This window comes from Misgurnus anguillicaudatus, chromosome 22 (assembly GCF_027580225.2).
Source record: "Misgurnus anguillicaudatus chromosome 22, ASM2758022v2, whole genome shotgun sequence".
Lineage (NCBI taxonomy): Eukaryota > Metazoa > Chordata > Actinopteri > Cypriniformes > Cobitidae > Misgurnus > Misgurnus anguillicaudatus.
The window spans coordinates 38532860-38604948 of record NC_073358.2 but is presented as its reverse complement, the minus strand read 5'-3'; the positions used below and the strand labels follow the sequence as shown (position 1 = coordinate 38604948).

Here is a 72089-nt window from a genome sequence, read left to right as displayed (position 1 = left end):
CAGACCTTGACGCTTTGTATGGTGCTGCGCAGACCGTGCCCTTATGACGTCAGAGTACCGCGAGAGAAATGGTAAAGGAGGACCATTTTGTAACATTTCGACATACTCTCGCGGTACTCTGAAGAACAGTCTGCGCAGCCCCTTTGATTCTTTACGGTAAAATACAAGCAACATGAGAAGTGGTGAGGTGGTTCTTCTCAGTAGAAAGTAAAGGTACGCTTGAAACCCTTAAATATAACTGGTTTAGTTACTTACATCGTGTGTTGCACTTTCACCACCGCTAACAATCCGAAACATCGCGCAGACGTGTACTCGCTCTGTAGTTTGTAGCTCGCGCTCCGGCTACTGTAAACAACTCCACCTTCTTTGATTTGATTGGCTATCGCATCATTTAGATTTTGACAAGCACACTGACTGCTGATTGATGCAGACAGATAGAAATAGGCGTTGCACAGTATTTACAGTTATATATTAGGCAATTATTATTCCAATAGTGATTGCTATTACACACCAGGGGAATCTTAATGGTGGGCACGAGCCTGTGTGGAAAAAAATGGATTTGGTCGTAAGAGCGTGAGAATTGTGCTGCATCCGAAAACTCAAGGCAGTGACTCGTTGCCTCGCTGCCTCATGAGGAAATGACTTCGGAGGCATGAAGGTTGCTCAGAGAAAGACTTTCGGACACACTTCTAAGGCAGCGTGTTTGAAATTTAAACAGAGAGCGCCTTTGTGACAACTAATCACATATTTGAAAACTACAATACTAATTTCTCGCTAGAAATGCAATTAAAAGGTGTAAAAAGTGAAAATCTACCTTTATTTACACTAAATTGGTGGTCCAGTCGCGTCCTTGGCCGCCATTTTATTTTTTCGAACTCGACCGGACTCGACCAATCACATTCTTAATGTACGTCCACGCATAGATATCTCAGGAGACAGGAAGTAAACCAAACATTGAATTCGGACATGCCTTGATGCCTTGCTGCCTTGGAAAGCTGCCTCAGAAGGCAGCAATTTAGAGTTTTCGGACGCAGCCATGGGGTCAACTGCGTGTGCCCTGCCATGTAGGAGTATTTTCTCAAGGCCTGCGACTGAGGGTCATATTTCAATTCAAAGGTATGTAACTTACTCCGTTTTTTATTAACATGACTCTGACAAACATCAAAACACAGAGTTTGCGTTGGGCACCAACTCCCCGGGGGCCACCATCTTGTTTGCTCGGAAAATAAAAACGTTTCATTTTGTTTAAATACGAATCACAACAACATACATAGATACAAACAAAATGACCATACAGCATTTTGCGGTGAGTAAGCAGATGACGCGACATCCCCGCACCAAAATTGTTTGGATTTATACCGTCAGATTAGCTATCTCACATTAAATTAAACTACAGATGCAGAAATGCACTATATAATTACATATTTGTATAAATTTAGTTTTTTTGTTGTTGTCAAATACAATTATTAATGATAACAACAGCATTTATAATAAAGTTTTATTCTCACACGGTTTCGGGATAAAATTTTAGCTCGCATTGCATTCTGGGTAGTGGCCGCCATTTTAGGGGACGCGGTCGTAAGGATTCACAGCAATAGTACGGGGAATAAATGGATCGAACGATGATCAAGTGTAAATTACATATAAATACAAACTCAACAATGAAGCAAAGTTGCGGTAACGTTACTTAGAGAAAATCCGTACAATTAACAAACTCGAGCTGGCTCCTTATTCGCCTAACTATCCGCTCCACCTTAAAAAATATCAGAGCGCTTCAAGCGCTTCCCTTGCAATGTCATTGGCTGTTTATTTAAAGAAACAGTAACCACAACAATTTGAGACTGGCCCAAGCGTGCCGCACAAGCCCTGAAAAGTGAAGCCAAAACGTCTCGATCACCCCCCAGTGACCGGTCCCAGTATAGGTCATAAAGCCCGCCTCCCCATGTTATTCAATGGGACTTGAGACCAACTAAAAAAATTTATTACACTTCAATAATCTTTTTTCCGAAGCTGGTTTCTGTCATTAACTGTAGTTTTTATCATGCTGATGTAAATTCAAATGTTTGTTTTTAAAATAGGTTTGTGTATAGTTAGTTATTTAATGATATGAAAACGGTGGTGTCACGTCATGATTGACAGCTGTGATATCGTGTGATATGCGCATTCTACGAGAGCGAGGGCGGGGTTTTGACTTCGCGCCTTCCCTTCCTGCTCACTATTGCGCATGACTGGTCCCGAAATCGCTATTGCGCAGACTCAAGACCCAAGATGTCAGCGCCATATCGGCAAAGAGTATAGAAGCACAAGAGAGGAAACTCAATAGAACGTTACATTGCATCACCAGCGCCCAGCAGCAGCCCCACGAATCCGCCATGGAATGAAAGCGACTCGGGAGTCAACTAGTAATGGCAATATCAGCTACTTTGTACATTAAAAGATCAAATTCAAACTGAATGATGATAACACAGAATAACATACAATCAGACCAGTGATCATTAATCCCATTTAACAGCTTATTTTCAGATATTTAGACAAGTCTTCCACTTTTATATAGGCAAATTTTACATACATAGGCTACATAGCGACATAAACTAATCCACAAATAATATTTTGGCTCCATATACATACACATTCACACACATAGATCTGAATTGCTCGAAATGGATTAAGTAAAAAAAACACTGCCAACTGTCCATAAGTGGCAATTATAGGATAACAGACAGAACAAGCATTTTATAAGATTATAATGTTTGTATCGGGATCCAGGGGATTAATATGTACAAAATATTAGGGGTGTAACGATTAACCGTGCAAATGCGCGTTTTCTCAATGAATGAATTTGAATGAATTACGGTGGAATCCAGGCACATCCGAACGTCAGGGGGCGCTCCCGTGCAGAAACTCCCTTAGTGCCACAGAAGTAGAAGCATTACGAATGCTATTCCAGGAAATGTCTACAGGAATATTTATATCACTGTTCTTCAAATTGTTTCAGGTATTTTCATGATAATATTGAATATTTTAAATTATTTTGTTTAACGAGTGTTGCTTTATTAAATGCGCGTTATAAACGACTCCGACTCGTTATGATTTTAGATTGATAAGGACTTCCTACTGACCAAATGCCGTAGTACACGCAAAAGCTGTGCATTAAACAAAGAATCGCAGCCTTCCGATTCAGAATCGAACTCAGACAGGCATTTTAACGGGACACACGGTTGAATCGTTACACCCCTACAAAATATATTTCATACCTAGTGGAGTTGGTAACTAATAATAGTAGTAAATGTGTAAATAGAATTACATAATAAAGCAAGAAAAAAATGCCTCAAATGTTTATCTATTTAATGATTGGATTCCACAGCTGATAACAACAACAAATCAACACATACATACAAGACAAAACCGATAGGTGTAGCAAGTGAACAAAATTTTACTTTAAGAAACTTACTATTGCGCTTCTGATTTGGCTGTAAGATTCGCTGAGAATGAATTGAGAATGAATTGGCTGTGAGAATTTTCATTCCAAAATGTGCTTCTATACTCTTTGATATCGGGCAACTGGCGGCTTCACTTTTCACCAACGGAAGAGAGCGAACAGGCGTCGTCCATCTTTTTTACAGTCTATGGACTGGCCCTGTGTCTCAATTCGTTCCCTAGCTCCCGAGGTTGTGAATCAGTATATCGTGTACACAGGTTCGGGCACTGGTAAGTACCCTAGCTCACTTCACATTAGGTGTGTTCGACATCGGCTGCGACTAGATGTAACCGATTGGCGAGATTAGCCGTGTACAGGTGGGGAGGAGCTGAAAACGGAGACGTGAAGTCGGACGCGCTGTGCTTCTCGTAGTTTGCGGCATTTACGTCAAGCATGGCTGATCACGTGTCGTTTGCTTGCTAAATCGCATTAAACATGATTTGTAAGATGTAAACTACATAAGTTAATTATACTGTTTTGAATGTCCGTGTATGAGCATGAGTGGAACTGGAGAGGCTTACAGCATCTGTTTTTACAAGAATAAAGTTCAACATAAGCATATATTATTTAAATACCAATGTAGTGGGGGTCTACGTTTTTTATCCATTTTATTTTGATGAAGATGACACAATATAATATCGCGACTACATGAAAAGAGCTGTAACTGTTATAAAAATACAGATTTGTGATCATTTGTGGACCTAAGGGCGTGAAAATAAACACGAAATACACGTGATTGTTGTCATGTGGTGAATCCGACCAATCGTGAAACAGCTGTGTCATCATTACAGCCCGTGCAGCACCTCTCCGCGAACTACACTAGGGGTGCGTTCCACTCCAGTTTTAGACATACACTCGCGAACTTCCCTAAGCACTTCCCCTCGGGGGAATCCCTGTTGCCATTTTGAAGTGCGTTCCACTTCGTCAAGTGGACGAGGGAAGTTTGTATAGACAGACCCTCGCTCCCTCGATTTTGACCGAGGGAGCGAGTCTGCTTCATATGTACACTCCATGCAGCTTCATATCCCACAATGCAACACGATTGTGACGTCACTTCAGCAATTCGCGCTTTGCACATGGAGGGGGCGGTCTCCACTTTCCATGTGATCAAGGGCTTAGAGCGATCCATTTGAACCCACTTCAAGTGTTCTAGCAGTAGTGGGAACTTGTACAATGTAAGCAATGACGTACATCCGAGTGAACAAGACAGAGGGAAGTTAGCGAGGGAAGTTCATAAAAAAACGAACTGGAACGCAGGGCCGGTGTGTTCGACTTCATGCGGCGCTGCGCAGACCGATCGGCGGCTGACTTGAAGCCATGCATTCCGGTAAGTATTTTTGCCCGACTTAAGCTGGCGCTGCAGGCACGTGACTGTGTCATATGGTTTTTAAGTACCGCGAGAGCACAAATCTGTATTTTTATAACGGTTAAAGCTCTTTTCATGTAATCGCGATGTTATATTGTGTCATGTTCATCAAAATAAAATGGATAAAAAACGTAGACCCCACAACATTGGTATTTAAATAATATATACTTATGTTAAACTTTATTCCTGTAAAAACAGATGCTGTAAGCCTCTTCAGTTTCACTCATGCTCATACACGGACATTCAAAACAATATAATTCACTTTTTATGTAGTTTACATCTTACAAATCATGTTTATTGCGATAAAGCAAGCAAACGGCACGTGATCAGCCATGCCTGACGTAAATGCTGCAAACTACGGGAAGCACAGCGCGTCCGACTTCACGTCTCCGTTTTCAGCTCCTACCCGCCTGCACGCGGCTAATCTCGCCGATCGGTTACATCCAGCCACAGCCGATGTCGAACACACCTACTGGCTAACTCAGGCGGCTGATCTCAAACCGCTCTCGCGGTACTTAAAAACCATATGACACAGTCACGTGCCTGCAGCGCCAGCTTAAGTCGGACAAAGTTACGGTACTAACCGGAATGCACTGCTTCAAGTCAGCTGCCGATCGGTCTGCGCAGCGCCGCATGAAGTCGAACACACCTATTGGGACAATGTTCACTTATTTTTCTGTCACGTGGCTGCTTAAGCGCGTTGTGATCACTCAGCTGTTACTCATCAACAACCGGCAAAACCAACATATCTCTGACTAAATTTTAAACAGTACATTGTGAAAAATGCTATCATTATTCTCTTACGTATCCGTGCATAAAATTGGAGGAATATAATTACATTTTAAATGCAATATATATATTTACCATTTTAAATAAATATTACTATTTTAAATATTGAGTAGATTGTGGTTCCTTATTGTGTAGCGATGTGTGTTTATATTTAAAACTAAAACAAACGTTTGTCTTTATAAAAGTTCTGTAACATTTCATTAAGTTTATTGAGTTACAGGGATCTTGAGCGTAAGAACGGTTCTGTCTTTCATTTTTGGGTTAAATAATTGATCTACATTACACCTTGAATGAATTATTTGAATGTACAGAAAAACTGCAGAACATCAGGCGGGGAAGGAGCGATGCTCTTAAATGTAATCTAACACACACAGATTAAACCCATGTAATTTTTACTGCTAATGCAATGCTCTGTCCTGTCAATCGACCTACAAGAAAACAAAAGTCTTTATCCAAAATTTACTTCACAGATATATTTGAGTATTTGAAAAAGGCTTGGTGTATTAAGTTTCTCTTTGTTTAGACCACATGTACGTCACTTTGTGCTCTCACATCTGTCCAACATCCTATCACTAGGTAGTAATCTTGTTTATGTTTGTTGACCCTCCTATTCTATTCCATACAGGTTCAGGGCCAGCAGATGAATCAGGGGCTCAAAGAGAGAGCAGATGACCAAGATGACTGCATATCTGATGAAGACATGTGTGCATCTGCCAGTGAAACAGTGGTAAGAAAATATAAAGGCATTCTGTTTTTTCCCCATTTAATTATTAGTACAAAATGAACTTGTTTGCATGTACCTCAATAGTGATTAATATTTTTCTTTATTTCCTGACCTATTTGTTCACAGAAGAGGCCAAAGCTCTCTGCCCTCAAGGAGCTGTTTGCTGAAGAGGACATAGAAATAAAGTAAGAAAAGAGACCACCACCACTAATAAGGCACTACAGATTACTTCCATCTCCTCAGTCCTCAGCGAGTCCAGTAACCCTGGTGGTGTGACATGAAGGACACGGCCAATGCTTTTTTTGTTTTGGCTACAGGGTATCTCTGTGTGCAAGCATCATCCACACCCTCAGAGCGTGCATTTTCTACTGCATTGAAAATGTTTTAATGATACCTAGCCCTATATCAGTGTTTCTCAAACTTTTTCAGCCCAAGGACCACTTTATCTTCCGATTTTTTTCTGAGGACCAACTAACAGAATCCTACTCTAACACGCCTCCAAAAAAAACCAACAAAATAGGAAGGATAAGCTAAATTTAAGTGTAATATGCAACTGTTTCGAGTCAAAAACTAATTTTTTAAACACAAGTGCAATGATATGTTCAGAAATTATTATATCTTTTATTATTTTATTTCATTAGAAAAAGTAAATGTGAAATGAGTTGCAGATTAATATGAACAACAAACTGCACATGTGAAAAAAAACTGCAATTAAACATAACAGCCTAGGTCCCACTTAATGTCATTCCAAAGAGCCATTAGTTTAAAACTGAGGTGGTGGGTATATGAAGTCTATGGTTGTAACTATGGTAACAATAAAATGCTGGAAAAAAAATTCCAAAATCACTGAAATTACGGAATAATCTAAATGTTTTCAACTTCTCTTTTGTGTTCTTTTGCAGATGCTTTCATAAAACATCATAAGGTGGAAACTGTTGGACAGTTAGGACAGGCTATGAATTCTGAGATGGCAAAGAGAAAGGAGACATAAGCCTGCCCCCAATCCAAATTTATGCTTTGATTTTATATCTGAAGTCTAGTATTTGTTGCTGGCTGGATTCATGTTGTTAATGTGCAGTTAATGGATATACTATATATGTGCTTAACATATATTATATTATGTGCATAAATGTATACAGCATTGTTTGTAAAATCTGATTTCAGTGCCCACTGATTTTTTGGGGGAGTGTGATGAAAATTTCGGGTCAAAAAAAATTATTTACATAAGCTGTGTGTTGAGTGGGTTTTATTTGTGGGAAATTTGTTTACACTGTATGTGAAATATATACTAGATATATATATATACTAGCTTTTAACATACATTTTTAAATAGATTTACATATAACAACAAAATAATATGTTGACAAGTACTAGAAAGAAATATATATGGTAATATATTGCAATATAAAACCATATATTTACATAGAATGTTATCTATGTGTATTTTAATATAAAAGTAATGAATATATGTAAATATTTTAATTATAATACATAAGATATTTTAACGTAGTTGATTAAGATTGACACAAAGACGTCATAAATGTTCTGTGTCACAATAAATGATCTGTTGTCATAGAGACGATGTGTTCCAGTGTGCGTTCTATATTTAAATTATTTGTCTCTCATTGGCCAAGCGAATGGAATGTTTGACGTCACCGAACATATAAAAAGGCTTGCTCTGACGTGTTCCCTTCACACACTAGTGATTCTCTAAGCGAAAGCTATTGAAAACCACTACTTCTCTACTGACTTTACAGTCATCCATTTCAAAGACCAAACGATTATCACAAGTCTTTCAAACGACTAGTCAAGCAACAGCTGACAGTTATTTAATAGACTTTTCTACATTTAATAGATATTTTCAACATCATGTCTGAGTCGAAGGATATCGAGACCAGCAGGGGTGGTACTCTGCAGAATTCTGCCCCTTCAGGTTCTCCGGTAAACTTCGCCCCTCAGCCGGTTGTACCGGATGTGGAATTGAGCTATTCAGGTCAGTAAATATATATATATATATTTTTTTTTTTAGGTCAGTAAATATTATTTACGCCCTTTCTCCATCCGAAGGTTGCAGCTTACGAAGGTCGCATATGCAGGCTGCACATGTCTGGTTTATTTAAGTTAACTGAGCATTGCATTCGAAAGTCGTAAACATATTACAACAATTTACGATTAACTGAAAATAATAGCCAACCTTATAATTGTTAATATTCTGCAAAAAGACGGTTTAGATGATGTATGCAGCCAAATGCGACCTCCGAAGGATAACTACCTTGAACTCATTAACCTTCTGATCCGCACGGTCACATATTAGTCAAATTTTGGGTTTGTCAGCTTATTCGGTAGAGAAACCCCAAATGCAAAAATATACGAGTGGAAATTAAGTTGAGTAGCTTTACTTTGCGCTATACAGACGAACGTTGCTATTTGCCTGCATGGTGGAATTAAAGACTCGTATACGGGTGCATGAGGCGTTTTGTTGTAGTTGATTTAATATGAACTGTGTCTATTTCAAATACGGATTGATGCAAATGTCTGTTTCTTTACACGACCCTGCCGCCATCATATGGCAGAGGTGAGGTAATAACTTTTCCAAGTATAGAAACCGACATTACATACAGCATTACTGAATGCGAATTAATTATTCGACGCATTACTTAAGTTATTAATTAAATATTGCTCTCTATGAAATCAGGGTCATAATAAGGTAAACTTTACATTTTTATAATGTTACGCGTTCGTTATTTTGTCAGATTTTTTTGTTATGAACAAAGCAGTGTGTGATTTATCTTTGGACTCGTCGCGCGCGTGCTTTTGTCTGGTTCGGTTTCTGTCAAACGCAATAACTGACGATATTGCCAAACATATTTATTTGTCAAAGTGCTTCCATGATGTTCTCGTCAATGTATTATTTTTTCAAGCGTGTTATGCGCTTTGTTGTGATATTTGAGCATGAACTAATGAAAATATATATGGGATCGGTCGGTGGTAAGACTAAATGACGTCACCGGAGTTTTGGTTTAGGTGAATGGCTATTTTGAAAGGAGGTGGGCACGGGGCAAAAAAAAAGCCCCGAAATGCGCGACCTGTTTTTTTTTTTACTGCTAATTTGCACGACGCCTCATTTTGTGTCACCATACATTCAGTTCATTCTTTAATGGGTCTACGTAGCCCAAACACACTTTAATAAATCTCACTCATAACCTCGAAAAGAGGACTGACTTTCCTCTTTTATCACACTACACGTTCATCTAACACGCCATCTAGTGGTGCATTAATGTAAGGACATTACAGCGTGTAAATCAATCCTAACTATAGTTAGCTGCTGCTGACCTAAGATCAGCATAGGAAATGTATATGGCTAATTTCAAGGACATCTATATTTTGCTCATATTCTGTACCTTTTGTTGTAAATAGAGTCTTTTAAACGATCTTATGCCTAGAATTAGTGAAGGAGGTTTGCATGATTCTTTGGTTCATAACTATTGTGAAAGTTTGCATAATGACATTCAATAAATGCATACACAGTTACAAGACCATCACTACTTCCAGTTCATGGTGACTTTCAAGGGCACTACATTGTGTTTATCCGGGCCTGCTAATAAGAACACAAAAATCATTCATAGTGATCAGGACACTGGGTTTAAAGTGACAGCACATTGTTTTAGGTCCGTTAAATGGAGGCTTGTAACTATTAGCAGATAAACGCTATGCTAACTTGTTTTTAACGTGTTCTGATGTTATAAACACTCATTTGTCAGCTTCCTGCAGCCTCGCGCCCTTTCCAAAATTCTTCAACTATTTATCCACAATGTGAAAATGCCATGTTAACTGTTAATGTGTTTTTTATGTCTGATCTGTCCAGATATTAGACAGAAAATGCTAACATTATCTGAGATGCTCGATGTCACCATAAGTAAAGCCAGACAACTGGCCACTGTATACTCGGGTGATGAGGCACTTTTGGCCATTCCACAGAGGATGAGAGATATGGAGTGGGGCCCTGAAGGTCAGTCAGCACATCATTATTATGAAATCTCAAATGTAATGAAAAAAATTGACACATTAACTTATATAGATAGAAAAACATATATGAAGTTACAGTGTACTTGTCTTGGGTCTAGCATAGAATCAGGGCTGTGTTTAGTATTTTTGGTGTTTAAATTTGTATGTATTATGTAATTATGTTTTTCATGTGAAGTTTTTAAATTAAATTAAATATGGTTCACATAGTTTATTAAATTAATAACAGTGATGTATAAAAAACATTGTTTGTGTGTATGCATCAGTAGCGGGCGGTGACTTCTCTTCCGAGGGGCACAAATTCGAAATATGTGTTTGGAGTGTTGTGTGTTGCTCGTCATGTCAAAATGTGTGTTTGTTGCGTCATGTAAACCTATGTGCATCATGCGTCATTTCAAAATACGTGCCTGCTGCACATGCGTCAAAAGGGTTTATGACAAAGAGACGCTTACGTTCACAAAGTACTCACAAGACACCAACTTAAAACTAAACTCTGATTACAAATGAGATTAATCGAGTATCTGGCAAACGCCTTTGAAGCGTCTGCAGCAGACAAGTATTTTGACATGACGCGTGATGCACATAGGTTCACATGACGTGCCGAACACATGACGGACTAAATACATGTTCGCATTGTTCGCCCTTGAAAAAGAAGTCACTGGCCACCACTGGTACACATACATGTCTTATGTGATAAATTTTTGTTACTACTATTATTACAATGTTCTCTGCACCCGCAGTTTGCCAAACAAGGTTTGTCCTTCCCGGGGCAATTGATGATGAAGAGTGGGTCCCTGCAGGTCAGTTTGTTACACCAGTGGTTCTCAAGGTTATGCCTGGAGGCCCACTGCTCTGCATATTTTGTTTGTCTCCCTTATTTAACACACATGATTCAAATCATCGGCTCATTAGTAGAGATCTCAATGAACTGAACTGATTGTGTCAGATGATAGAGACATACAAAATGTGCTGAGCAGTGGGCCTTGAGGAACGGACTTGAGAGCCACTGTGTTACACTATTATAATGTCACATTAAATATATATATATATATATATATATATATATATATATATATATATATATATATATATATATATATATATATATATATATATATATGTATATAAATGTCATATATGTATATAAATGTCATATATGTATATAAATGTCATATATGTATATAAATGTCATATATGTTAATGTTACAAGTGTGTTATTCCACAGTTTATTCTTATTGTAAAATGTGGAAAAATTAGTGTTGTAAAATTATATATATACCCACACAGCAAAAGGACTCCGTGTCGGCGTCCACTTGCGCGCAGTTACGGATCCGCAATGAAGGCGGATCGCGGACCCGCCGTTGCCTCGCGCTGCATCCGCTCCGCATACGTGGCGCAAATTGATTCATATATCCACCGCGGAACCGCAACTGACTCATTAAAAGTCTGACTCGAGCTCCGGGACGGATATGCAACGGATGCAGACCGGAGCTACTGACTTCGGAGGGGTTCCGTTACGGATCCGCCCCGGAGCTTATTGCTATCAGGACCGGGTCCATTTTAGACCCGTTTATCTCACTTTCAAATTCAAAATCCCTTCTGTTCTTACTGTAGGATAAAATAGGATCAACTAAACTAAAGGATAAAACCAAAACTATCACTGGGCCTGGCTACTGCAGCAATATAGAACCTTAAATCTGCATTGCCTTGTATTTTTAACCTAACAATATTGTAAAAAGGCCTAACAGAAGATATCAATTTAATGTACAAAAGTAATTACTACTCAATGAAAATAAAAAATTGCCATTTACATTTATGGACAGTTATAGGTTATAGCGTATTCTGTTTTTGTTAAAAATATTCTTTTTGTGGTCAAAACCTAATTTAGTGCTTTATAGGCCCAGGTCAATGCAAACATAAAATACTTGATCTATTAGGCTACAACTTCAATGAAATGCTGCACTATGCACAGCTGAAACATCTGACAATGAATAACTGCAGAAAGACAAGTTGTTCAACAAAAATGTTTTTATTATTTAATCATTTCTCCCATTACACGTCTCCTCGTTGCCAGATCTGTTGCCAGGTTGAACACAGCACCTGTAATCAAACAGACAGATGTTCATGGTATGTAGCATCCAAAGTCAAGTATGCTTATCAAAGTAACACCCCCGAATGAAGTAAAAGTACAGTTTTTTCACTAGAAATGTACTTGAGTAAATGTATCCTTAAAAATCACTTTAAAAGTACTAGTTACCCAAAACTGTAAATGGAATTCGTTACACACCTCTGGTTAAATAACCCTGTTAACAGGCGCTCAAAATAACAGACGAGAAGATTATCTTTACCAACCACACAGTCGCTCTGACTGACACCTGCATTCATTTAGTCACTGATTAGGTCACATCAGCGTGACCGTGAGTCTGAACCGAGTCAAAGAATGAGTAAATTGCCAAAGATTAATTTTCTTTATAAAGAAGATGGGAGATACGTACACTTCACCAAAATTGCCAACATGTAAACTTAATAATGCACAGCTAGGGCTAAACCATTATCCACAAGTGAACATGCTAAAGTTTTCCTAATATCAACGCATTCCAATCATTAGTATACAGGATGATTAAAAAACAATGTTTACTGCCACAATTATATCAATAAATCAATACTTACTCAAAAGAGGGTTCAGCTCAACCGTGTCCCAGCAAGAAAATCTCGATTGACAGGTGTGCATCGTTTAACCGTTCAGTAAAGGCGCGTCCGAGGATCCGACATGGGTCCGTTCAGGATCCGCTGTTTGACAGTAGAATTTACGGTGCTGCCGGAGGCAGAGCTGATCCTCTGTGCGGCTCCAAAACGAATGTGACAGTCACGCGGGTTTGGCGACTTGAACGCGGATCCGCATAGGAGTCTCCTGCTGTATGGGTATATCCGTTTTGGAGCCGCACAAAGGATCAGCTCATATATATATATATATGAAAAGAATAAACTGTGGAATAACACACATGTAACATTAACATATATGACATTTTTATGTAATAGGTTTTATAATGTTTTTCACAATACCATAATAACTATACAGTAACAATGTGTTAGATTTGAGAAGTTTATAATGTCTTCTTTGTGTCCGATCTTTCCAGTTGTGTCTACACCTGCAGCGGCTTTAGATGAGGAGGAGAGAAGCTTAACAGGTCAGTGTATTACACCATTATAATGACACACCAAATATGATGTTAATGGAACTTTTAATATATATATATATATATATATATAATAGGTTTTATAATGTTTTTCACATAATGTTTTATAATGTTTTTCACAATACCATAATAACTATACAGTAACAATGTGTTAGATTTGAGAGAAGTTTATAATTTCTTCTTTGTGTCCGATCTTTCCACCTGCAGCGGCTTTAGATGAGGAGGAGAGAAGCATACCAGGTCAGTGTATTGCACCATTATAATGACACCCCAAATATGATGTTAATGGAACTTTTAATTAAACAAACAAACGTAAAATGAGAACGAAAGAAAACAACTCAAAGGCAAAAATCTTACACCGGTTTCACATTATTTCTTAACTGTTTTCCAAGCAAGGTTTTCATTTAAGGTTTACAAATTTACATTCGCCATTCTGGCACAAATCTCTTGTGTGGGCAGGACTTAACCATACTTTAATCCCATTGGCTAGTGAGATTTGAATTTACAGATCTCTGATCAGGAATAAGGGTGGGACAATAAATCGATATGCGGATTTATAATTGTCTGTCTTCGTGTGTACAAGAATTCATATGGTGGCATCAAATATCGATATAATAAATTAAAAAACACTTAAAAAAAAGACTGTACATATATTTCCCAGTGTTATTACTTTATGGGTTTCCAAAAAACCCATATCCATCAGGCTCTAATCTGGTGGTAACATCTGTTGTTCATCTTTTCTATTTTGTCTTTCAGAACCAAAACCAAAAAGCCGGAATAAAATCCGTGCTTTCATGCGCAGAGCATTGCGGGCTATCCAAAAAGCCTGCTGTTGCTGCATAATTGAGGATAACGTGGAGCCATTTTGATCCTCAGATGCCCGTATAGATGAAGCTGATGTGTATAAAGGTTCTGGTATAAAGCAAACGGGTTTTTAAGAACCACCCTATTGCCGGTAAGGTTCGTCATTCCTTGGATGTATCAGCTTTCCAAGAAGCAGCTGATCATATGGTCCATTCGACCATCGCCCATGTGCTCCGGCAGATCAGCTGATTTTAAGTCGGGTTTTTCTTACCTGCACCCAGCTCGTGATAAAACACTGGCAGTATAGTCCCTTCGGACTCGAGCCGGCGAGCTTGTTTTCCTTGGAAACATGCCCGTTCCAAGAAGAGGATGATCATAAATGTGGTCTATCGACCACGGGCGTCATGCTCAACCGGATCATGCTGATTAGTCAGTCAGGTTTGTGTAACCTGCACCCATCTCGTGAGAAACACAGGCAGTATAGTCCCTTCGGACTCGAGCCGGCGAGATTGTTTTCCTTGGAGAAATGCCTTTCCAAGAAGAGGATGATCTTAAATGTGGTCCTTTCGACCACGGGCGTCATGCTCAACCGGATCATGCTGATTAGTCAGTCAGGTTTGTGTAACCTGCACCCAGCTCGTGATAAAACACTGGCAGTATAGTCCCTTCGGACTCGAGCCGGCGAGCTTGTTTTCCTTGGAGAAATGCCTTTCCAAGAAGAGGATGATCTTAAATGTGGTCCTTTCGACCACGGGCGTCATGCTCAACCGGATCATGCTGATTAGTCAGTCAGGTTTGTGTAACCTGCACCCAGCTCGTGAGAAACACAGGCAGTATAGTCCCTTCGGACTCGAGCCGGCGAGATTGTTTTCCTTGGAGAAATGCCTTTCCAAGAAGAGGATGATCGTAAATGTGGTCCTTTCGACCACGGGCGTCATGCTCAAACGGATCATGCTGATTAGTCAGTCAGGTTTGTGTAACCTGCACCCATCTCGTGAGAAACACAGGCAGTATAGTCCCTTCGGACTCGAGCCGGCGAGCTTGTGGAACCAGACAATTGCCAGTCTGGTTCATCATCTTTGGACATAACAGCTTTCCAAGAAGCAGCTGAATGGTCAGGTTCATCTAGCCTGCGGTCAAGCGATAGTGATCGTGAGTATCGGCTTTATTTTTTCCCTTGTCAACAGTTTCTCTCCTTTTTTTTCAAATCTCTGTCCAGTTTTTGTAAAACATGCATTTTAGGGGTGTCACGATTCGTTTCTCGATTTTTACTTCTTTTTTAAAGACAAAAAATGCTGTGCCTATTATTATTATTATTATTATTATTATTATTATTATTATTATAGTTTCACATTAACATGCGCATTGTGTGCTTTTCCTCGCATGGTTTGTGGGCTTCACTACGTGAGAGAGCTTGTAGAGAGAAGATTCCTTCTTGCACACACATGCACTTAATGCACGCGTCCTGGACTCCTAGCATCTGAAATAACCCAGCGCTTCTCTCTGTCTCACGTGCACGCAATCTCGCATCTGTCTGAAGTCTAAACATAAACAAAAGTAGTAATCCTTAAAGGAATAGTCTACTCATTTTCAATATTAAAATATGTTATTACCTTAACTAAGAATTGTTGATACATCCCTCTATCATCTGTGTGCGTGCACGTAAGCACTGGAGCGCGCTGCTACGCTACGATAGCATTTAGCTTAGCCCCATTCATTCAATGGTATCAAACAGAGATAAAGTTAGAAGTGACCAAACACATCAACGTTTTTCCTATTTAATACGAGTAGTTATACGAGCAAGTTTGGTGGTACAAAATAATAAGTAGCGCTTTTCTAAGCGGATTTAAAAGAGGAACTATTTTGTATGGCGTAATAGCACTTTTGGGAGTAATTCTTGTGTTTATTTTGTACTGATTGTTTTTCAGGAAAAATGTCATTGCTTTATGAAGTGGGAAGACAGATTGGAAGAGGTGCCTTTAGTAAAGTGGATGAGGGGACTTGCAAATCTGATGGCATGAAGGTAGAACCGCTCTTTATCAAATTGTTTTGCCCAACCCTACATTATATATGACTTACATATGATTATTTCTCTCTTGTACGTCACCATCAAATATATTAAGAAGTCTGGCAAGGAAATCTTCACCAAAATATCCTCGAACCCGAGGACATTGAGACAAACAGACCCAGTTCCGGCCGCCGTGGAGGTCAACACACCACTGATCTACTGGGCGTCCTTTAACGTGATGCCCAGCCGATGCCTGACCAACGACCACCGGCGGAACCTGCTTAATCTCCTCATCCGTTTACATATATCTCCCAAGGGTTTTTTCCCTCCTAGGACTTTTTTCCCTCCTTGCAAAAAAATTCGGGAGGTTTTTCTCCTAGGGGGTTTTTTCAACCCGGGGAGACATTGGCTTAACATAGCAATCTGATCTTCTGTCAGTGCAGCATATTGTTTAATATAATAATGTAAATTGTAAATACTACACCAAAAAAGTATTTTTATAAACTTTTTTATTAGTTCTTGTTAGTTTTAAAAGCATTACAATAAATGTGATGCCTTTTATTTTCAATATAATGCATATTTTTATTAAATATAATAAACACACAAAAATATGAAAAGCAGTTGTTTTGTTCTTTTTATTATCAACTTAATCCAATAAAAAATAAACATTTGTGACAAACGGTAAGAAAGTAAACTTTACCGTTTCACAGTACAATCCATAAAGCCACAAAGGTTTAGAGTTAATAACGAATAGTATTTATGTCACTGTTCAAAATTGCACACTTATTTTGGTTTTCTTTATAGGGAACAGTGAACGGTTTCAGACACAGTCATTGATTTCATTGTAGGCTGGAAGATGCATTTGTCTTTCTGTTGACTCGATATATCTTAAGCTTCTGTAGGCGCTGAAGCACGTTGGTACAAACACTTAACACGTGTGTGCCATTTAAAGGATTTGTCCACTTTCTTAAAAAAAATCAAGATAATACTCACCCCATGTCGAGCTGGCGCGTTACACGGCTGGTGCAAGAGGAGAAGTTGTGCTTTAAAAGTACATATTTTTTCATTTTTCTTGCCAAAAATGACAATGGTTTTGCTACATAAGACCCTTATGCCTCGTTTGGGATCTTTTAGAGCCCTTTGAATCTGTGTTGAAACTGAAATTTTAAACTGAATTTAAACTGTTGGGGTCCAATAAAGTCCATTAAATTGAGAAAAAATAAAAAAAAGTAATTTCTTCTCGACTGAACAAAGAAAACCCATTAACATTTTGGATGACATGGGGTGAGTAAATGATCGTTGTTGTTTTTTTATTGAGTAATCCTTTTTCAGCACTGCTGAGTACCACCTTGGTCCTAGAGAATGTTTTTCTTTATTTTAACCATGTATAAGCTATACAGTAAAAATCAATCAATCAATATACAGTATATAAGATATTTTATAAATCACACACTGTAAATATGATAAAGATGCAGAAACAGATAGTTGCAAAATAAGATATTTTAATAAGGCGAAGAAACAATTTAAAATGTTTAAATTTGCTACCCTCTCTCTCACACACACACACACACACACACACACACACACACACACACACACACACACACACACAGCTTCTTTCCCGTGCTCCCTTTCTGTAGTTCCAGAGAGGTGAGTTTGGCTACATGGTGGAGCCTTATCTTTAAAAACACAGACACAACCAATGACAACAAGTCAGACTTATGGTTGTCGATTCCAAACTGGGTCTCCTCATTGTGCTCTCTACGAAGGAAAACATTGTTCCATATCCTCCCGCACAACGTGCATGACTGTTGACAGCTTAGCTTGTTAAAGCACGGCGGATCACGCAGCTCACAGCACCTTATAATAATAATAATAATAATACACATTTATTCAGCGCCTTACACAATACTCACAACAGAGAAACTCTTGTAATTATTACTTTACTTTACCCCACCTCTCCCTGCACGGTGAACACCGGCTGGCGAACGTTAGCTGGCTACGATTTCAGTACAGTAATATCAATAATCCTGGCTCTTTCTCAATTGTCTGGTAATATTCTATTCACAAAATACAACCGCTAATGTTAAAACTTACTTGTGAAAAGTAATCCCCCGGGGTCTATTTGCGATGGTCCGCCGATTAGGACAGGAAAATCCTCAACAGTACTCTGGCATCTTATCTGCTGCCACGCAACGAAACTAGGAGTACGACCGGTTTAAGATGGCGGCCGTATTTCTCAGTCCCCAGTGGCCAATAGGGCGTCTAGTTTCTATATATCTATGGCCTAGACATCTGGACTATTTGTACAGCTACGTCTTTTAAACCCAAAATTGCTTGCTGGGTATTTAGTATATGCAGTTGAAGCTCCAAACCGAGCCTTTTTTCTGGAAGCTGCCAACTTAACAGCATTGGTTAAATCATGACATGAGGGTTTATTTTTGTCTACTAATATTAATGAACATAGAATGAAACAATGGACATCTTGTAAATAGAATAAAAACATCTTAGATTTATGTACAGCCTGATACATTAAAATACATACACTCAGATGCTTTCTGAAATAAGAAGACATTGTAGAAGTGTGGCAAACTATCAAATATGTGTGAAAAACATATAAAGACATGTTCCATTCCAACCCTAAACAAAAGCTCCCTGAAGAAATGCATTTAAACAGGCATATAATCATCATGGTAACATTTATCAAGATTTTTTTAACCATTATTACAGTCACTTCGAATAAGCTGTTCATGATTTCAACTACACAAACCCTCTAAACAACCCACAACCTGAATCCAAACTTCAATGAACTACACAAAGGGTAAAGATCAAAGAATCGTTCACAGTGGAGCTTTTCCAAATTGTATTAAGTTAATAAATCAGTGATTCTCTCAGGACAGATGTAGCTTAAATGAAACAGTAGGTTGGATACCAAACGTAAAGACTTTAAGTTAAATATAAAATCAGTAACGATTCACATTACATTACACATGTTGTGTAAAACAAATTAATATATATTTATATATAATTATATATTTTTTTTAATGAGATATAACAATATATTATAATAGCTAACTCTAATCTTAAAAAATAAGTAGAGATATTCTGCCGAAAATAAGATGCCCTCCTTCAGAAAAAAATCTGAAATCTGAAATTAAAAGACAAGCTTATACCATCATTAATTAAACTGATTTATCTAAGGGGCAGGTTTTGAAGTTTGAACCAATCAGCAAAAAGGCTTTGAGCACTGAGGACCACTAGAAACAAACAAATAAAAAATTAAACACACAAAATCAGTCATCACACAAAATAGGAGTGAGGAATATTATCACAATATAAGGTTTAACCTACATCAGTGAAGCAAAAAAGATAGATTTAAAAAAAGGAGAGAGAAATACTGAACAGCCAAAGACACTGCAAGTCTAAACCTTTTAAGGAAAGTTATAAATTTAGATTTAAATCACCCATTATAAAGTCAATTTACAACTGATTGTCTTTACAAAATTGCCTAAAAATCAAAACTCCTCTAGGAGTTACAAAAAACAGCTATTTTAAACGTCCATTAAAAAAAGAGCATGAATACATAAGTCTGATCTCGTGCTCTAAATCTTTGTCTCTTTTATGTACAGATGGAAATCAATGGTGTGTTTTCAGAAGCGTAAGATACACAGCATCGTCATGTGCACTCTGAGTCCATGGAGTGAAATCAGAAGAGGAGAAAAACGCCTTTTTAATGTCAATGCGGTTCTGATCCTCCCAGTTCAAAACATGGAGACATTAAGAACCTGTTAAACAAGAAAAAAATATGTCAGAAAAAATTAAGAGGATGTTGAAAATCTTAATGAAGAAGTTTAATGTGGTAGCATTGACAAGCACATGTAGTACTTAAAGTAATTGAACCTTAAACAAAGTCAGTCTTAACACCTTATACGGTTTTAAAGGTCACATTCTTTCATATCCCATTTTTTAAAGCTCCCGTTCTGTCTGTGATTTTGAAGCTTTGATTGTGTTTATAGTGGGAAATATAACATGTGTTCATGTTTCACGTGTAAAAAAAACACGGTATTTTCACACAATTTACTTATCTGTATAGCGCTGTTTGGTGACTGACGTATTCATGTGGGCGGAGTTTAGTCAACAAACTGTTTTACTGACGTCATTAAAGCAGGAAATAGAGGGCTGTAGTCCAAACCGACCGTTCGTTGTAGGCTTTTAAAGAGGAATTCTATTGAAGAAAATATATCACCTGGCAGTGAACTTTGAGCTTTATCATTTTACAGGTATTATTTATGCTATTATAGCAACATTACACACTAACTAGGGTTTAAAAAATGGTATCAGGAAGAACGTGACCTTTAAACCCTAGTTAGTGTGTAATGTTGCTATAACAACATAAATAATACCTGTTAAATTATAAAGCTTAAAGTTCACTGCCAGGCAATATATTTTCTTTAACAGAATTTGTCTTTCAAAGCCTACAGCGAATGGCCGGTTTGAACTACAGCCCTCTACTTCCTGCTTTAATGATGTCAGTAGAACAGTTTTTTGACTAAACTCCGCCCACATGAATATATCAGTCACCAGCTAAGCTAACGGCAAGCTAAGCTGCTATCGAATCACAACAAACTAAACAAACTACACAGAATTCGATACATATTTCGAAGGAGGGACTTCATAGAACAAGGAAGACATCAGCCCGTTTTGAGGAAATCAGCGGTATTAATTGTGTGAAAAATACCGCATTTTTACACGTAAAACATGAACACATGTTATATTGCGCACTGTAAACACAATCAAAGCTTCAAAAACACAGGAAGAATGGGACCTTTAAAGCCGTTTTTCCCACCCCTAATGCTAATGCGGTACCCTATTAAAAATGTAAACCAAAAATAACAATGGAAGTGACCACTCTTCGTTACTATGCCCTAACAGTCACCAAAGGTGTGCTTAACACAGCGTTTCTCAAAATGTGATGGGGAAATTGGGGCGTGACAAACAGAAAATTTTGTCATTTTTGTGCCCATCTCTATTAATTCCTTTATTTATTGACCATACACTCAATACGACACATTTAAATATAAGCCTAACTTAAAATAACATCAGACTGTGAAGAAAATGTCACATGGAACCAAAGTCTACAACACTCTTAACCCAGATATTGTCTTTACCTAAAGGGACACTTCACCAATTTGCATTAAGCTTTATATAGTTAGAACCCCAGTCATGTTTTTGAATGGTCGTGCATCATTTCCTCAGTTGCCGGTGAGACAGGAGAAATACAGATTTCAGTGTTGCACTTCCTTCTTTCAATGATGTAAAAATCATCATTTTGCATCATTGAAAGCAGGAAGTCCAATATCTTTGTTGAGGGGGTGAGACTACAAACACCCCTTTTCTCTGTCAAATAGGCACCAAATTCGAAATATACGTTACATTTAAACGACAAATATGACGAACTTTCAATAAAGATAAATGTTTGTACGGGTGAAATGCTCCTCTAAACAATGAAGTAAACATCACTTAATATTTTGAGTTTTGGACCCAATATTAAAAAGTTTAGACGGTTTCATTGGAAGCACGTGATACACGTCTGGATCCGAACCTTACTTCCGGTTTCGTTTTTTAATGGTCTGACTAGTTGCTAAACTGATCTCTTGAACAAATGCCTCGTCGAAAATAGCAAATGTTTTGGTTTCCTAGGTAATCTATGAGTTGTTTTTTTGCTTGTTATATAAAAAACTACGTTTAAAGATCTTTGTTGTTATTTATTCTTAGCGGAGTTTACCGGAAGCTACGTGCAGCCGCTTGTTTATGTCGTTACTGCTGAAGCGGTCTATAGTTCTTTTAACTTTTAAGCGTACAAAATCCATTAAACTAAAACATTCAAGTAAACTGAACTTGAAAGTTCATGTTTTGAGGAATACCCATAATCCTTTGCACCTGAATATTTTGATTATTTTTGGCTTTTTCACAGAATAAACACGGATAAAACTTTCGCTACCTAAATATTTGTTAATAAAATGACATATAGGTTTAAGCTTTTATATTATTGATGTTGTTTTGTTGTAAATAATCATTTTGTGAAGTCACCGTTCAGGTGATTGGTGTTTCTGTACATGAACCCTGTTCAGAATATTTTATTGTATTTCTCTCCACAGTGCTGACAATGCATGCCAAAAACGCAGTTTTGTGTGTGTCTCTGTGGAAAATAATTTAAAGTCAGTCATGAATTTTATGTTATAAGTTTATGTTTGTGCACAATTCAGAATTGGCCTCCATTCAATTCATGAATTGGAATTTGAATTGAACTGAGTCCGCCCTAAAGGAAGTTGAATTTGAATTGGAATGACAGGAAGTGGAATTAAATTCATGGCAATTCAAAGAATTCCACAGTCACATAACAGAAATAATCTCACATACATTCAGTGTTAGAGTCATGTGACTAGAGTTTTTAACATTAATTGCTGGGGGAAAACATTTCCTGTTAATTTGATTTGTACAAGTAGTTCAAACTTATTTAATTTATAGAATATGTAATGCAATCATATCTGACATATACTGAAAGCTTCATTTTTAACACTTCACTTACTGTATAATGTGTGTATGAATTTCTTTGAATTTCTATTGAATTGCAATTCTGCTTCCTTTAATTCAAATTCGAATTGTAATTCTAAATCCTGTTTTTGACATCAATTCAAATTCAAGAACTGAATTGAAATTAAGGAGTCATTCTCAACTCAATTCTGAATTGTGCACAAGCCTGGTTATAATACCATTTATAATTCCAAGAGTAATGGCAACTTGATTTGTCTGCTACATCAACTAAATGTTCTATGTTAATACAACTTAACCTGTTTAGTTTTACCCTGTGTAAAACCATTATTTAGTGCAAAGGGTTTCATCGCAAATTTCTAGTAATGTCAACTAATCCTGGTTAAGAGTTTTAAGTCTATTCAACTTAAAATTGTTGTTAGAACAGCTTATATGTTTAAGTACAATTTACTCAAGTTGTTAAGTAATCATTACTTACATTTTTTAGGGCAACAAGTTTGCTTCATTTTTTTTTAGGTAAACTCAACTTATCCGGGCTTAATTGAAGCAGAACAAAAACTTTAATGTGGAGAGGCCGTATAAGCGGTAGCGGGTATAAAAGTTAACAATGGATAAGTTTGTCACACGGAATGAAAAGAAAACTGGAGATTCGGCACCAGAAGAATAAACGAAGACAGACAGTGGACCTAATCAATCAAAAAGCCAGCCAAAAAGAAAGTATGATGACTCTTGTCAGAGACAAAACAGTACAGTTGCGTAATTATTATTTATTTTTGAACAGTAGTCTTTTTTACATTTGCACATTTTTTTCTCTATTGAAAGTGTTTAATGCTGTTATGTTTTAAAATATTATGCAATTAAGTCAATTTCAACAGTTAAAACCTACTTGACTACCATTTTATTGGGGCGACTGGGGACAGGTGGGGCTCAGAACCCTTCCTTACCTCCAAAGTGAGGAATGGTAAAAAAGTTTGAGAAACACTGGCTTAAACAAATGATCAGAGCAAATGATGTTTAGGCAGATGTCTTTTAATATCACATTTCCCTCTGATCGATGTTGACTCCAGAAGTCTCTCTCTGCTTCCCAATAATAAGGAATGAAATAACACTTAGGTGTCATGCCCATATGACTGAGACCGAGGTAAAATTGTTTCTATATAATTAAGCCTTTTTTTGTGAAATAAGCTTTGTTCAATATCTCTGATGAAGTGAGTTGGCTTTGAGGCAGAATGCAATTTCTTCAAAATGAATAACTTTGTAACATGAGTACTGAATGTGGAAGGAGTTCGTTCTGTGTTCTTGATTTCTTACTCATACTCCTCTGTAGAACAAACAGTATGTGGGTATAATGAAATCCCTAAAGAATGAGCAATAGCAACATTGATGGCTACAAAAACAATGGATTAATAAATGGATAGATCAATGAATGCTTACCGAATCATCCATGATGGAGGAAGGGTCAAAGTAGTCCGGTTTTAGCTCTGATCTCTCCCTGCGATTTTTGGATGGAGGCTAAAGAAAAAAACGGGCAAAATTAACATATTATTCACGTAGGCTATGCTTTGCGGCATTCTGTTTGTTCTTACAAGATCGATGTCCATGGTGTCAAAGTCCATGCCCTCGTTAAGGTCATCCAGTCTGTCCTCTGATGACATCATCACATCCTCAACAATTGGTTCCTCGTCATCCTCCATCAACCCGCTGCCACGGCGACTGACCAACAAGTAAAAAACAAAAAGCATGAAATCGCACCTGCGAGTATGCCCACATCTGTGAATACATACAGCTTACAATGAGTATGAGGAGCTCAGATCCTAAACGCCTTCTTTGTGGAAAATGAGATAATGATATTAACAGAATGCTCTCTGCAAGTATTCTCATCAAATACTTTCACTTCAAAATCGAGTCTGATGATAAATGCTAATTTACAAAAAAAAATATGTGAGAGACACTCAGCGGGTTTTGCATCTGAGCTCTTCATTGATATTTATACAAGCTCTTACATGGTGTGCTGTATGTGCCCTCTCATCTTCCCATAATGCAGGTTTGCTCTGTCCTGCTGCTGTTTTTGGGCCATCATCCAAGCAACCTGCGAACTAACAACCCAACAGATTTTAAATCTCTTTACTATGTGTATGCATATGAGAGAGAGCGTGGCTATGCACGTGTTTGCGCTTACTTGTAGTCCATGTGTTGCTGCGGCTGCTGCTGCAGGGCCTGCTGCTGCTGCTGCAGAGCCTGCTGCTGCTGCTGCAAAGGGTGCTGCTGCGTTTCGTTGTTCATGCTGTAAACTCCCATGTACCCCTGCTCGGGGCGGGGCTTTTTAGGCTCCCGTAGGACAGTGGAGACGATGTGTGGCGATGACATCATCATAGGCGTGTGTGGGGCAACCTGCAAGCGACCTACCCATGCGCTCACATCACTACTGCTGCAGCTGCTTTCCTCTGAGACAAAAAGAGAGAGTAACAGAGTTAATACTCTAAAAAAAGAAAAATCTAAATTATAAAGAGTAAACACACACACACCTTCGGGCAGTTTCCTCTTGCTGGCAGTAGTTGATCTGCTCTTGCGACTGCGGGCGGAGCTTCTGCTCATGCCGCTGATTACAGAGAGCGTGTCGTCATCGGCACCCGTCTGCAGAGAGTTTCGGTATGAGATGAGAGGCAACCAGCAGTCGTCCCTCTGCAGGGCCATTTGAAATGTCATGAACCGCTCCAGATACAGGTGCCTGATGGGAGTCAGGAGAACAAACATACAAACGTTTTAAGGTGTACGGCAGGGTCAGAAATTAACAAGGACATTTATCATAACATTTGATACATTTCGTAATAGATCTTGGCCTGATCTTAAGGCACAATTTTAAGTTACTCTTGTATTTGATATTGTATGCAGAATGATTCAACTGAGAAAAAAAATAAATGGGCAACATACAATGTTTGATGGCTAGGAAAGAATTACCTCAAAAATGTTTGTAAAAAAAGAAAATAATTATAATGTACATCTATTCCAGGAAGCAAATTTGACATTTTAGTAAAATAAATTAATTTTTAAAACTGGTGGATGTACATGTTTTTAAAGGGACACTCCACGCTTCCAGCTCCCTTAGAGTTAAACATTTGATTTTTACAGTTTTGGAATCCATTAAGCTGATCACCGGGTCTGGCGGTACCATTTTTTGCATAGCTTAGCATAATCCATTGAATCTGATTAGACCATTAGCGTCGCGCTAAAAATAACCAAAGAGTTCCAATATTTTTCCTATTTAAAACTCGACTCTTCTGTAGTTACATTGTGTACTAAGGCTGACGGAAAATTAAAAGATTTTCTAGGCCGATATGGCTAGGACTATATTCTCATTCTGGCATAATAATCAAGGACTTTGGTGCCGTACCACAGCTGCAGCAGGCGCAATGATATATTACGCAGCTATTGAAAGTAACCAAGGGGACTATTTTCGGGAAGTGCGTAATATCACTACGCCTGCTGCAGCCATGTTACATCAGCAAAGTCACTGATTATTACACCAGAATGAAAGTATAGTCCTAGCCATATCTGCCTAGAAAATCGCAATTTTAAATTTTCTGTCAATTTTAGTACACGATGTAACTACATAAGAGTCAAGTTTTAAATAAGAAAAATATTGAAAGTCTGGTTATTTTTTAGCGCAATGCTAATGGTCTAATCAGATTCAATGGATTATGCTAAGCTATGCTAAAAGCGGTACCACCAGACCTGGAGATCAGCTAAATGGATTTCAAAACGGTAAAAATCAAATGTTTAACTCTAGGGCAGCTGGAAAATGAGCATATTTTCAAAAAAAGTGGAGAGTCCCTTTAAAAGACAATACACAGTTAATGGGTCTCATTCATGAAACACGAGCAGAACAAATTTTTGTGTAAATTGTTCGTAAAGATGTTCTGGTATACATTTTCGCATTTATATCTGCTTCCCACCTAATGTAAATGGTGCCTAAAACATGACCCACTCATGAGACATTTTGATGAACCATGTAGCATAATGACATGTCACGAGTTATCTTGTGCAGCTGTCTTTATCAATTTTTTTACTCTTTAACTTTGGGAAAAACACAGAGCTTGTCACTCACTGTCCTTTTTTTACACAGCCATCCAATCACAGTAGAGGAGGAATGGGACAAACACTACATTGACCAACCATTATGCTTGTACAACCCAACAATGGAGAAGTTAATATTACTTGGTAATGCATTTTTATATTCAGTAATATTGTTCAAAATAAGATCCTAGTAACATGTGGTGGATATTTCAAATCACAGCAACAAATGCATCTCCGGAATAACGCGCAGTGCATCCAAAGTGCCACCATGCTGGTCGTTTTCAGAAGAGCACCAGGTACTTCAGCTTCAGGGCTCCAGACTGCCACAAGAGAGTGTGCCACTGAATTTTACATCCAGTTGCACATGTGCGACCAGTAAATCTGACCTTTTTTTTTGTGAATTGACACTGAATTTGAAACGGCACATTGAATTTTTTGCATCTATCATCAAAGTATTTATTAGTAATAAAATGGAAATTTGTAGAAATGGGATTATTTGGTTGCACCTCAAGAATTTTCAGTTGGGGGGCCACTGTGCTCCTAGTGAAAGAAAGTTAGTCTGAAGCCCTGAGCTTGCTTAAAAGGCTTTGGTGGACACAGATTAAAAAATAAGTATTTGTGAATCTAGAGGAAAGTTTTCTGAAAGGTCTGTTTACGCGCAAATCACTCACATATTTACTCCTATATTTACGAATGTTTCGTGAAAAGACACAATGATCAGACACAGGAGGAGGGATTGTGTATCTTACACAGTCTTCTTGTCCTGCCGCAGTAGTTTGGACGAAAACTCACAAAGGATATCAAGGAACGCAAGGTTGAGAGGAGGGCCGCCCTCTCCCTGCGGACTCGGCTCTTTAAAGGCAAACTCTATTCCATCCCTGAAACAACAAACATGCACTTCAGAATCTAAACATGAAATGTCTCTAATAATGAAGCAAACATAAACCAAATTCCCAGATTTCCTAAAATTTCCAGATTTACCCTGTTTTTTTATGAGAACCCTGCTGAGCGCATGTGTGTTCTTACTTATGTAGCATGGCGATGGCCTCTCTGGTTTTCAGCTGATCAAGTCCAAATGTGAGAGAGAAGCGTCTGGCGAGTTCTTTAATCCCACAGAATGCAGATGCGGAGCGATCAAAGTTGCATCCTAGATCACTCAGCATCTCATTAAACAGCTGAAACAAACACAGCTCTATTATTTGGTGTTAATGATGGACTAAGTTTGTTTAAAGTGACAAGTGCCGTCTCACCTGCTGCAGGCTGAGGATCAGGGTCTTGGCACACTGAATCTTGTCTATCTGACGCGCTTTACTCATGGTCTCCTTAATGATGTCCCCATAATCGTTATAGTACTAACCGGAGAGAAAGAAAACGTCATGGAAAGCATCAAATGACAAATGCAACAGGCTGTTAGTGACGGAGTAAAGCTTACTCTCATATACTGCTTGAAGACATCAGCTCCTATCTTCATCTCCACCACACTGTAGATAATCAGTTTGCAAAAGGCGGCAAGTAAGTTCCTGCGTCTGTGGAGCGCTTCGATCTTACCGGCTTCATCATCTGCAACAAAAGATAAAATAAATATGTTAAAATGGGATTAAAAACGCATAGTTCTAGCTTTGAAATGTAATATTATGGATTAAAGGATGAGGTTGAGTTTACATTTGAAGAGCTCACATGCAAAAGCCACCTAACGCCACCTCCGTCAAAAATGAGAATGATATTGACGCTCTAGGCACGTATTATACATTTATCCAATACTTTCACTTCAAATCTGCTTAATCCCAGCCTTAGGTCATTAAGAAATAACGGTATGTGCACAGAAGAAGATTTGAAAGAATGATGGCACGCAAATGTCATTAAGTCAAGTCAGTGTTTCACCTAGGTTTACAGCTTGGGGGGGGGTTAAATTGTGATTTGTTATGTGGGGGCTCTGTGGGGAGCGGTACTTCGAGAGGTAACATGTTTAATACTGATGACAGCAAAGCCACTGGTCTGTTTCAATGACATTCTGGACTGTTGATAGGATTTGATAAGTTTCAGCTTTAAATCTGTGCCAGAGGTTGACCCAAAATATTTTAAAAAGACCGTCTGATGCAAATCTATAAGTTTGACACCCTATATCCATTTGTTATGCACAATTGATCCAACTCTGAAGGAAGTTAAAAGAATCAACCTCCTTGAATAATTCTAGGCATGAGATAGGCCAGTGGTTCCCAAACTTTTTCAGCGTGCGGCCCCCCTTGTGTACGGTGCATTCCTTCGTGGCCCCAAAAGAAAATTTGTTCTAAAACTCAACATTTTAATTAAAAAAAAAAATTAAATTATACAAAAAGTAGTTATTTTGGTTAGTAGCCTTATTTTTTTTTAGGTTTAATTACACAGAATTCATGATAAATTAATGTATCTCATAAAATGGCATAAAACTGGGGCCCCCCTGGCACCATCTCGCGGCCCCCAGTTTGAAAACCACTGAGATAGGCTACCCAAAAAGTCTCAACAAGAAAAGATACAACACACACTACTGTATGAGCAACATGTCTTATAAATTAGCCATAGAGATTCCCTTTGCTGGTCAGCAGCATTATAGGTTTGATTTGTGTAATCAAAATACATTATTTTATTAAACTATACAATGAGTTATATCTAGTGTTATCCAGTTAACATAATGTTATTAGATAAGTGACATACATACTTTAGTCTTCTAAGTTTTCTCGACATGGGCACCATTCTTACATCTCTCTACAATGTCAAATGATCCTGCGTGCGCGTTCTTGAAGCTGCTCTGAGTATTTTCAACTTGCACGAAGACGCGTTTAAAGGGAAAAGCGCGTGTTTTCACGTCAATTGCGCTGCCCAATTCGCGTAATTCGCATTGTCCCATACGATGACGCGTCTGGTTGCGTCTTTGCATTGACTTTGTATGTAATCTAAGGGTGTCACGATTTCGATTTTAAATCGAAATCGATCGAAATTAAGTCACAGCTTCGAACTTTGAATTAAAAAATGGGATCGTCGATGCTGCCACGCCCCCATTTCACGTCTGGTCGGCTTGCCAAGCGAGGAAAAAAAACTCTCAGAGATACCTTTAAAAACATCTGTCCAGCAGAAAGCGATCATATTTTAAACACGAGGGATGTATTGCTACAACTCCTTGAAATGCATATCATAAACAGGATTACCAGTGATCTGACTTTGGACAGAGCGCAGCTCTCTGCACGTGCGCGAGAGTGAGGGAGGCGCAAAGATGCAGCGGGTTATATTTTAAACAAAAGGATAGTTTGCCTCAGCTTGCATGAAACGCATAAAACTGAACAAATACATAAGGATTACTACTTTAGTTTATGTTCAGACTTCGGACAGATGCGAGAGCGTGTGCACGTGAGACAGAGAGAAGCGCAGCTGCTTATATGCTGGATTTATTATTACTATTACTAATGTAATCTACTCGCGCAAATCGTTGAACATGTGTTTGATGAGTATGCCCCATAATGAATGGAAACACATTATTCCCTTCGCGTCAGCGTACGCACCAGTGCAGCATGACAGAGTTACAAAAACACGTGCATATATAGCATGATAGAGAGGGAGAGAATACGTGCGTGTGTGTGAGAAAGTCATGATAAACTATATCAGCCGTCAGTAACATCCGTGACTGTTGATGTTTACGAAAAAAAAAAGTATACAGAGGAACGGACTTTGAAAACGCAGTCACCTTTTCAGTTATGTGAAAATAAACATAACAGCCCGATAAGAAAACATGTCAGACGCACTTACAGGGCATTTACAAAGCATTAAAACGTGGCTGAAAATGCCAAGCGGACGCCGATTGTATGCGCTTGCCAGCTTTTTTCCAGCTGAGTGCATTGGTTGCTATGATACTTCTGCTTTGTTTATCAGTCGATAAAGCGCCAGTTGTTGTTGCGATATTTGTCCCACCCCTTTTCATCCAAAGTTGAACATTTTTCAACTTTCTGCGCTCAGCGCGGACAAAAACCGCCAGCTGCTGGCATTTTTTAAATGTGCCAGGCTTCCATTGGAAACTTTGGTGTGCACGCTACCTTATGCTACGTACACACCAAACCCGGGGAATTGCATTACTCACTCTAGATTACTCGCAGGATTTAACTTCGTGTCATGCAAATTTTTCCCTCGAGTTGAATATAACTTGGGCAAAGACGCGTTTTAGGCGAATGGGGCATTTTTGCGCAAACGCGCCGCCTATTTCATGTCATTTGCATCGCCCCACACGAGGACGCGTCTGATCGCGTCTTTGCATTGACTTTGTATGTAATCTACTCGCGCAAATCGTTGAACTTGCGTTTTGTGTGTATTGCCCATTCGATGGTTTTGCATCTGAGCTCTTCATTTGAAGTCACTGTGACTACACTTTAATAAAATTAAATAATTAAATGATTTCATATAAGGGTTAATGATGTGACGTTAATTATTTTGTGTCGTATGGTTCAAGTAAATGTAAAAGGGTTTAAATTTTAAAATAAATGTGCAGATTATTTGCATGCATTCTCTTTTTCTGGTTTTATTTCATTTTCAAAGAATATTTGGGGGATAATTGCAAAAATGTCAATGTGGTGTAACCGGTCTGTGTCAATTGGTGTAACAGTATTTTTTTAAATTAACATATAAATATATTCATAAAAAATGTGGAATAAAATATAATCATCTAGTTTAATGTAATTCGATTTTTTTACATACATTTTTACATAATTTGTTAAAGATCATTTAGAAAACGGAGCTTGTTTCGAAATGTGTCAGGACAAATTTTACAAAAACGCATTAAAATTTACATTTAAAAATAACTAATGAATGTTTTTTTTTATGATGATTACCCCTATATGCATTCAAAGTGGATAAAATTATTTAATATTTCTCATTCTTTGGCGCAATTGGTGGTTACACCATTTGACATTTTCAAGTCCATGCAGTCTTAACTTTCATAAAAATGATGCAAATGTCATTTTTTATTGGATAAAATTAACATAAATAATAAATAAACCTGATGCATGCTTTTAAAACAAGGTTTTTTTTAAAGATTTGAGATTTTCTCATCTTGCCAAACCATTTTTGTCACTGACCCATAAATGCTCCAAGTTGCTATGATGTTTTTGGCAACTGTAAATGGCTGATTAGTAGAAGAACTGTTTACACTGAATATTATTGATTGTGTTTTTTTATTTGTATGGTAATCTGAACTTTAACTTTGCGTAGCAGGTTTGTTTGAGTGACCCAGCATTGTTCTGTTTAAATGTCTTTGTTGTTTACCTGCACTGCCGTCCTCATCCTGGTCAACAAACACATGATCAAGGATAAAGTTGAGAACCTCATTCTGTAAGGATGCATCTGGACTGTACACCAGCGGCTCTAAAGCGTCCCGTCCCGACGACACAATCTGATAACTGAAGATCAGGAGGGCATCACAGAGAATCGTGAAGGCCTGCAACACAGACACATAGTTAAGTTTAACAGAATGCATTGTTGTAGAGAACATGGGTTCATGGCCTATGTTCCTACCTGTTCTTTCACAGCAGTGCTAATGCTGTTTAGGTAACTCTGACAAATCAGACAGAATGCTCGGACCTGTCTCCGCAAGAGCAGCAGATCGTCCTAAAAAACAGAAGAGGGGTCAATGACTAAAAACTAAAACGATTAAAATTCACAAATGTCTAACACATGCTGGGTCTCTGTATGTGTTGTACCTTACTAGCATTGCCCTCCGAGACTTTCGCCAAGTGCCAGAGTATGACATAGTGAGTGCACTGGAGTGCGTGGACCACAATCTATAAATATCAAAACAAAACATCGTAATGTGTCTAACAGGACAACAAACAAAACCTTCAGTAAGGATAGATGTTAGCACCTGTTCAGGCATGTCCCCGTTTTGCAGACCAGAGTTCAAGAGTTTGTAGTTGCTGGTGAAAAGGTCCCATTTAGTGAGGTCATGGGCACTGCAGGAAGCACAAATTAAGTTATGAAGAAGGAACCATTTCTTGTCTAAGAGGGCAAAGCTCACAAAAACTTAAATTCTAGTACACAGACTACGTGGACATCACAAGTAACCTTAAAGGATTACTCCATTTTCTTAAAAAAAAATCCAGATAATTTCACCATGTCATGCAAAATGTTGATGTCTTTCTTTGTTCAGTCTAGAAGAAATTATGTTTTTTAAGGAAAACATTCCAGAATTGTTTCATTTTAATGGACTTTAATGGACCCCAACACCCAACATCTCCAATGCAGTTCAAAATTGCAGTTTCAAAGAACTCTAAACGATCTCAAACAAGGCGTAACGGTCCTATCCAGCGAAACGATTGTCATTTTTGGCAAGAAAAAAAAATGCACTTTTAAGCCACAACTTCACATCTTCCTCCGGTCCTGTGATGCGCCAGCACGACCTCACGTAATACGTCATCACGTTAAGAGATCACGGATGACGTATTGAAACTACGCCCCAGTGTTTACAAGTGTGGAAAAAGAGGACCATTCAGATGTTGTTGTATGTCGAATGATACTAATTAATGTCTTTGTGTCAGTTTATTGTTTAAAATGGTCCGCAAATGTGCGTTTCATATATGTAACACGTGACCTTTTGAAGTCATAATGCAATTTCGTGAAGTCGCGCTGGCTCGTCACATAGCCGGAGAAAGAAGAGAAGTTGTGGTTTAAAAGTGCATATTTTTTATTTTTCTTGACAGAAATGACAATCATTTGGCTAGATAAGACCCTTGTGCCTCATTTGTGATCATTAAAGGGGCCATTTCACAAGACTTTTTTAAGATGTTAAATAAATCTTTGGTGTCCCCAGAGCACATATCTGAAGTTTTAGCTCAAAATACCATATAAATAATTTATTATAGCATGTTAAAATTGCCACTTTGTAGGTGTGTGCAAAAATGTGCCGTTTTGGGTGTGTTCTTTAAAATGCAAATGAGTTTGTGAAATGCAAACGCTGATCACAATGATGGTGGTTTGTTGAAATTGAAACTTAATTGTGCTGTGAAGTATTTTTTCTGTCTCTCCCTCTCTGCACTAAATAGCAGTGCTGTGGTTGGATAGTGCAGATTAAGGGGCGGTATTATTATAATTAGAGCGCCTTATGACATCATAAGGAGAGACAAATTTCAACGACCTATTTTTTCACATGCTTGCACAGAATGGCTTACCAAAACGAAGTTACTAGGTTGATCTTTTTCACATCTAGGTTAATAGAAGCACTGGGGACCCAATTATAGTACTTAAACATGGAAAAAATCAGATTTTCATGCCATGGCCCCTTTAAGAGTCATTTGAAACTGCGTAGAAACTGAATTTTTAAACTGCATTAAAACTGTTAAGTGTTGGGGTCCATTAGGGTCCATTACAATGAGAAAAATCCTGGAATGTTTTCCTCAAAGAACATAATTTCTTCTCGGCTGAACAAAAAAGGACATTAACATTTTGGATGACATGGTGGTGAGTAAATTATCTGGATTTTTTTTTTTTAAGAAAATTGACTAATCCTTTAAAGTTAGATTTCACTTACTGATTTTACTTTTTAATATCAATCTTTGACATGACCGTACCCAATCAATATTAAAGATATAAAGATTCTATGTTCTTTACATTATGTAGGATGATAGATGAAGAAAACAATAAAAGACTTTAGCTGGGTTTTCACAGTCTGAGTTACATTTATGTTTTATCATAGCTACTGATATCAACAGGCATGTGTGAGGTCTATGTATTGGGGTAATGTTTCAATCCCTATTTCATAAAAACTATACTTTCTTATACAAAAAAATATGTGAAGAGTTTCGTTGCAAAACGAGATAACCACCGTTTTTTTAATTGTTCAGAAATCTCGTTTTTTGGTTGTGCATTCCAATTAATTTCAATGCAACTGCAGTTGGTTTGTTTTGATTTAAACCTTCATAACTTAAAAAATACAGCTAAGTAGCACCATAAAACAAAATAATAACATGATAACATAATAATAAACATGTTTTGACAAAAATAAGGTTTAAATCAAAACAAACCAACTGCAGTTGCATTGAAATTAATTGGAATGCACAACCAAAAAACGAGATTTCTGAACAATTAAAAAAACGGTGGTTATCTTGTTTTGCAACGAAACTCTTCATATATTCTATGAGAAATGCTATATGCTAAATTTTATTTGTTACTTCTATTTCTTACTTGTGGAAGGCTGTGATTCTCTTGAGTGTTGACAAAACTTGATAAGCATCATCTTCATCAGGCTCCTCTCCCTTATAGACATAGGTCGGTTTACTCATTATTACTGACAAACTTATACGTAATTCACACAAGCAAAAGAAAAGACCCCAAAACATCCCAAATGTACAGACCTCTTGCAGGAAATCCTCCAGCAGGCGGTTGAACTTGTCAATCTGTTCATCAAGCATCTGGCTGCGGACGATGTCTACGCGATTATAGATGGTAAATTCCTCGTTGCAAAGCGCGTGGAACGTCACAGAACAAGCTTCCAAAACATCCGTTTCTGTGTGCTTCTCCACCACGTCTCGGATCTGACGCAGCAAAGCATCCAGATGCTGCAGGACATCATCATGGTTATTAACAACAACATAAAGAATTTACTTTAGTTAAAAAGTTAACATAAAAGCCAACATTATTACCTTCTCTAGCCGGCCAGTCGTATAGATCTCTAAATCAAAATACTGAGGGAACTGCAACAGATTTGTGACCTTCTCTGGGTCCACCGAATACTGACAGAGAGAAAAGTCCATTCAGAAATTAGACGTACATCGGAACCACGTGACCAAACAGGTAAAGTATTATTATGTGCTTCGGGAAAATTCATATGCAGTATCCAACTCTGGATATGCCTTAGAGATAAAGTGATAAAAAATATAAACATTTATCTTGATAACCAAGTTATTCCTAAAAAACATTGTGGATAAATTTTACATTCAACCAGAACAATTTCCTTGAATCTACTGATGGATTACAGAGTCTTGCAGTCTAAGAATGACTTACTTTAGCCAGTAATAGAGGCAGAGCCACAGCAAATGTTTCTGTGATCTTTGTTCGATCATCCAGCTGGGTTTTTTTCTCTTTAGCTGTCAGAACCTGCAACCGGAAAAACGCACACTGAAAACACACTACCACACAAAGCATGCACACTATACAAGACTCACAGTAGATAAACACTGTTAACACACTGGTACACCTACTATTACACCCAAAACACACCCACTTCATACACGCCACAATAGGTGTAAACAAAAGAAATGTGGTTGTTTATGTATAAGTCTGTTGTCTGGGGATAAACAGCTGATTCTGTGTATCCCGTAAGTATACAACAATGGCAGTATGCCAACAACTGAACACAGTACACAGACCAGGCTCCCATGTCTTTCAAGACATTATTTCATGCATTTATTTTTTTACACCTGCACTACCATCTTAATGAAATCAGTCCCTCCAGAAAAACGCAATAATCAGCCAAAGTCCGCATATTTATGTGGCGACCGCATTTTAAATACTCCGCACATTCACCGCATAAATCGCAGACTTCCGAGCGCAAAATATGCAGGGCTTGCATGATTTCATAATCCCCGCATTTTCGTAGCAAAAAGTCACATATATCTTAGCAGAAAGCTGAAAATGTTGCATTTACTTCACACAAGCGCAGCATCCCCTGGCTATTGCCATGGGAACGTTATGAAGTGACGTAATTACGCGACGTGAACATCAATGAAAAGCTGCAAACAGTTTTGGCAAGTTCCCATAGTTTTTGCAAGTTCCCGCAATTTCATCGCATACAATTGCATAAATATCCTCCATATTCCATTGCATTTAAAAAAAAAAGGTGCCGCAAGATCAAGGATTTTTGCCCGCAACAATCACAAAAAAAATTAAGCAACACGAAATCTATGGCTTTCAATCCACAATGATCTTAAATCTTTAAAAGCAATGGGGCGTAATTTGCAAAAATACAGATGGTATTATCTGAACAATATAAGGACTTAAAGCACTCAGACATTTCGTGAGAACAACATTAAGAAACTTTAGTGTCTACTTTACCATCTAACATTTAATGTTTACAAGGTCTAGGTTATATAAAGTGCCATATAGGCTTCCCACACTCTGACTTTACTTGGGCGGGCCATTCAGGTATAATAACAGTCGGCAAGTATATTTGTATAAACACACGCTATTCGCCTCAAACGTGTCTTCACGTTGAAAATATTCAACTCAAGCGAAAAATGTTAAAGTCAAATCCTGCGAGTAATCTAGAGCAAGGAGCGAGATGCTTCGCATTTGGTGTTTACGCCCTATAATGCTGCGTACACACAAAACGCGAAGCATCAAGGCTCCACTCTCCAGATTACTCGCTGGATTTTACTTTGGGTTAGGCAAATTTTTCACAAATTGAATTTTTCAACTTGCGCGGAAGATGCATTTAAAGCGAGTAGCACGAATTCACGTCTATTCGCGTCTTTGCATGAACTTTGTATGAAATGTTAAAATCGTTGAATTCACAGAAGCAAATTTAACCATTTGCGTGAGCAGATTATATACAAAGTTAAAGCAAAGAATAGACACAAAGTTAAATCCCGTGAGTAATCTAGAACGAGGAACACGATGCTTCGCATTTGGTGTATAGACAGCATTAGCGATCTATGATAAAATAATCTCTTGTATTTAAAATTTAAGCAGCAAATGCCACAGTTAATAGGCTACTCGACTTTTTATACAGTAACAAATCTGAGAAGACAAGAAAGAGCAGCAGCCAATCACATTTATAATCTGATCTCTAGAGATTTATCAATCATATAGCAGTGGGGAAAATAAGTATTTGAAACATCAGCATTTTTATCAGTAAGGGGATTTCTAAGTGGGCTATTCACACTTTCTTTCACTATATTTATTATGACTCAACTTGTATACTTAAATGTTCTGATTTCTTTGTATGAATTCAATATTTGGCTTGATGGCTACATCTGGTGGAAATTTTATGTGAAAATCGCCCACTTAGAAATCCCCTTACTGATAAAAATGCTGATGTTTCAAATACTTATTTTCCCCGGCTGTATATTTGCAGTGTGTTTATATTCATATAGATTAAAACATTTAACACATATTACATATCATTAACATACTGTACATTTTATTATATTCAATAGAGTCTGATAGCCTTTCTAGAAGCCTCCCACAAAGTTAATACATCCCCTCAAAAGAGTTATTTGTATTAATAATTAAAAAATTGGGAGACAAGATGGGACTCTTCTTTGGAAAACCAAAGAAAGATGAAGTTATTTAACAAATAGTGCTAGCTTTGTTCATGTCAATGAAAAGGTGAAGATGATTGGTTTTGTAAAAATATAATCAGTGTAAATGTTCAATAAATCAAAGCATTCTGTTAGGTCACACATAACTGGTTTGTTTGTCATACATAGTAGACCATTTTTGTCGGTGGATAATGACTGCCTTTTCACGGCTACCACCACAAGTATATTTCAGATCTGCGGGAAGCACTGTAGGCACATGGGAACACACATGTATACTTTAAATGCACTATAACTGCCTATACTGTGTTGGGATTCAATTGTAAATAAGTCTTACCCTTCTACCAGTGCCTCGTCCAATGGGCGGGTGACACTCACAGGTCTGTCTGACAGCACAGAGCATGATCTCAACGAGAGCAACTTCCTGAGCATCCGTGAGTGCTAAAATACAAACATAAGCATCGTTTAATCTCATTAACAAAGACACACAAACTCTTGGACCTATCCAATGAATGTATGCATACTGGATATTACTGTACCTTCTTCTCCAGGATAGGGCTCATCCAGCAGCAAGCTGATCATACTCTCCCAGTCCTTCAAAAGCTCTGACGCGCAGTCCCACAAGCTGTCCACCAGGTAGGCGCCATGCTCATGAAGCTATGACACACATTTATGTAATCTTTAAAAAACCACTACAGCATTACAGATTTAGGTTTGTTTAGTTACATTGTATTGCGTGTTTGTTAGATAAATTGAGTACATTTATAAATTCCTCTTTAAAAATACACTAATGCTTTCGAAAATGTGTTTAACTCAATTAAAACCCCATCAGTAGTGAGTTGCATCACTGAGACCAAAATGCTGAAATCACATGACAGCCCAACACTATTAATTTGATCTCAAGACACCCCTCATAAAATAAAATGATTCATGGCTGACATCTGGGAAAAATAAATTTAAAGCAGATCGAACGCACCTCACTCTCCAAAAAGAACAACACAGTTGTTCTGATGAGGTTAGCGTTCAAACACTGTCTGCCTCTCCTGGGCCGCCCTTCATCCTCTGAACCATGATGACTGAATAACCTGGGAACATAGATAGCACATATATACACGCACAGTTACAGAGTGTTGAACGAAGTGGGGACATCTTGAAAACTCTCATCTTGAGTTTCAGGTGCATTATTGGTAAAAACATGCCTCTGTTGGAAGGGGTTGTTGTAATTACCCACAATTTAGTGCAATTACACTACACTGGGCATGTGTTCTGACCAAATAAAATAATTAAAAGAGTTATAAAATTCACACTTTCTTTAAAAAAATTCCGATAATTTAATCACCCCCATCTCATCCAAAATGTTGATGTCTTTCTTTGAAGAAATTAAGTTTTTTGAGGAAAACATTTCAGGTTTTTTCTCAATTTAATAAGACTTTATTAGACTCCAATAGTTAACAGTTTCAATGCAGCTTCAAAGGGCTCTAAACGATCCCAAACAATGCATAAGGGTCTTATCTAGCAAAACGACCGTCATTCTTGGCAAGAAAAACTTAAAAATGCACTATTAAACCACAACTTCTCATCTTGCACCAGCTGTGTGACGCACCAGCACGATCTCACATAATTGCGTAAGCTTGCCGAAAGGTCATATGTGAAACGCACATTTGCGGACCATTTTAAACAATAAACTAACACAAAGACATTAATTAGTATCATTCCACATACAACGTCAGAACGGTCCTCTTTCTCCACACTTGTAAACACTGGGGAGGTAGTTTCGCACATAGATATGTATAAAGGCTAGATGTCTCGCTCGCGCTGTTAGCCAATTGAGTGGAACGTCCGCATTTGGTGGCCATCTTACCACAGGGCGCTCGCTCACTCGTAGCATTGTATTTTAATGATGCATGTACTTTTAAATGACCATAACTTGCTTAATTTTCTACCGATTTTCAAACGGTTTGGTTTGTTATAAACATCAAATATGTACCTATGACACTGCATACTTAAAAAAATTCATGAAACATGTTAAAGCATCCAGAATTATAGCCACGTTAAAGGGAAACTTCACCCATTTGCATTAAGCTTTGTACCATTAGAACCCCAGTCATGTTTTTGAATGGTCGTGCTTCATTCCCTCAGTTTCCCCTGAGAGGGGAGAAATACTAATTTCAGTGAGGCACTTCCTTCTTTCAATGATGTAAAAATCGTCATTTTGCGTCATTGAAAGAAGGAAATCCTGTATCTCTATTGAGTGTGAAAGACTACAGACACTCATTCCTCATTTTTCCAAGGTGGGGGCTATGGGTGGGACCCACTCACGCTTCACACCAATTACAGATCAGTGGGTGGGACTTACGAAAATATACGAACACAGACGGGAAAAAACGATCAGCCGCCATCTTTATGCTAAGCTAAGCTAAACAGAAGTTGTGGAGCGAGACAGAATTCATGTTACAATAACAGTGGAAGTTAATCAATATAATATAGAAGAGGGTGATTTCGCAAGCGTGATGCTCTAATCCGCTGTTCATTGCACCTTTATGAGCCACAATACAGCAAAGCGCGCAGGCAGATGGAGGAACAGAAGCCCGAGGAGAAGCCGGAGCCTGGGCGTTGGCTGGGTAGAGGAGCCCGGGGAAGACACCGCAACCATCGGCCTCTGCTGCGTAGAGAAGCTTGTCTGTTCTCTCGCTGTGTGGCTTCTTTATAACATTTCTGCATCAGATAAGGATATGGACGTTCCTTTGATGAAGGTTTCGAGGCAAGAGAGCAACTTTGCGCGCGTTTGGACATGTTTATTTCACATACTGCGGAGTATATGAGCTTGGACAGACTCGCGCTGTGTGCTTTCGGTTTAAGATTTCTGGATCAGATAAGGATATGAACGTTTGTTTTGTTATGTTTCTGGGCGCGTGCTTATTTCAAAGACGTGTTTCGGTTTACGAGCACAAGCTCCAAGAGCTGAGGCAGCGCGTCTGTGGAGATATTATGCAGGGGACGCATTTGTGTGGAGGATGCAGGGGTAAACGGACGTCTAACTAAAGTGAGTGCTTCTATTTTCTTTGTTATACTAAGGTGGCATTTATATACACAATAGCATATCTGAGCGGTGTTTTATATGTCTATATTGTGAGAGCAGTGAGGCTGATATTACACAGATGTAATTACAGTAAACAAGAGACAAAAAGAAAATTGGTAAAACTAAATAAACATTTAAAATGCATACCCTTTTTTAACTACTTGAAAAGACATTTGTACTGCGGATCTGAAACCGCACGTTACTGTTTGAATAAGACTTTGCTACACACCAGACCAGAGTGTTATTGTGTGTAACACAATGTAACATCACGTTTAAAAGTAAGTCATGATTGGTGTCTGTCAGACACAGTGGTGGTGGCTATTTTCTTTGTTTTACTAACGTGGCATTTATGTACACAATATCATATCTGAGCCGTGTTCCGATTAATGGGAGTGGCTTGCAGTGCTGTGCATTGTGGTGCATAGTGGGAGTTGTAGTTTTTCATACAAATGTGCTCTAAAGTCACATTTTGTCTTTTCTCGGTCAAATAGGCACACAATTCTACATTTATGTTACATTTTGACTACAAATATGACTCACTTTCCATAAAGATTAATGTTCCTATCGGTGAAATGGCCCTTTAATAACGTTTGTAAGAAACCAAATCGTTTGAAAATTGGTAGAAAATTGAGTTATGGTCATTTAAAAGTACATACATGCACCATTAAAACACAATGCTACGAGTGAGCGAGCGCCCTGTGGTAAGATGGCCGCCAGGTGATGACGTTAGAGATTACGCCGTAACACATCTAGCCTTTATACATATCTAAAATCCTGGAATTTCTCGACTGAATAAAAAAAGACATCAAAATTTTGATTGACATGGGGGTGAGTAAATTATCTGGATTGTTTAATACTTACTTTTTATAAAGGAACTCCCCTGCTGCAACAGCAACTGGTCGGTGGGCAGAGTAAACCAGATGATAGACACTCTCACAGTCTTCAGCCGTCAAAACTTCATCACTAGTCCTGTGTGCATGGACACACACACACACACACACACAGTAAATTGACACTTTGAAGGTAAGAGTTGCACTGGAAAATGATTATAAATACTGAACTTACTGCAAAACCAGCGTCAGCAGCTTAATGGCCTGAACAGCAACATCATACTCCTTATCCAGAGTCATGGACACGATACGATCCTACAAAGAGGGAGAGAGAAGGAAAGAAATTTCATAAAGTATCCACTGTGAATTCTTATAGACGGTTCCAGGAGTAACAACATAAAAAAAGCAGCTTTCGTGGACAACACGTAACTTCCGGTAAACTCTGCTAAGAATAAATAACAACAAAGTACTTTAAACGTAGTTTATTTATATAACAAGCAAAATAAACAACACGTAGATTACCTAGGAAACCAAAACATTTGTTATTTTCGACAAGGTTTTGTTCAAGAGTTCAGTTAAGTAACTAGTCAGACCATTAAAAAAAAACTGAAACCGGAAGTAAAGTTTGGACCAGATGCTTATCGCGTCACCGCACGTGCGTCCCATGAAACCGCTATAGACCCAAAATAATTTTCACATGCAGTAGCTGTATATCCTTAGTTAGTATATATCACGAAAGACAAATTAATTACTTGGCATCTAATTAGAAAACAGTGAATGACTGTTTGAGGTCAGTCTTCTGAAAGTGATCAAATGTCAAGAATGTGTGTTTTACATCCCACAAAAATTTGCTGGCATAAAATGAGTGTTCAAATAATTTAAGCAATACATAGCCAGATGTCAGATTTAAAATAAAACAGACCTGTTCGACCCATTCCTAAATGTAATGCTGCCTAGACTGCTGGGTCTCTTTAAGTCTACAGCAGAGCATGACCAGCAAAAATGTACACTGAAGACAAACAGCAGCTGCAGGGGGGCGCCAAATAAATCATAAAATGACAAACAGTACCCCCTACGAACTTGTGACATTCACAGGTCACATCAAGAACACCATTTGGAACAGGAACATCAGTTGGTCAGAGACGATGTTACCATATAAAGCATCCTGGTGGAAACCTCACCTTGAAGCGGCTGGTGAAGAGTTCCAGTCTGGCGTTTAGTTCTCTGCTATAATACAAACCCTGAAGAGCTGTAAGACACTTCAGACGAACCTCACCTTGCTGGAGATTAATAAAACAAACAGATGACATGCTGTTTATTTCAGTAATCAGCTATTGCATGTGTATTTCTAAAGGTATGTGCGTAAATGTGTGTTTTACCTTATCATACATTGTCCAGCCCACATATTTCAGGTAACTGTCGTTGAGAAATGCATCACTGTACATCTTCATCCACATACCAATCTCTTCAATGCAGACTACCCTGATCTCAGCTATTACATCCCTGAACACACATACGCAAACAATTCGATCTTAGAAATCATACCAAAGCATTCACCACACACATAATGCTACATACACACCAAATGCGGGGCATTGCGTTACTCGCTCTAGATTACTCATGGGATTTGACTTCGTATGTTGCGTATTTTTCGCTGGAGTTGAATATTTTAAACTTAGGCGAAGACGCGAATAGCGCGTGTTTACGCGGTAAACTCGCCGCCCATATCGCGTCATTCGCGTCACTTCACACGAGGACATGTCTGATTGCGTCTTTGCATTGATTTTGTATGTAATCTACTTGCGCAAATCGTTGAACTCGCGCCTGGTGTAAACCCACAGTAAGGCTACATTTCTCGGGTTGTTGTTAATAACATTGAACAGCAACAGTTGAAATCCTCAGTATCAGCTCCCATCAAAGAAGCGAGTTGAATCGTCTTTAGTTTTGAGTTTTTTGCTCACCTGTATCTGTGGATGAAGACACCTTTAAAAATGGCATTCATCATGTTCTCGATCTCATCCTGGTTCTCCTGGAGCTAAAATCACAGCCAAAAAATTGTGTATGAATCACTTCATGCAGAAAAAATTACCTTGGTACAAGTTGAAAAAAAAAAGGTTTTTACCTCTTTGCGTTTCTGCAACAGAAGCTCCAAGCGATCGTTGGCTCTTTTGCCAATGCTCTTGTTGCGTTCTGTCTCGTATTGTCTCTGCGTGTTGTCCATGTTGATGCTCAGATTCAGAGCAACATTCACTAAAGCGGTCATGAGCTTCATTGCTGAGACAAAGTAAAAAAAAACTATTACTATAACATTATTAACAATTGAAAACAGCATCATTGATTTTGCCTTGAAATTACCGTATTTTTCGGACTATAAGCCGCGTTTTTTTTTTCATAACTTGGCTGGTGCTGCGTCTTATAGTCAGGTGCGCCTTGTAAGTCAGTATGAATTAATTTTAACATTTATGAGGCAAGTGACAACATTACCGTCTAAAGCCACAATAGTCCGCTATATGCTGCTCCTGTATTTATGTAATTCAATGAATTCAGTGATGTGGAATGAGTATGACGAGTCTGCGAACTTCACGCTAGTTGGCTTGTTCGGTTAATTTAGCCTATTCAACCTTCCAGGTAAGTTCTGTATGCTATGGTTTATCGTTTAAATAACTGATATTACTACTTTAACATACAGACATCTTTTCAGCCTGCTGTTCTGTCTGCTATTGTTTAGTTGAAAAACTTGCCTTTCCAGATTAAATGTCTGTTCTTCAGGTTGGATTTTGTGAAATAATTTTCTAAATAAACGCGACGTATAGTCCACTGTGACTTATATATGAAGAGTTTGGTTCCAAAACGCGATAAACGCCATTTTTTAAAAAAAAATTGTTACTGCCAAAATCAGTATTATATAAGGTCAGTATTTAAATGTAAATTCTTAATTTTACGCAAAATACAATATCCACCGTGTTATTCTGTCATCTTTTCTCCCTTTTTCCCAAAACGCGACAAACGCCACTCTTCCTTCTCTACAGAACGCAATAAATCCACTCCACAAATTACAGCACACCATTCCACGCAATATAAACAAACAATGGCGGCGCGTTAAGTACACGGAATCCTAGTTATCCTCATCTACTTTCTACTTCGTGATCAACAAACAAACAAAAACAAAAGAATACTTTACTGGCATTGATAAAGCTGTGGTGGTTTTCTGTGACGGGAAAGAAACGTAAGCCATCAACATCTAATAATTTACTTGAGAAGCACTCGGGAGACGGAAAATACCAGTTGCTTGTTCCCACGACGGCATCAAGCTCTCTCGTGCTAACACATTGACCCCAGAGGATCTTATGAAAACTTTTATTTTACGCGAAGCCAACGAAAATCGAGCAGGACCAAACATTTTACAGCTGATCGCCGTCAAAAAAGTTCAGCGACGACGTCCCAAGTATAACCGAAGCAATGACAGTGTACTTAATATGACAAAGTAAGTGTTTTGGTTAATGCCATTTATATTTTTTTAATCAGTGGATACCACTAGTCAAATAAATGAATATAACATGGCAAAGATGAATGCACATTTATATATTGATTCAATAGATTTATAGCATTTTGAAAAAAAACTTGGATTTATTGCATTTGGTGGAAAAAATAAATCATTTTTGTACAAAATCTTGAAAATCTGATTATGGATTTGAATATTTTATCTTTTTATAAACTAAAGATGCTATGTGAGAGTTTGTAACAGAAAATTGTGGTTTTCATCTTGTCACTTTCTTGGTATAGAAAACAAATTTTTACCGAAATTTCTCAAAATGGATTTATTAAGTTTTGGAACCAAACTCTTCATATGTTATTTCGTCTCAATGACGCATTTTTGAATGATATGCTATTTCAAACATTGTTTGCTAGCCAAGTTAAAGGTCACCAACCTGCAAGGGTGCTGGTGTGTCTGAACGCTCTGACCTGCGAGTCCGACAGGCCGGTGAGAAGGGAAATGATTGTGTCCATCATGTATTCATCATAGATGATGCTGTACTGGCACTGTCGGACCAGAACCATAATAAACTCGCACAAGCTCTGTTTAAACTTCTTCCACATTGGACCTGCCATCGCCAGCGGATAATCCCCACTGTCCTGAATGAATAAACACACACACCCTTTTAATATCAGTATTTGTTTAAAAAAAATAGTTCACCTAAAAATTACCCCCACCCTCAAGGCATTATCCATGTATAAGATTATCTTAGAGCTATAATAGAAAATGTCCTGACCGTTCCAAGCTTTATAATGGTAGTAAATGGTGCTTCTGATTTGAAGCCCAAAAACGTCCACCCATCCTTTACAAGAAGGTGTGTCTGAACACGCTGGAAATGCACTCTTTCGTAAATGCACTTTGGTTGTTACCGGAAGCTTGTTATTTTAGTTTGTAAAGTTTTAAATATTGATATGTTCCTTACAAACGTACATTGATTGCCCTCAGAAGGCCTTTATTAACCACCCGGAGCGGTGTGGATTACTTCTGTGAAGGATGGATGGACTCATTTGGGCTTCAAATCAAAAGCACCATTTACTACCATTATAAAGCTCGAAACAGCCAGGGCATTTTCTAATTTAAAGGAATAGTCTACTCATTTTCAATATTAAAATATGTTATTACCTTAACTAAGAATTGTTGATACATCCCTCTATCATCTGTGTGCGTGCACGGGGGCGCTGGAGCGCGCTGCGACACTTTGGTGGCGTTTGGCTTGGCCCCATTCATTCAGTGGGACCATTTAGAGATAAAGTTAGAAGTGACCAAACACATCAACGTTTTTCCTATTTAAGACGAGTAGTTATACGAGCAAGTTTGGTGGTACAAAATAAAACGTAGCGCTTTTCTAAGCGTATTTAAAAGAGGAGCTTCATGTTATGGCGTATTATAAAACTGTTAGTTCCAATCCTTGATTCTGATTGGTCAATAGGTGTGCTTTATTCACGATAAAACACTGCTATGACCGCTTCACCCAACGGTTCTATTTAATATCACTGCGCCCTTAGCAACACATAAACATATAATGAGACAAAGTCTGAGAGCAGTTTGTTGTTTTTATTTGAGCTTCCATGTTGTTGTTTGCATTCAGGGACTATTTTTTCTAGCGGAAGGAATGCTTTTATTGATTTAACTTCATGAAAGTTGCACTAATTTTTGTTTTACTTTAATATTGTGTGGTAACCGTTTTATAAAAGCAATAAGGTACTCGAGGCAAGTGCTGTATCGTGAATAAGTAACGGCTGAAGGGGTTGCAGGCACTCCGCTTCGCGTCGTGCCTAACAACGCCCTTCAGCCGTTACTTATTCACGATACAGCACAGCCTCTCGTACCTTATTGCTTAAATAGCATTTTTGGGAGTACTTCGACCCGGTGCAGTAACACCCTCCCTCTCCCATTATGAGAGGGAGAAGGGGAGCGGACTTTTCAGGCGAGTCGAAGTACTCCCAAAAGTGCTATTACGCCATAAAATATAGTTCCTCTTTTAAATCCGCTTAGAAAAGCGCTACGTTTTATTTTGTACCACCAAACTTGCTGGTATAACTACTTGTCTTAAATAGGAAAAACGTTGATGTGTTTGGTCACTTCTAACTTTATCTCAAAATGGTACCATTGAATGAATGGGTCTAAGCTAAATCCTATCGAAGCGTCGCAGCGCGCTCCAGCGCTTACGTTCACGCACACAGATGATAGAGGGATGTATCAACATTTCTTAGTTAAGGTAATAACATATTTTAATATTGAAAATGAGTAGACTATTCCTTTAACTCATCTGAAAAAAGATAATAATACATGGAGGATGGCTTGAGGGTGAGAAAATCATGTGGTTATTTTCATTTTTGGCTGAACCATTCCTTTAAATTGACTTATTTTTTTGAAAATATGCTCATTTTCCACCTCCCCTAGAGTTAAACATTTGATTCTTACCGTTTTGGTATCAGAGTGATATTATGCACTACCCGAAAATAGTTCCATTGATTACTTCAATTATTTTCCGTCTGTCTTAGTACACGATGTAACTACAGAAGAGTCAAGTTTTAAATAGGAAAAATATTGAAACTCTTTTTTAGCGCAATGCTAATGGTCTAATCAGATTCAATGGATTATGCTAAGCTATGCTAAAAGTGATACAGCCAGACCCGGAGATCAGCTGAATGGATTCCAAAACGGTAAAAATCACATTTTTAACTCCAGGGGAGCTGGAAAACGAGCATACTTTTAAAAAAAGTGAAGTGTCCCTTTAAGCATGTACCTCCTCTATCCTAGATACAGCATTTTTAATATCATAAACACTTTCCAGTATAGACTCACACATTAACGAACCTCATCAAACTCCTCAGTCATTTTCCTAATGATCTCGGAATTTTGCAGATGCCGGAACATTTCTGAGCTCACCGCACCTGAAACGCAAAATATGCACATTTATAAACGAGCACAAGAGTGATCTTAAAAAGTTTCATATAAACCTTATGAAAAATTAGGTGACATCATAAATGAAAAGTATTTTTTTAGGTAATTATTCTAAAAATATCTCACCTCTTTTACGCTTATAGCTTTTAGTTTTAATACTAAAACTGAAATCTTTTTTTTTTTACTTCAGGTCATATTACAGAAGTTCAACTTGTTATAATAGATTAAGTTTCTGAAAGTAAGGACACATGCTTTGTGAATATTACCACCTGCACACTCCTGAGTGCTCATACCCGTCCCTGTCAACCTGTATACAAATCCACGCACTTGGAGTATTTAAGGTAGTTTACGCACCTTTACAGCCAGAGCAGTGGATGAAGAAGTTGATGAGCTCCAGCAGTGCTGTGTCTCTGTCCGTCTTATAGGACTCGATCCAGTCATCGACTACAGACTGCAGAGAAACAGAACACACATACTTCGCTCAAAACCATCTCAGTAAAACCTTCTCTCAAACACACACAGCCTACACAGAAAGCACGCAGTATGGTTAGATGTCACATCTAAACCACTGATTCACACGACGATACATTCAAGAACTTGTTCATTTCCAGACAGAGAGCTTGTGTGTGTGCGAAAAAATGAAAGTCTGTGTAAACTGTAAAGTCAGATATTAAATGTGTTCTCAGTTTGTCAAACTACAGAAAAACGTGTTATTAACCAACCAGCCAAATTTGAACGATGAAAAAATGCCAAGTAAATAAAATAAGCTATCAAAATCTTGGAAAAATAGGCAGAATTCTCTGCACTCAAATGGTGGGGGTGTGTCGGCTGTCAGCCCTGAAACCACTTCCAGTCGCGGGAAAGCTGCCGTTTCTTTCAACTTTCAATTACAGCTACAAGCTGAATTGATGCTTGCGATTGTGTTAGGGGCATGCTCAGTGGCTCCAGTGCGTCACAAGTCATGATTTTAGGGCCAAAAACTGTTTAACAATTCATATTACACAGTTCACAGTCTTTGTAATGTGTTTCAGCAATGCATTTCTAACATTTATATATTCAGTTCTCTAAATTTACTTTACACAGACTTTAAGTATGAAAAATGTGTGAGCTTCTGAACGAGCGGTGGCTTGTGTGGGTGTGTGTACCTGTGTGGCGCTCCTGCCTATTTTGACAATCTCAAACAAACTGAGATTCTCCATGCCGTTCTCCTGATGGTGGCCATTTACCCGACCCTGACCTCTTCCCTCTGACCCCTTCGTCTTTTCTTTAGGGGTTTTCTTCCCCTTCTACATGGACAAAAACAAGAGAGAAAATGTGGTTAAACAATACTTTTAACTATATCAGGGTTCCCACTCAAATTCAAGAACCTTTTAAGGACTTTCCAGGTACAATACCCTCACATTCAAGAACTTAATGTGGGGACACATTTCAAGTGAGAGGAAGGTTACATCGTGTTACTTTTTAAAATACATTGTTACAGTTCCCTTTCGAGGGAACTCGCGCTGCGTCACTGCGGTGACATTTTGGGGATGCCTCCAGGGGTAAGTGCGTCTGAATGTGTATATCAAATTCAACCAATGGTGAGGCTTAACGACAAAGACAGGGTGACGCGAGAGCCAGAAAATATATCGCTATCTGAAATATTGCCAAAGACGGCGTTACAGGGATGCAGGATGGGAAGGGAGACACAGCGTCTCGTTCCCTTCTCAGGGAACAACAGTTACATACGTAACCAGAGACGTTTTCATTTGTCAAACACAACTTTGCAAAAAAGCATTTTGGTATGAATCAACATTCGCATACAGAAGATATAATCATTAAAAGCGAACTGTTTAGCACGTGTGCTTAAAAGGCTAGAAATTGTATGATATTATCCTACACTACACAGGGAATAATATGGATTTTTTCCAGAAAACTTCTTGCATAAAATAGATTTAAGCAGTTTCAATGATCTGTATCTATGTATGTATATTTTCAAAAACTTCCCAGGGCCTTGAATTTTTAACCCCAGATTCACAAACTTTCAAGGATTTCAAGGACCCGTTGGAACCCTGTATATTTTGTATTTATCCAGTGGCATAAAATTCCCTATAACAAATGAACCAGATCAGTATATCTGAAACTGAACGGCTGATGATGGAGAACGAAGTACACAAAAGTTTACTGGCTGCTAGGTACCTTTCCTTTTGTAGGTTTGGCATTCCGACCCTCGGGATCCTCAAGATCGGTGTCGGAAAACTGGAAGTGTCCTTCCCTAAACAACACACACAGAAGTGATTTACTGAAGTATAATACAAGAGGACTGAAAGATGTTTGGGTGTCCTACACTGGCTCCTTTAAAAAGAAAGTGGATGTTTGCAAATCTCTGTGAGAGCATACATTACATTTATACATTAGGCAAACTTATAGTGCATTCAAGGTTTGCATTTAACAGTTTATGTGCACCCTGGCATTGTATCCCATGATGCGCTACTATTAAAGCAATAAAAACTAAGTAACTTCATAGCCTTTAAACATCTAGGTAACCACCCTCGATTCATTAACCACTAGGTTATGTCTGAAGTCATCCATACAACTTTTGTCCTCTATTCACCAAACACACAGGGCAGCAAGTGCTGAGACGCATGCAGTAAGCTTATAGAAACCTAGATATACAGTAGCATTTGATGTTCCTTAATGCTCACTAGGCATCTCACTAGGTTGAGACACAATCACTGTTTGTGTGTTATCTTACTGGTGGAAGTCTGCTTGAAGCTCCTGAGCTGCTATCATTTTCTCAACATCTTCTGTCTTCTCTTGAGTTTATAAGTGTCCCAACACTGCAGCAGACAGAAACACACATAAACTACAGCACCTCTAAAAACCATATCAGCATAAAATAACACCAACATTTGCTTTAAAACGATACATGATTTAAGATGCACGAGGTTATTTACGCGTGTATGAGAATATTATAAACGTGACTCTGAGAAGGGTGTGTGTGACTTTAATAATAAATATCAAACATTTGCGGTCAAACGCGTTAATGCACGCAACATTTTGATCGCAAAACATGGCACAAACTGTATTTAACACATGAATACATCTATATGCGTGTGATGAGAGAGAATTTATTAGAAGTGTGCTTTTTAATGATCAGTTTGATTTCCGTAAACACGGGCTAGCATGCTAACATGCTAACGGGCCTCTTGCACCTCCAACAGTCATTAAAATCCTCCCAAACCCGCCAAAACAATGATAAACTCCCTTAAAAAACGCATTAAACTTTGAAAAATTCTTACTCGAAGCATGCAAAATTGTTTTATTAATCTCTCCTCTTTAACCGGCCGCTGAAAAGTGTCTGACATATGAACGGCTGTAACAAATTAATATCCGAAGAACTCGATGTAACAATCTCTTTATTACCCAAAAGGCAGATATTAATGAAGACAGACCGCCATTTCCGCCCTCACCTTCCTCAGCGCGAGTCCAGCAGCATCGAACCCGCCCAGAGCCGCTGCCGAACCGAACGTAACCGGACCGGAGCTTCGCTGTTGTTAAGGCATTAAAACATGATCTGAGTGAAAGTGCCTCAGTTCTGTTTGTTTTTGGAAAGGACAGTTTGGTGCTGTGGGCGGACAGGAGTGAAAAATACAGCCCCGAGAAAACCAAAAACACACTTCGTACGCTTCCACACACGCACGCACACCCACACACTGAAACACACACGCACACAAACACCAACACACTCACATCATTGGGCTGCAGATCGTTAAAAAATTTGTATTTGTTTTATTATTCAGGTTTGCAATTGCTTAATTATAAACATGCAAAATACTATAGTAATACTTTAGTTGTTACTATAGACGATTGCAGTAAAATTTAATCATAGCATATTAAAGATTTCTGTAGTATTTATTACAGTTAAACAATTTACTATAGTAGGCCTATACGTTAATACTATAAACTCTCAGACAGAAGGTACAAAAACTTTCACTGGGATGTTTATTCTCTGCTATATATATATATATATATATATATATGTAACATATTAGATACAGTGTACACACACACACACACACACACACACACACACACACACACACACACACACACACACACACACACACACACACACACACACACACATATATATATATTTAGGGCTGTCAAAAGATTAATCGTGATTAATCGCCTACAAAATAAAAGTTTGTATTTGCATAATATATTTGTGTGTTTATTGTGTGTAATTATTTTGTATATATAAATACACACATACATGTATACATTTAAGAAAAATGTTATGTATGTTTTTATTTTTTATCTATATATACTGTATTGAATATATATATATATATATATATATATATATATATATATATATATATATATATATATATACACACACACACACACTTGTAAATGATTCTTAAATACACACATGCATGCATGTGTGTGTTTTTATATATACAAAATAATTAGACACAGTGCACACACATATATTATGCAAAAACAAACTTTTATTTTGTATGTGATTAATTAATCGCGATTAATCTTTTGACAGCCCTTATATATAAAATGGTTTACGGTATTCAATATAAAAAAGCTTCAAACTGATCTACATCTTGCATGTGTAAGTATGTTCACATATATGTTTTAATATATGTCATGCCTGAAGTCATCCATAATATTTTTAATAGTAAAAGTGAGTTACTTATATAATAACTATAAATCTTGGCTTAAGTTGTGATGTTTATTCTCTGCTTTCATATTCTCATTTTATTTACAGTTAATGCTTCACACGCATTACGATCCACTCAAACAATAAGGTATCAAGTTTGTGGAAAGACATCTTCCCTGACATTTTGATTTAATAAGATCAGGTATTGAGCATCTGTAAGTGATCTATATAAAGGGTTTTGCCACTTAGAGTAACAATAACCTATAATCTAAATCTAAAAATATTAGATATTAACAGAATCAAGTCAAGCCAAATGTATCCATATATTGCTTTTTAAAATAAAAGTTTTACAAGGGTACAAAAGTTGTCACTGGGACTGTATTGAAAGCCCCTAATATGTAACATTTTGGCAGATATGTACCTTTGAGGTACCAATATTCACCTTTTAGGTACAAAAATGTACTTTTTAAAAAGCTACCACCCCAATGACAACTTTTGTACCTTCTTGTACCTTTTTTCTGAAAGTGTTGGAGCAATTTGTCAAATACAACGTGTAATAAGTTCCACTTTAACATTAAAAATAACAGAACAGCCTGGATTGGAGAAAAGTTAAACCTTTAGGTCTATAAATGATAGACAGACAGATTATTACAGTTAGATGAAGGAATGTAATAAAAAGAGGTTTGAAAGCTAAACCTGTCTGCAAAACATTATTTTTTTATTAAAACATTCATTATTATCTTTATGAATACCAAATGTTTGAGAATTCAGTGTGAGGAATGACAAACTGTCTAAATTTGAAATGATTAATGCTTAAATTTGTTCAATTTGTCTAAAACTGTCTAAATAAAGGTCAAACAGGACAAAAAAGCCTAAAAAAACATAACTTTAAAAAGAAATTTGTCTCAGTTGATAGGTTGATGAAAAGACTATTAAAGTGGACAAAATGCAGGGTCAATAGGCTTTATGCCCAGCTGCACTACTTCTTGAACTTCAGCCAGCTCCTTGTTTCCTGTCTGCCATTATTGGACAACCTGATTAATCCAGGTGTGTCTGATTATTGTTGTTGTGACTAGTGAGGTCAGGCACACCTGGATTAATCAGTTTGTGACTACTGAGGTCAGGCACACCTGGATTAATCAGCTGGGCATAAAGCCTATTAATCCTTTATATATATATATATACTACTGTATACTACTTAACACATTTATTTTCTTCAGACAAATGAGAGAGCAGTCGTAAGACATATTAATGAGATATTTCTATCAATAAATGAATCTCACACACTATAGTCTTGCACATGGTGGTATGAACATATTTATTAATCTCTTTGACAGTGACTCGTCTGTCCATGTGCACCTGATTTACAGAAGAAATGTACAAACAGAATATAAAAACTTAATCCCTTTCATGACAACAGTATAAAACAAATCAATAAGAAAATATATTTTTTGCAGTTTCCACACCTCCCAGTTAAATTGATGGGGTATTGTGTGTGTACCACAAGAAATAATATACAGTTTCTGGAAATCACACTATACATCAATCATTTCTATAGTGTGACACTTACCACTTACAATCCAAAAACACTTGTTTCAAGTAATGGTTCCATATTTGTTGAACACTACACAAACTATTTACAAAAAGGCACTGTTACAAAAAATAATAAAAGTAAAACAGTACTGCGTACACAAAAATGTACTTCTATAAAACCTTCTATATGTGGAAAGTTCCTCATTATACTTACACAACGAGGAAGTAATGATGACCATATACATCCATTAGGGGGCAGAATGGTGTTTCTACTCAGATCAGCAGGGCAATAAATGTGTGTAAAGACTGAATCCCAATTGGCCTACTTATATACTTTTAGGTATGTATTATGGAAACACATTAAAATTGTGTCTTGATATATCATGATACATCAACATATTTCTGTGCAGCACAAGGAGTAACATAAGGAAAGTCTAAGATGCAAACTGGAATTCAGCACATGTGTGGTGCATGTGTATTATTTAGCCCCATATAACCTCTCTATATCCTTTATATAATGTTGCTTCAGCTCTTTCCTCTTCAGTTTGAAGGCATCTGTAACCAGTCCCGTTTCTGGAGTCCAGGCCTCTGAACTTAAACGGATCTTCTGTGGAACCTCAAACTTCTCCAGTTTACCTACAGTAACAAATACACAAAAACAGTATTTATATACACAGATAAATAGACATCTCTGCAGTTTACAGTATAACCCATTTATAACCATAACTCGTCCTATTTGATAACATGCATATAAAACATTTATATGCAGCCTACATAAAAAAAGACAAATTGCATAAAAGTATAAAAGTTAAGCTAGAAAATAAAATAGCATGTGCTTACTGGTGACTGCAATCTGTTTGATTATTTTCATTACTTCTTCTTCCATCATCTTGTGGTTACATATCTCCGTCCATTCGCCCTCTATGCCATTTTTTTGGGCGAGCTCAGTCAGTTGCTTTTGATTGGGCACCACAAAGCCGATCAAGTAGTTTTGATCACTAATTGAACATAGTAAAAAACGTTGTTAGAACTGATCAATATGTATGTTTCAAATTCCACATCCCGCTGCACCTGTATTATGCTATCTTGCCTGACTTTTTACATGACCTGCCTTGGTTGTATTGTATAGCTCATGTTGATTTTGCTAAACGAAATATGTTCCTGGAAAAACATTTCTGTAAAAACAACAATCCTTTACCCAAAAGCATATTGTATCTCTAAAAGTGCTGTAGACGCACCTACCCTAGCAATAAGCATAAACTTCACATTAACTGCAACTTTATCCGTCTAAGTAGGGTTTATTGGAATATTGTCCCAGGTTTAACTATAATACCGACACAGATGTACCATGGTTGGTTGACAACAACCAAGCTAATTTTTAACCCTGCAATGTTTTCTGTCTAATATTTACCCAGCATAGGTTAAAAACAACCCAGTAATTTTAAGAGTATATTTACCACTTTCATGGGTGGTTTCCTGGACTTAATCCAGGACTAGGCCTTAGTTACATTAGGACACCCAAGTAGTCTCCACATACATACTTCACAAAAAACATTACCGGTGTGAATCTTGAAACAAAACCATGGCCCTGATATATTTAAAAATAGGTCAGTGCAAGATGATTTTAAGTAAGACAGTTAAAACATGCATTTTAGTCTGGGATAGGCTTAAGCCCGGTCTGGGAAACTGACTGTATGTGTTTTAGTATAAACACCAACTATGACTATGACCAGTGCTTAAATCATCGGTAACACTTTACTCGAAGGGTTGTTCATAAGACTTACATGACACCTTTATAAACATGACATGACATGTGTCATGAACATGAAGGAGATTTTATGCACATTTATGACAACTGTCATAAATTAATAAATTAAGTGTCATTCGTTTTTTTATGCAAAGATGACATTGTTTGAGATGTCCTTGTTATGACACCTTGACATAAACCAATACATCACAACTTGTCATGACAACTTGACATCACCAAGACAACATAACCTGTAACAAATCTTTTAGGCATCATAATTTAGGCGGTGCCACTAAAAAAAATAAAAATCTTATGGCTAGACCATGGAACATCGAGAAGCATCCGATTGGACAACCTTAAGGTCAGGATATAGCCTGAGTATGGACATAAGTGTTAATACTAATTGTTAATAAAAAGATAAATAACCAGTTTAAAAAACAGTCAAGATTATTTTTAATTTTATGTATGTGCACAATAAAAAAACCTGACAACTAACAGAGCTTGTTCTTCCTCACAAGGGTTCTGAAATTTTCTGACATAGAAGAAAAACGGAATATATAATTAATTTAATTTAGTTAACATTAAATTAACGCTTTTGCAGCGATATGGACCCAATGCTGCATGGCTTAACCCACCATTGTACGGTTTTCATTTAATTTTAGGTAAATCGGTCTCCAAATGCAATAAAATATAATTTTATTAATTTTAATTATTATTATTATTATTATTATTATTATTATTATTGGATGATTGATTTTATTTCTCTAACACCTGGAGGAAACTGAAAAAAAAAATGAAATGAAGATTTTTTACGACACTAAAACTATTTGACAGAGTATTAACACTTAATGATATTTTAATGACAAGTTCAATTTGTATCACTGGCAAAAAGTGGTCAGACACAATTATAATAGCCATATGACAGCCAATGTCAAAACCAACCACATGACAGTTTAATATAATGTTAACCCATAAAGCTAGGTAGTTTCTTAATTTCGATAATTTATCTGCTATGTCATGTTTATGACAGATTTATGACAAGTTATGTTGTATTGGTTAATGTCAAGTTGTCACATTTTGCATTAAAAATGACATAACTGAGTGAATGTCGATTAATGACAGTTGTTATAAACGTGCATTAAATCTCTTTATGATTATGAAGGTGTTATGTCACTCTTATGAACACCCCTTTCAATAAAATACATTTGAAACTAAACCTGAATCTAGATCACTATAAACCTATTTGGATGATATATTGAACACATGGCACATAATCATGTGATCATTTTGTGAGTGATGGAGTCACAAACAAAGTTAATTTGTTTTCACATGCAAATAAAACCTTTGAGCGTAAAGTAAAGGGTAAACCAATTTAGCTTGCTGTCCACAAAGGAGGGACACGAGAAAGAGATTCAGCTTTCACTATAGTGCCTCACGATTAATTGCGACTAATCATTTGCAGAACAAAAGTTTTTGTTTACACAATATATATGGGTGTACTGTGTATAATAATTATGTATATATAAATACACACACATACATGTATAATTTTAAGAAAAATATATATTTATATAATAAATATTTATATATATATATAATATAAATTATATATAAATATAAACACGTATATACACATGCAAATGTTTTTTAATTAAATACATGCGCGTAGTGTGTGTGTGTATTTACACATAATTATTATACACAGTACACCCACACATACCATGCAAACAAAAACTTCTACTCTGCAAATGATCAGTCGCAACCAATCTTGAGGCAGCACTATTTCACTCTGACTTGCCCTCCAATACGAGACTACTTAACAATGTAGAAGATTATATAGGGCAGTGGTTCTCAAACTGGGGAGAGCTTGATGGTGCCAGATGGCCCAGTTTTATGGCATTTTATAAGTATGGAATAATGTATTGGCAGCCGGTTGTTTTCGCAGAAAAAAGGGGCTTATTTCATGATAACAACCTGCTGTCTGTACAATATTCTGCTTATTATATAGCTATTTACCTCATAAGTAAGTCGGGTAAGTAACATTAAATAATGATTTTAAATATTTTATTAGCTAATTTTAACAAATGCAGACCTTCCACGAGGAAAACCTGTTTATTTCTGGTTTAATGGTATAATCATTTGTAAATATAATGTCGTATATGTGATTAAAAGACATATTTATTTTTAATTGTGTGTAATATTAAACTGTGTACTTGTCAAAATGATTTGCAGCATTCAGGTTACCGTGTGTTGTTATATGTTTTGAGTGGTTGGTATTTGGGAATAACAAACTGCAAATGTCGCGACTGGCCAATTAGAATCAAGCATTCCAACGAGTCGTGTAATAAAATACTTAAATAATTACATTATCATAATTTCTGTGTAATTAAACCTCTAACCAACAAGACTACATTGTATCATTAAATATGTTTTGTTTAATTCAAATTTTAAATTTGAGATGGCTAGACACCAAAGGTAAATACGCGGAGTTGGGGAGGTGGAGGGATGAACTGACACTTAAGCTAAACAGTGGCTTGTATATTTCTTTAATTGATTTGATGGCCTTTTTTCCAAACCTTTGTTTAGAAAATTCATATGGGGCGGTTTTCCGGACAGGGCTTATCCTAGTCCCAGACTAAAATGCATATTTGAGCTGCTATAATTAAAAAACCCTTTGTACTGACATATCTTAACTATATCAGTGCCATTGTTTTGTCTCAAGATGCACATCAGTATAGTTTTTTGTAAGGTTTGTTTGTAAAAACTACTTAAATGTCCTAAAATAACTAAGGCCTAATCCTGAATTAATCTAAACCCTGTCCAGGAAACAGCCCTTAGTGTTATGTAGGTTAGTCTACATAGCAGCTTTAAAACATTGTGTTTATTTAAGGTGCCCAAAAATATCTAAATGGACTTTTTTGTCTTTCAATATAAATATGTGAACCCATTTTAAAAAGGGGAGGGGTCAAACAATATGTTTCAGTGGAAATTACATTAGTGCATTGAACAAATCTGCATATTTCAAGTATTTAATGTTTTGATGTACCTGCTAGCATAGACGCAGATGTTATCAATGAGGGGGTTGTTTTTGATAGCGGCTTCTACCTTTCCCAAAGACACATATTCACCTGCCTGCATCTTCACCAGGTCCTTCTTGCGATCTGAGAACAGGAATGAAAAGATTATAAAGGAATTATATCATATCTCTGATGTCTCTCCACTGTTTTTTATCCAGATCTTACTCACCGACTATCTGCAGACAACCATCCGGATGAACTTCCCCAACATCCCCGGTACAAAACCAGCGCTGGCCCGCCTCATCCACCCAAAAGTTGTCGTTCTCGCCCTCCCCCTCATTCCCATAGTATCCCACTGCAACATTTGGTCCACCAACCAAAATCTCTCCTCGTGGGTGCGGCTTGTCCTGACTGGTGTATCCACCTTATAAAGAGAAAGAGGGGTTGGTTAAAAGTTAGGAATGTAAAATGAAGCCAAGAAACCTTCAGTTGCAGTTGTGTTTGCACAGTTGTGTGTGTGCGTCTGCGTCACTGCGTCTCACCCTCAGGCCAATCTCGAAGTTTGATTTCGGAGCAAATGAGAGGCGCTCCAACTCGTCCAGTAGTGTAATCAGAACCTACAGTATAAACACACAAAACCACATGCTTGAACATGTCGGCACTAGAATCCGGCTGTATTCAATTGCAAGTAAATGTCATTGCGTGTGTGTTTACTAACATGATGAGATAGTTCCTGCTCCACATGTTTCTGTAAGGCCATAACCCACAGCGACAGGACAGAAACACACATTCATAAATCTCTGCGTGGACGCAGACAGCGGAGCCCCTCCACATAACATTCGACGCACACAGCCTCCCAGCAATAAACTCACACGCTTAAACAACAACATGAAACACACAATGACATCACACACATCAAAATCAAATGCACAGAGAGATTATATTACTTTGAATAAAATTGTTGTTTGGATTTCACACCACAGAGCTGTAATTATTGCATAAATACACAAAAGCACTCATCTGTATTATAGCAGACTCACATGTTACACACCGCTGAATCGCCTCCTTGGGACACCTGCTGCATTTTGTAGTTGTATCCCATTTTGAACAGTGTCCGCTGAACCACTGACATTTCGGCCAATTTCCCATTTACACTTTTACAGATGCGGTCCATGATCTCCTACACAGACACACACACAAAGATTACTCACAAAGATTAAACATCTGATAATCTAAGTAATTAGAAAGTAGTTGAAATATTTAAGTTTCTTACTGGTACTGCAGCTACCAGGGTGGGTTTAAGCACAGAGCAATCTCCCTTACCACCAACCTTTATTTTACTGGACTGCACACACAACACATGAGAGCACAGGTCAAACACAGAGAAGCAAATATAACAGAGAAAAAAGCTGTGTATTAATGTGTGTGTGTGTGTGTTACCTGATCTGTGAGGGTGTGTGGGGAAGAGTATCCCACCCTGCAGCCATGGGACACACAGGCTATTTCGGCAGTCAGCTCCAGCACATGAGCCAGTGGAAGATAAGCTATATATGTGTCCTGTGACCTAAACACACAAACAACGATTGACTCAAGAGGTTTTTATATTAAAGGGACACTCCACTTTTTTTGAAAATAAGCTTATTTTCCAGCTCCCCCAAGGTTAAACAATTAAGTTTTACCGCTTTGGGATCCATTCAGCTGATCTCTGGGTCTGGCGGTACCACTTTTAGCATAGCTTAGCATAATCCATTGAATCCAATTAGACCATTAGCATCGTGCTAAAAAATGACCAAAGAGTTTCAGTATTTTTCCTATTTAAAACTTTTGTAGTTACATCGTGTACTAAAACCGACGGAAAATTAAAAGTTGTGATTTTCTAGGCAGATATAGGAACTATACTCTCATTCCGGCGTAATAATCAAAGACTTTGCGGTACCATGGGTGCAGCTGGCGCAATGATATTACGCAGCGGCCGAAAATAGTTCCCTTGGTAACTTTCAATAGCTGGGGACTATTTTAGGGCAGTGCGTGATATCACCAGTGTTGGGTGTAACTAGTTACTAAGTAATTAGTTACTGTAATTTAATTACTTTTCCCTTAAAAAAGTAAAGTAAGGGATTACTCTTATTTTTCTTGTAATCTAATTACAGTTACTTCTGATGTAACTAAATACTTTGTATACTATAATATGATAGTGGATTTAACATGGTTTTAGTTTACAATTCTCACTATTAACTGGTTGATTATTAGCATTAATATTAACGAGATGTTGGCTGTTTATTAATACTTAATAGCACATATTAATGACTGATTTTGCAAAACCTTATTCTACATCCTTAATTCTCCCCATTTCTACCAATACTTAAAATTAACAACTTCTTTAGTATTATAAGCAGTAGTTGGAGAGAATTGGACTATAAAGTGGGACAAGAATAGTCAATGTACATTTATATATTATTTCTTTGAGCCATTTCAAGCCTATTCTTATATCATATACTGAATAGGATTTAGAAAGTAATTAGTAATAAGTAATTAAATACTTTTTGGAGAGAGTAATTTGTAAAGTAATCTAATTACATGATTCAAGATGTAATTAGTAACTAGTAATTAATTACTTTTTTTGAGTAACTTACCCAACACTGGATATCACTACGCCTGCTGCAGCCATTGTACGACAGCAAAGTCCTTGATTATTACGCCAGAATAAGAGTATAGTTCCCAGCCATATCTGACTGGAAAAATCGCAACTTTTAATTTTCCATTGGACTTAAGGGCTCGTTATAGTTGTGCGTAAGTCCTACGGCGTAGGTTCCGCGTCGGTTTTCATTTATACTTTTGCGTCGTCGTCCGCGTCGGCAGTAACCACGCGTGTAACCACAGTAGCAGTGTGACCGTCAAAGAAGAAGAAGCTTAGCAAGTTAACCACAAACGAAGAAGAAACAGTAACTTGTTGTGTATGATTTGAGAAGACCAGCAATGACCAACCAACTTTTGTTGCAGTTTGAGTAAAATCACTCCTCAACTTGGCTCATCTTTGTTTTCACCGTCTCAAACGGAAATACCTATGACGCAGTTTTTTAACCTGACGGGAAGGGTTCTGGTGGACTAATCACAGCGCTTGAGGTCCGCGTTGTTAAATTTTTGCGAGGTGCACGTCAGGCTACGCAGAGCTACGAACAGGCTACAGATAGAACTTACGCACGACTATAAATCGGGCTTTAGTACACAATGTAACTACAGAAGAGTCAAGTTTTAATAGGAAAAATATCAAAAATCTTTGGTTATTTTTGAACGCGATGCTAATGGTCTAATCAGATTCAATGGATTATGCTAAGCTATGCTAAAAGTGGTACCGCCAGACCCGAATATCGGCTAAATGGATTCCAAAACTGTAAAAATCAATTGTTTAACTCTATGGAAGCTGGAAAATAAGCCTATTTTTTTTTTTAAAGTGGAGTGTCCCTTTAAAGCACAGCGAAGAACCCTTTCAAGAACCTTTATTTTTAAGAACACTAAAGAAAACAATACTACTCGCAAATCCTTGCATACTCTTTAAGAATGCTGGGTTATTTTCAACCCAGCATTGGGTCAAAAAAGGGATGTACCAATTAACCCAGTTTATATATAATGTTTATATTTGACCCAACAATTTTGGAAATAAACAACCCAGCATAGGTTTATTACAACCTAAAGAGTTGGGTAAGTGACTTTCTTACCCAACCCTGGGTTGAAAATGACCCAATTGTACATTTATTTATTAGTTGCTGCTTTATCACAAAAAAGTGATTTTTGTCTCATTCCGGTACACAATTTCTGACTCTAACCGACTCATCTCCTTTGTTATCTGTGTTTTTTCTGTGTTGTTACACACGCCTAATGGTAAACTTTCCCCACCTAATGCATAATAGGAACTAGGTCTTTTTGTTGTTGCTCACCCCAGTCCCGGGATCCGCTCACACTGACCCGCCAGTCCTGCGATCAGATTACGGTGCTGCATCTTGACTCCTTTTGGCCGCCCCGTAGACCCACTGGTGTACATCACTACTGCAAGATCAGATGCTTCTGCCCTCTCATAATTTTCTTTTACTGAGGAAAAAATACAGAGATTCAGAAGCTATTTAAGGTTGGGGTATCTCTTCATTGGATATTTAATGTGCATCAGTTCCTCAATTCAGTATACGTACACTAAAATGTTTTGTTTATAGTTACACTTTTGTCTGTTTATTTATTTATGCATAATCCATTTTAAGCATATTTTGGTATATTCATGGTGAGAACTGGTTAATTTATAAACAAGTTAATCCACATACATGTTTGGGGAGGGGCAATTTGGCATCTTAGGACTGTGGGAGGAAACCGGAGCACCCGGAGTAAACCCAAGCTGACACATGGAAAACATGCAAACTCAACATTGATCTAGCCGGGGCTTGGAACACAGACCTTCTTTCCAGGCAGCGACAGTGGTACCCACTGAGCCACCCAAACAATTTAATTTAATCCCAAAAGTTCGTCCATATTTTACCCAACAATGTTGAAACAACTCAGCATTGTTTTAGAGTGTATAAAACAATAATGCAGAAATCCTTTAAACTTTATGTATAACTCCCAGCAGTAATGCATTTGGTGTGAGGCATGCACATGCTGTTGCGCTTTACTTACCATTTTCTGGCTTTGCCCCGAGGTCCATCACTTCCTGCATTCTGTGGAGGGTGAGAGTTTGTGGGTAATCTGCTTGACACATTTTCCCACTGCCTGCATATATAATATGCTTCAACCCAGGCACTGCGCTCAAAGTGCCCTGAGATAGAAAAGAATGAGGTGTAAAAATGAAAATACTTCAACACATATTAGCAATCTTGCAATCAAATCGCACAGATAAACACGCTCGCGTGTCTGTGGGTACCTTCAGTTTGGTCTGTAGCAGCTCTGAGCTGGTGATCAAGTGAGTGGCTCCACATTGATTCAGTCCGTAAACTACAGCATCCTCTCCCAAAGAAGCATATAACGTAACCACTGCAACACATAAATAAAGCGAACATGTTTATCTTAAAGGGGACACATCACAAGACTTTTTGAAGATGTAAAATGTCCCCAGAGTACGTAAGTGAAGTTCTAGTTTAAAATACTATATAGATAATTTATTATAGCATGTTAAAATTGACACTTTGTAGGTGTGAGCAAAAATGTGCCGTTTTTGGGAGTGTCCTTTTAAATGTAAATGAGCTGATCTCTGCACTAAATGGCAGTGTTGTGGTTGGATAGTGCAGATTAAGGGGCGCTATTATCCCCTTCTGACATCACAAGGAGAGCCACATTTCAATGAGGTATTTTTTTACATGCTTGCAGAGAATGGTTTACTAAAACTAAGTCACTAGTTTGTTCTTTTTCACATTTTATAGGTTAAAGGTAGGGTAACAGATTTGATCCTGAAACATTTTTTGTTATGCTGGTTAAAAGTCTCCTCACATCCTGATAGCAATCACTGTGTTAAGTTGTTTAAATGTATTTGTAGAAATTTATGTTATCTGTGAAAGGCGTAGGACCAAAAAATGTTCAACAAATCATAGATTTCTGTCCGAACGGACGTTTCCATTTTTGTCCCTCATACGTAAGCGTAATTTGAATGTCCACCGCGCAGCGAGTCCACGCAGACACCATACGTCATCGGCGCATTCACGTGCGCTCACCTCCTGCCTATAAACAGTGAGAACAGCAAACTTTTCTGATGAATTGACAACCTACACAGGAGGCACAAAACTAAAGGCATCTTTTATAACAACAACAGCAAAAACTGCCTGGATCAGCAAGAGCAAAACCCCAAATTAACATCGGTAACTTTACTGCTTTACCACGAGATGAAACAGCTGCAGGAGGCGAAGGGTCTGAAAGAGTCGTTGCACTGTTTATTTTGGTAAGGTAGGTACGCGATATGTTTGTATTGAGATGGATTCAGATATTCTACTTTGATTAAACATTGTGTTGCTTATGAAATTTGTGTTCGTTTATGGATTAGCGTAACGATATAGTTACTACGTCTACACAACCGAACGTGTGCTTAAACTAATTCTGATGTAAACCAGTTGTTTGGTTATTTTGGAAGTGTTATTTGACTTTGTACTGAAGTTTTCTCACTGGTGAATGAGACATGAGATGTGACCGTCTGATCTGTGCGTGTTCATGTGTTTTGAAAGAGGCGTGACTTTGGATGGCGATTTGACTTGAGGGTGGGATCGGGATTTCATTGCTAGGCGGCTACCGTTAGCATTTTTCAAAATGTGTTACCCTACCTTTAATAGAAGGACTGCGGACCCAATTATAGCACTTTAACCTGAAAAAGTCACATTTTCATGATATGTCCCCTTTCAGGTTTTTAAAAATGATTTATGTGCATGTCTGTATTTGTGTATTACATGGATAGTTGTGTCTAAAGCAGGCCTGGGCTGTGATCATCCATTCGGCTCGCGTCTCACAGAAGATGGCAATAGTTTGACGTGGCTTTTGACCCAAAGCTGCCAGACCACTGCCGAACCTCTCCACTGCCTGGTTGACATCTTCATAGCTCAACCAGCTGTAGTTTCCCAAGACTAACTAGAAACACACACACATTTATTTTATTAGGACCATGAATAAAGAATAATACAATGTACTCTACTCTATGGGTTTCCCTAACAGGGTTTATCCTAGTCCCAGGCTAAAATGCATGATTGAGCTGCCTTCATTTACAAACATCTTGCACTGACATAACATACATCAGTGCCATTGTTTTGACTCAAGATACAGTTTCCCTGTCCAGGAAACAGGCCCTATATATAATAAATTTGGACTGAAAATGAATTCTGATTGGTTTAAGAGGTTGCTACCTGACAGAAACACAGAAATAAAGAATGAATGAATCTACAGTATGAATGAGTGACATTTACCTTCTTAAAGATCTTTCCATTTGGTTGTGTTTCATCTTCTTCACTAAGAACTTCTCTGGTACCCAGACAGGGCGCGTCACCAAATTTCTTTACAGCATGCAGAAAAAGCTTATCCAGCGTGTCAATGCCCTCGAAGCCCTGTGAAACGAGAGCGTCCACACTTTCGATCGCCCGATACGGCCCTTCGGGACTCCCACTTATACTCCGTGCTCTCTCACACTGGGGCAACATGACCCTACGCACAACACACAAAGACCAAAAGCAATATGAACATCAACTTAGAAGGTGATCGTTAATCTTCTCTTTGTCCCCTGAATGCACTGTTAACCCCATGGGAGATTTAGAGGACATACAAAAAAAACTTTTTTGCACTCTGATAAGATGTGGTTTGAAAAAACCAAATCAGGGAGAGAAAAAGAGGAACAGGGAGTTTTAACCACTAACAGCCAAACCACAAATAGGGTTGGGCGAAACTGACCCAAATTTATACCTCTGTATTGTCTATAATTTCTTCAATATTGAATTAAATGTCCTTTGCCTATTCGAAAAGGAGCGAGAAGAAGAAAATAACTTATTTAATCTCACCTCTTCTCCACAACTTAAAACTTAGTAAATGACCATCATTCCAAATATTCATGCATCTTATACCTCAAAACAAGGTAAAAAAAAGAAAAAGCACATCAATTATATGAACCAAAAAGAAAAAATATATATATAAAAAAATTATTCACACCCATCTTCATCCCTGTACCTTTTGAAGACCATATCTTTATACCTAAATTTTAACTGATTTATGTTTGGGCATTGCTTTAATTCCTCATCAAAACTATTCCATATCCTCACTCCAGAGCTTGAGATACAAAAAATTTTTCTTGTTGTCCAAATTCTGTTAATTTTAAAATTATTTGTCCTCCTTAAATTATAACCTTCATCTCTTGCCTTAAATAATATTTGAATATTTCTCGGTAACAGATTATTTTTAGCTTTAAACATTATTTGGGCTGTCTGACACTTCACAATATCTATAAATTTTAATATTTTTGATTGTAAGAATAATGAATGAGTATGATCCCTATACCCAGCGTTGTGAATAATTCTTATTGCTCTTTTTTGGAGAACAACTATTGAATGTAGTGAACTTTTATAATTGTGACCCCAAATCTCAGCACAGTAATTAATATAAGGGGAAACTAGTGAACAATACAACATGTGGAGTGATTTAAGATCTAAAACCTGCTTTATTTAATACTGCAATTGATCTTGATAGTTTTGATTGTACATGATTAATATGTGATTTCCAATTGAGTCTGTCATCTATAGTTACCCCCAAGAATTTGTTTTCATAGACTCTATCAATTCTAACCCCATCTATTTGTACATTCACCTGAATATTCCTATTATAATTACCGAACAACATTATTTTAGTTTTATTTAAATTTAATGATAGTTTATTTATATCAAACCATGTTTTTAATTTGTTCATTTCTTGAGTTACATTTAATATTAATTGCTGTAAATTTCCACCTGAACAGAATATATTAGTATCATCCTTCAATATTGAATGCATGTTAAAGGGACAGTTCACCCAAAAGTTAAAATTTTGCAATTATTTACTCAGCCTCATGTTGTTAGTTACAACCCTTTATTAATTTCTTTGTTCTGCTAAATACAAAGGAAGATATTTTGAGTATGTTTGTAACCAAACCAGTCATGAGACCCATTCACTTTGATAGCAGGAAAAGAAAATACTGTATGGAAGTGAATGGGGCTCATGATCGGCTTGATTACAAACATTTATCAAAATATCTTCTTTCATGTTCATCAGAACAAAGAAAAATGTATATAGGTTTGTAACAACATAAGAGTGGGTAAATGATGACAGAATTTTCATTTTTGGATGAACTATTTTTGGACTAACTAAGTCTGAGCTTCTGTTGCAAAGAATGAGGGTCATATCAGACCAATATAGATAGTATTGTTTCATCCTATCCTCCCACTGGCAAAAAATATTGATATATTACCAAAACTTTATATATACGACGCCGCGCTATCCTGCTGAAAAAAAAACAATAAAACCATTATAGAAAATTCTAATGATTTTATTGGGAATTTTATTGATTTTAATGTTATATGGCCCAAAACACACTACAGTGTATTGGTTTTTGTTGGTCTCTAATGGTATGTATGGTTCTATTGGTTCTATGTATTGGTTCTAATGGAATATGTACTGGTTCTAATGGAATATTGCCCAAAACACACAACAGTGTAGTGTGTTTTAGACTAGTCCTAGACTAGTAGTGATTAGACTAGTCCTAGACTAAAATAAGTTTAAGAGATGTCCAAACTAGTGATGCACCGATGTATCGGCCGCCGATATTTATCGGCCGATTTTTGATGAATTTGAAACCATCGGCATATCGGCAAAAGCACGAGAAAGGCCGACACTGATTGTTTATTAATTAACTGCATAAAGAAATCTATTATATGTCAAAAAAATTAGTTAATGTTGTTAATAAAATAAATGCTGAATAGCAAAAAACACCTTTGAGGGTTGTCATGCTGTCTTATTATATTTGTTTTAGCTTAATTTGTGCCTCTCTTATTATGTTGGTCAGTTCAATGTTAATTAGATCCAATCCATGTTCAGTAAAAATAATTTGATGCAGAAATAAACTAGCTAATAAACCAACTGTATAGTATTGTATACAAGTGTTTAATATCGGTATCGGCATCGGCAAGAAGTTGTCTGTTTAAATCGGTATCCGCCCAAAAAAATCCTATCGGTGCATCCCTAGTCAAAACTGAAAAGTACTTGCACTGACATCTTAAAATACATCAGTGCCCTTTGTTTTGCCTCAAAATACACGCCAATAATGTTTTTTGTAAGGCATGATTGTTAAAACTGGGTTTATTTCCTAATTAAACTAAGGCCTAGTTCTGGTTTAAGATAATCCCTGTCCGGGAAACCACCCCATAAATCCTGAAAGGTAAAAACTATAAGTAAACAAATATACTACAACAAAGTCCACCGACAATTTGGTTTTCTGTATTTGTTTTTTTTAACATGTGACTTGACAAATATTGATTTAAATTGTTGTATTAAGCTATAACAAACAAATGTGATCTCAGTGCCGCTGACAGACTTATATAAAAATATCCATGGAAGAAATTAAGCAATACAAGTCTGAAATGACACAGAATTTTAGTTTATGGTAAGTTAACCTTTGCAGCACATTCAAGAGGTACTTTTGCATGTTTGAAATAAAAATCTCCATTTAGTATTGAATTATACACAGACAAAATGCTCCCTAGCTGTCACTAGGGCAGTACCCTTTAAAAGGTCCTAACATGTACCATTTAGGTACAGATTTGGTACCAATATGGTACTAATATGAACTCTTTAGGTGTTACTGATCATTTTTTTGTATCTCAGTGTATTGTCTAACTAAAAGCCAACAAAAAAATTGTTCTCTATATTTGTTGAAAAAAAAGCAAAATTCCAAGCATTACATTGTAATGAAGGGTGATGAGGACATAATGTGGCAATTGGGCAAAAACACCAATCATACTGAAAGAATGTATACCTTGAAACACTGTAATTTCCATTGGCTGTGAAAGGGGTAAGCGCAACATTGTGTTGAAAGTGGCAGAACCTGAACCACACAAACTCGATGACAACAAAACAAACCTCAGTGAAAGTCTAGCTTGTTTCCGTGGCATATTAGGTTGCCAAATGCACGGGACATTTTTGAAAAGGTATTAAATAGTCAATGGTCACGACTCACGGGGAGTATTAGGTAACCAATCTTTATCAGCAACAAGTGCTGAACTCCCATGAAGATGTTAAATTTGACATTAAGCTGATAAGCGAAGCTTTGTATGTGTTTACAAAGATTTTCCTTTTTTTAAACAAATCCTGTGTTAAATGCACCAGCTCTCTCTCTTGCATATAAATGCATCCTGCTTCTGCTTCTGTGTGGTCAGGACACCACAGTTTCCCTGATATACATCTAAATTCTAGATTAAAATGTGCATTATTCAACTGAATGTTCAAACTGCACATCACTTTGCATGTGAACAGTAAGACCATACAATTTATGTTATGGCAGCCTGTATATCCAAACTGATGACATCACAGTACAGCAACATGTTTAGCAAGCAAGGTGACCCACTTAAACATCTGTGAAAACGGTCAAACACAGGCACACACAAATTTAAATCCCATATTAATGGGTGATTTTACGGTTTCTTGCATGTTGCGGCAGTCCTCTGTTAAAAATATTACAATTACAATATAGAAGTCCTCATTCGAAGGTGCAAATCTGAATCACTCTGACACAGGTTCAGAAGTTGCTTTCGGGTCACTGCCAAGGTTTTTTAAGTATTGAAATTGTTTTTTTGAATAATAATTTAAATTTGGAATTAAGTTACAACATGCAACTCCATACAGTACAATAGCTATTGAAATTCGTAATCAATCCCCCTTAAAAATAATACATATTCTGATCAATTGTCCTTATATTCCGGGAATATGAAGCTACAAAACAATCTTACTGTATATCGTAATATATAATAAACTATACTATACTTGTGTTTACATGCACGTGTAAGTGTAATATTACAGTAAAGAATTGTACATTAATGCCACCTCCATAGTCAAAACTTCAAACTTAAATGAATAAAGTAAACTGTATAGACTTACAAATAAAAACTGTAGCAATTTCTTTCCCTTCTTCCGTCAGACAGACAGACAAATTGCAACAGGAGGTTTAGGCTTCCCTTTTCTCAATCTCTCCTTCTCCGTGTCTCACACACTGCTGGTTCTCTTGGCTTATGATTGGATGTCTTTTGAGCAGTCACCGTTCTGGTAAAACTGATTTTAGCCCACCCGCTAAATCTCAGCCAATCAGAAGACAGGGCTGATGAGGAAGTTCTGATGTTACATCGGACATCTGTAAAGGAAAATCAGGAGGTGCCTCATTTACATGCAATTTTTTCCTCTTGCCCACTTACACAATCAAACACGTCAGTTGTAAAACTTTATCTAACTTTAAAGAACATTAAGTTCCATTAGTCAGACAAGATTTCCATTAAATACATTACCTGTTGCACAAGTTGCTTACGGCACAAGATGTTAAAAACACTAACTTAGTCATGGGTCATGTTTAAGTCAGACAGAAAAGACATCAGAAGTACAGTTACAGTTATTCACGAAATTCTTCACCTTTTAGTCACGACAGTTTGTCCGCTATCAGCATATCTAAACAGAGCCTTAACGGCTGGTTTACTTAAACTGGCACTACTAATCACTATACTAATTTTAAACAAACCGTTAAAAGATTTCCAGTGTTTGTGTTCCACTTACCGTATTTAAAGAATTACAGTAAGAATTTTGAGGCCAAACAAATATAAATAGGTCGTCCCTCAGCCCCATGTTAAATTCTTACCGTACATAAATAGACAACACAAATGTCTTTTGCTTTCTATGCGTTGTAGGTATGCTATTGTGAGACTACCTCTAGTGTTACAAGACCTAAATAAATACAACTCAAAAGAATAAAGAAAGAATCCCCATGAAA

At 37.4% G+C, this 72089-nt stretch overlaps 4 protein-coding genes across 7 annotated transcripts in view; 1 reads left to right on the top strand and 3 right to left on the bottom strand.

The window, feature by feature from the left end:
- cchcr1 (coiled-coil alpha-helical rod protein 1) overlaps positions 1-348 on the bottom strand; it is a 26170-nt gene extending 25822 nt beyond the window's left edge. Inside the window, exon 1 of the mRNA XM_073860881.1 lies at positions 256-348. The gene's annotated coding sequence lies outside the window, so the exon portion shown is untranslated. The remainder of the gene's footprint in view (positions 1-255) is intronic.
- Positions 349-7947: 7599 nt separating this feature from the next.
- On the top strand, positions 7948-16913 carry LOC141358923 (uncharacterized). Of its 3 annotated transcripts, none has more exons than XM_073860883.1 (7): positions 7948-8350; positions 10223-10366; positions 11121-11180; positions 13518-13568; positions 13785-13817; positions 16310-16404; positions 16508-16913. In XM_073860883.1, the coding sequence occupies exons 1-7, from the start codon at positions 8227-8229 to the stop codon at positions 16814-16816; spliced, it is 816 nt and encodes a 271-aa protein (XP_073716984.1). In that variant the 5' UTR covers positions 7948-8226; the 3' UTR covers positions 16817-16913. The 3 variants fall into 3 exon arrangements, with proteins under 3 accessions (XP_073716984.1, XP_073716983.1, XP_073716985.1); XM_073860882.1 differs by having other exon boundaries at positions 7968-8350; positions 16505-16913; XM_073860884.1 differs by lacking the exon at positions 13785-13817 and having other exon boundaries at positions 7969-8350; positions 16505-16913.
- Positions 16914-18874: 1961 nt separating this feature from the next.
- On the bottom strand, positions 18875-52342 carry stag2a (STAG2 cohesin complex component a). Of its 2 annotated transcripts, none has more exons than XM_055198939.2 (34): positions 52039-52342; positions 51368-51452; positions 50812-50887; positions 49779-49919; positions 48988-49084; positions 48547-48623; positions 46121-46325; positions 44314-44465; positions 44153-44226; positions 43571-43694; positions 43373-43471; positions 42427-42506; positions 42223-42330; positions 39259-39367; positions 38822-38939; positions 38620-38723; positions 36028-36120; positions 35667-35756; positions 35379-35582; positions 35209-35279; positions 32894-32981; positions 32733-32813; positions 32548-32640; positions 32299-32470; positions 28448-28575; positions 28266-28367; positions 28042-28190; positions 27765-27893; positions 25467-25669; positions 25121-25385; positions 24945-25037; positions 24528-24654; positions 24376-24453; positions 18875-20174 (listed from the first exon to the last, which is right to left on the bottom strand). In XM_055198939.2, exons 2-34 carry the CDS (start codon positions 51403-51405, stop codon positions 20151-20153), a joined length of 3792 nt encoding a protein of 1263 aa, XP_055054914.2. In that variant the 5' UTR covers positions 51406-51452; positions 52039-52342; the 3' UTR covers positions 18875-20150. The 2 variants fall into 2 exon arrangements, with proteins under 2 accessions (XP_055054914.2, XP_055054913.2); XM_055198938.2 differs by having other exon boundaries at positions 52086-52342.
- Positions 52343-54594: 2252 nt separating this feature from the next.
- On the bottom strand, positions 54595-71435 carry acsl4b (acyl-CoA synthetase long chain family member 4b). The gene is made up of 15 exons (XM_073860951.1): positions 71213-71435; positions 66511-66745; positions 66001-66178; positions 64494-64603; positions 64250-64388; positions 63526-63676; positions 61031-61154; positions 60864-60935; positions 60634-60770; positions 60309-60481; positions 60133-60207; positions 59820-60014; positions 59620-59734; positions 55667-55824; positions 54595-55462 (listed from the first exon to the last, which is right to left on the bottom strand). The coding sequence occupies exons 2-15, from the start codon at positions 66739-66741 to the stop codon at positions 55305-55307; spliced, it is 2016 nt and encodes a 671-aa protein (XP_073717052.1). The 5' UTR covers positions 66742-66745; positions 71213-71435; the 3' UTR covers positions 54595-55304.
- Between the last annotated feature and the right edge of the window lie 654 nt (positions 71436-72089).

Bases quoted from the DNA above. Each gene is read 5' to 3' on its own strand.
- LOC141358923 (XM_073860882.1), top strand. From the start codon at position 8,227: ATGTCTGAGTCGAAGGATATCGAGACCAGCAGGGGTGGTACTCTGCAG. The intron at 11,181-13,517 runs GTCAGTTTGTTA...CGATCTTTCCAG, and splicing joins TGAAGAGTGGGTCCCTGCAG to TTGTGTCTACACCTGCAGCG. The intron at 16,405-16,504 runs GTAGAACCGCTC...AAATATATTAAG, and splicing joins GCAAATCTGATGGCATGAAG to AAGTCTGGCAAGGAAATCTT.
- stag2a (XM_055198939.2), bottom strand. From the start codon at position 51,405: ATGATAGCAGCTCAGGAGCTTCAAGCAGACTTCCACCA. The intron at 49,920-50,811 runs GTACCTAGCAGC...TTGTCCATGTAG, and splicing joins CCAAACCTACAAAAGGAAAG to AAGGGGAAGAAAACCCCTAA. The intron at 32,471-32,547 runs GTAGGAACATAG...TCTGTGTTGCAG, and splicing joins GCACTGCTGTGAAAGAACAG to GCCTTCACGATTCTCTGTGA.
- acsl4b (XM_073860951.1), bottom strand. From the start codon at position 66,741: ATGTTGCCCCAGTGTGAGAGAGCACGGAGTATAAGTGGGAGTCCCGAA. The intron at 60,482-60,633 runs CATGTGAGTCTG...CATTGTGTGTTT, and splicing joins GGCGATTCAGCGGTGTGTAA to CATGTTGTTGTTTAAGCGTG. The intron at 60,015-60,132 runs GTGAGACGCAGT...TCTCTTTATAAG, and splicing joins ACTTCGAGATTGGCCTGAGG to GTGGATACACCAGTCAGGAC.